The sequence below is a fragment of the Coturnix japonica genome, chromosome 36 (assembly GCF_054131305.1).
Source record: "Coturnix japonica strain WE chromosome 36, WE-NBRP24, whole genome shotgun sequence".
Lineage (NCBI taxonomy): Eukaryota > Metazoa > Chordata > Aves > Galliformes > Phasianidae > Coturnix > Coturnix japonica.
The window spans coordinates 1,167,114-1,238,442 of record NC_140698.1 but is presented as its reverse complement, the minus strand read 5'-3'; the positions used below and the strand labels follow the sequence as shown (position 1 = coordinate 1,238,442).

Here is a 71,329-nt window from a genome sequence, read left to right as displayed (position 1 = left end):
ATATGGTTACATATAGCTGCATCAATTTATTGCTCAAAAAGCCATGATTTTATAGGAGACAGACAAGGGCGTCCAAAAATCACACACGCTAATTGGAGGGAAGCTACTGCAATAACAACCCTATAACCCCCCTTCAAAGCCACGAGCCATTCATTCTTTTCCTAGAGATGTCCTTGGTTCTCATGCTGTTTATCCTGCTCCACAGCTGCTGCTCTGTGAACTCCTTATCTCAATCCATGGCTGCTGCTCTGCAAAATTCCTCTTGTATTACAACACACCACGTTCTGTTTCTGTCTAGCTGTATGCAGGAATTTCTGTCCAGAAGGACACATTACTGAAATCCTCAAGGATTGCATCAACTGCCTTCCCTTGTTCAGCTCAATGGATAAAGGTATCATAAAAAGACCTGAAATTAAATAGGACCTTCCTCTCAGGATCTTGTGTTGTCTGTGACCAATGACAGAATTGTCCTTCAGCTGTTTTTCCATAACTCCCACCATCATTTTCTCCATAATTTTATCAAGCACTGGTGTCAGACTGAGAGGTCCATAGTTCCCCTTGAAATCTTTCTTGCTCTTCCTTACGATAAGACAACATTTGCCAGCTTCCTGTCAACTGGTATGACCCTAGATTTATTAGATGCCATTGAAATGCGAGCCCAGAGCATACTAAAGTGTCATCAGTGCAAGAACGTAGATGTGCCATAGCTTTGCAATGCCTTGAAATCCAGACTATGCCACAGATGGAGCAGAGAGGAACATCTGCCTCTTCTGTTGTGAGCTCATCCTTTCGGTAAGCTGAATATCACTACATACTCAATGGGGACAGGTGCAAAAGACACACTGGGTGCCCTAAGAACGAGGCTGTGGTGGTATTTAGGATGGCCAAGAATACCTCCCTTCTGGCCCTCAGCTGATGCTCCAGAAGGAGGTGTCTATCTCATAGATTTTCCGTCACAGTTTACAAGCACTACACAAAACTAGGATCACCCAAGGCACCTTGGGCATCACTGAGAGACTGTGTACGAGCAGTGCAGTCACTGTGGAATAAAAACCAAGGATTCAGATGAGGGACTCACACACAGACACCTCACTGTGCACATCTGAACTCAGCTAGGTGAACTTGCAGCCCCCGTGGTTCTTTGAAAAACTGATCCCAATTCAGCCCCAGGGTTTCCATCTGAGGATGAGATGCCTAACACTAGAATAAGGATGGGATGGTCTGATGATAACAGGACAAATGGAAACGGATTTAAATTAAAAAGGGGAGACATAGGTTAGATGTGAGGAACCTATTTTTTTACACAGCAACAGTGGAAAAAGTTGCCCTCAGAGGCTGTGCATGCCTGATGGATGGGATCCTGGGTTTACTCTGGGTTTACCCTCACGTCAATCCAGGTTTTTACTCATACTTTTCTCTAGGTGAACTCTCACTTTACTCAAGGTTTTACTCACAGTTTACCATCAGGGTATGTGATCGGGGATGGGCTGGTGGAGTGACTTGCTGGCATCCCCGAGGGAAGGCTGCCAGGCAGATACCCCCAGAAAAGTGGTTGACTCCCTTCCCTGTCACAGTCGGACAGACCTGACTGATGAGGAGGGTTTGAAGAGAGTCCCAACTCAACGTCACAGGAGCCCCCCCATGCCTGCCTAGCCCTCAACCCCTGATCCATCTAAGCAACAGGTTTGACACTCTGAAATCTGAAGGAGATAAGAATGGGGAGGCAATGGAGGATCTGCCTAGGAGGGAGCCTAATGCAAGGCAGTCACTACCAAGCCTTGTGACTTCCTCTGCCATGAAAGAAAGAAGGGTGGCCGTGGTGGGTGACTCCCTTCTCAGAGGAATAGAGGGCCCCATTTGCAGACTGGACCCGAGTTGTCAGGAAGTCTGCTGCCTTCTTGGTTTCAGGTCAGGGACATAACGAGGAAACTCCCCATGCTGGTTAGGTCCACTGATTATTTTCCACTACTCATAGTTTATGTGGGCAGTGATGAAATTTCTTAGATAAGACTACAAACTATGAATAGAGATTTCAGGAATTTAGGCCATTTAGTTCACAGAGTGTGAGATCAAGTGATATTTTGTTCTGTACCTTCAGGGGCAGTGAGGGACACGGAGCAGGCTTGGAAAGCAAAGCAATGAACAATTGTCTCAGAGGTTGGTACTGAGCCAGAAACTTTGGGTTCTTTGATCACAGGGCAGTTTACTTGGCCCATGGTCTGTTATCCATGAATGGAACCCAACTGTCTCAAAGGGGGAAACAAATCCTAGCACAGAAGGTAGTGGGGCATATCGAAAGAGCTTTAAACTAGCTACGATGGGGGAGGGGACAAAACAGAGCTCACCAGAGATGAGCCTAGGGGAATGCTGCTTGAGTTGGGAGAGAGGCAGATGCCTCAGCTGAAGTGTCTACACCAACACAAGGAGCTTGGTCAACAAGCAGGAGGGACTGCTTAGAGTATTTATTTTGCTATGCTGTTTGACTCTGGTTTGTATCATGATAAAATTGTGGTTTGTGGGAGTTGGAGAACTGCTGGCCATGATGCTGATAGTTTCCCCATTTGTGGAGCTTGCTGAGTCTTCTCATGAAGCTGCATTGCACAGCTCCTTGCTTGCTGCTTGTTTTCCCTGCTGCATTATTTGTCAACTCTGGATTCTGGATTAGGGTATTTATTTTGCTATGCTGTTTGACCTCGTTTTGTATCATGATAAAATTGGCAGCTAACAAAGTGAAGTTTTGTGCACATTCAGCTCTGTAGTCATCTTTGGGTTTCGGAAGTAATATTGTTGATATGATTAGGAATTACACATTTTACATTGTCTTCTCTGGGAGCCCAGGGGTATTCAAGGAGTGACTGGATATTGTGTTGAGGGACATGGTTTAGTGGGAGCTATAGGTAATAGGTGAATGGTTGGACTGGATGATCTTTTAGGCCTTTTCCAACCTTGGTGATTCTATGATTCGGTGATTGAGGTTAAACATTATTCAGGAATATCAGTGAGAGATCTGCCCCAAGGTGAGAAGGCTCTGCATGGCAGGGGGTGTGGGATGGTCTGTGCAGCTGCCTGGAGCAGTGGGAACCCCCAGGGCTTTGGAACTTCATCTCTGAGCAACTGCAGGATCCTGAGAAACTGGTAGAATATTGGGGGCAGGTCTGCTGTGGCTCTGGTAGCCCCCAAGAAACACAAATGACTGCAGTGTGCCAGATCCAGAGAGCTGGAAATGCTGACAGTGCTGCAGCCTCTGCAACTCTTGGCACAGACCCTGCAGCAGCTCCAAGGTTTTGCTACACATCCTGTGGCTGCTCCAAGCTCTGGGACAGATCCCGCTGTCACTCCACCCCTCATAATGAGCTCTGCAGTCACTCCTGCTACAAGTCCTGTAGCTGTTCTAAGTATTGTGATAAGAAAATGAAACAAATTCCTCCCAAGGGAGGTGCACTGTGCGAGGAGGTACAGCCCTGTGGTCACTCCAACCCCTCCAATGAGCACAGTGGCTGCTCCAACTTCAGTCACAGGTCCTGCGGTGATTTCAGCTCTGGCAATGAGCTCTGCAGTTGCTCCAATTCCTGCAATAGGAAAACAGCCTCTCCAGTTCCTACAGCGAACCTTGGGGCTGTTAAAAACCCTGCAACAGGTCCTGGACTTGCAAACAGATATGCATATAAAATTCTATCATCTATGTATGATATGTATATGTATTAGTACATGCACATATGTTAGCAACTGCCTATATTGTATATATGTGAAAATATACTATATATATAAGATATGTATATATGCCTTTATCATATTTATAATCGTTTTCTTTTTATCTTGACCTTAGACCACAGATTCTATACCTCAGCACTGCCTTGAGTCCCTTACAGATCTCCTTGGGACTTCTGAAACTATCCCTGCCAGTCAGTGAAATGCACCAGAGTATCTTGAAGTCTTCTCAGGGAGCAGCTCCTGAGGTACATTCCTTAAACCAGCTTTGGAAGAGGCCTCCAGTACTCTGGCCCTGCTCTGAAGCAGCCCTCTTGTTATGGCAGTGCCAGCAAGGAGGCCATCTCTGACACAGCTGTTCATATTGCTAGCTACTGACTGCTGTCCCGGAGTGCTGCTGTAGAGACAACAGGACTGTTGTGAGAAGAACAAGACCTTCAGCCTGCACAAATGAGAGGACTTGAGAGCACTGTGGCGGTGTAAAGAGATCAGAAATGATAAGAACACGTTGAGCTCCTGTCTGTGGCTGCACCTCCCCAAATCCAGACAAAGTAGGAAGAAAGAAAAGCTAAGTAAAAGTCTATTTTGAAACCTTTTTAGGTATCTTATAACGTATTCAGGGAATCTGGTTACATGTTTCCATGAGCTCTTGAAAAGAGAAAATGGAAATTAGGTAGAAAAGATATGAAATGCATTTTTATATGTTCAATAACATTTTATTTGCACATTGCTATGTCTCACATAATCATACAATCAAAGATACATAAAAAATAAAGAACCATCAGTAGGAATCGTGTGAGGAAGATGTGCACTATATTAAAGCTGGAATAGTGCTTATTGCAACCCCTTCCTAAGAGCGTGCTTGATCTCCCTGTTCCTCATGCTGTAGATAATAGGGTTCAGTGTTGGTGGAACCACTGCATACAGAACTGCCACTGTCAGATCCAGGAGTGGGGAGGAAATGGAGCGGAGTTTCAGGTAAGCAAAAAAGCCAGTGCTGAGAAACAGGGAGACCACGGCCAGGTGAGGGAGGCATGTGGAGAAGGCTTTGTGCCGTCCCTGCTCAGAGGGCATCCTCAGCACAGCCAAGAAGATGTGCACATAGGACACAACTATGAAAACAAAACAACCAAAGGCTAAACTGACGCTAAAAATGAGAACCACAACTTCCCTGAGGTAAGAGGCTGAGCAGGAGAGCTTGAGGATCTGGGGGATTTCACAGAAAAACTGGTTGACAACATTGCCTTGGCAGAGAGGCAGTGAAAACGTACTGGCAGTGTGCAGCAGGGAATAGAGAACCCCAGTGCCCCAGGCAGCTGCTGCCATGGTGGCACAAGCTCTGCTGTCCATCAAGGTCCCGTAGTGCAGGGGCTTGCAGATGGCAATGTAGCGGTCATAGGACATGATGGTGAGAAGGGACAACTCTGCTGACATGAAGAGGAGAAGGAAAAAGAGCTGTGTAGCACATCCTGTGTAGGAGATGGCCCTGGTGTCCCAGAGGGCGTTGGCCATGGATTTGGGGAGAGTGGTGGAGATGCTGCCCAGGTCGAGGAGGGCCAGGTTGAGGAGGAAGAAGTACATGGGGGTGTGCAGGTGGCGGTCGCAGGCTACGGCTGTGCTGATGAGGCCGTTGCCCAGGAGGGCAGCCAGGTAGATGCCCAGGAAGAGCCAGAAGTGCAGGAGCTGCAGCTGCCGCGTGTCTGCCAACGGCAGCAGGAGGAACTCTCTGATGGAGCTGCTGTTGGGCATCTGCAGTTCCTGGGCTTGGAGTCCTGCTCAGAGTGCAGAAGATAATGACAAGTCCAGACCATTCTCAGAGAGACTCCTCCTGCTATATAATAAAATGTTTTAATTCTCCTACAGTAGTGTACATTTAGCACCATTACTTGCATTTAATTTCATGTAGTTCAGCATTCCTTAAGCAGAAGCAGCATATGGAGCTCTAACATTCCACTTATTTTCTTATCCCACCTCCCTGGATATTTTCATGTGTTTCATGTCTCATATCTTTAACCCAACTGCTCTTAGAGCCCCAAAAACAGCCTCTGTGCCATTCAGTGTGAATTCTAAAAAACTGCCCGTTTGCAGGTTAAGTGAATTATTCATGTCTACTGAAAATGATGATATTTTCAATTGGTTCAATCCTTCAGGAAACGGGAGACTGAGAGCACATCATGTGTGACTGTTCTCAAAATAAGGAATTGATTGAAGAAAAATTCTCAGAGCTGTGACAGCCCCTTTTACATTTCTGCTTCCAATCCTTTCTGCGTTCCCCCAGAACAGGAAATGGAAACCCCCTGCCTTGGCTCTCCTCTGGCAAAGCAACCTCAGAAACATACTGTTGTGCAGTGGAGCTGTGATCCCCTGCCCCAGGCAGCAGCTGTGGCAGCACAAGCCCTGCCGGGGGGCTCCTTCCCCCCACCCATCTCCCCGCAGCGCCCTGGGCAGCTCCCCGGGCAGGCTGAGTGCTGAGCCTGGCAGGCGGCAGAGTCCCATACCCGGCACACAGCCCCTGGGGCACAGCAGGGACCCTGCTCTGCAGGACAGCCCTGGGCACCTGCCTTCAACCCCAGCAACACAGCCTGCAGCCGTGCTGGGACACGCATCCCTCAGGGCTGTGCTCAGACCTTGCAGTACAGAAGCCCTCAGGTGGAGCAGAAGGCTTTTAACATATTAAAGAAACATGTGGTGCTTGCAGCCAGATCTGCTATGGGATGTCCCAAATTTGGTGATCCCTCTAGGAAAAGCAGTTGCATTGCCTACTGCATGACACTTACCATTCTGCTGATCTGTTATCAATGCTCCTGCAGTCAGCTCACAGCAGGGTCACACTGTACAAACACAGTAAGCTCTCTCTCCCTTCTCTTCTATCCTCTTGTGAACTGTTCCTCAAGCCCCAGCCCTGCTGTGCTGTGCACAAGAGCTGCTCCTGGGCACAGCTGAGCACTACAACTACAACACTTTCCACTTTTATGAGCTCCCTGTGTCCCAGAAGCCCAGCCCAACTCAGATCCCAACAGCTGATGTCATTTTTTATCCATCCCACTCATCTCCCCTGTGGTGTCCCGGGGTCCTCACGGCCAACAGCTCCTGAAAGACAACAGCATCATGACAGTACATTAAAATCTGTTGAATTAAACACCAGATTTCTAGTGGTCAATGACTAATTCTAGACATGTGCTGAGTCCTCCCAGAGAGTGTTTCCTCAAAGAGGGCACTCATACAAGGACAGGATATCACAGAATCATAGAATCACCAAGGTTGGAAAAGACCTAAAAGATCATCCAGTCCAGCTGTTCACCTATCACCAATAGCTCCCACTAAACCATGTCCCTCAACACAACATCCAATCATTCCTTGAATGCCTCCAGGGTCGGTGAATCCATCCCCCCCCCGGGCAGTCCATTCCAGGTCCCAAAGTTCAGGACGTGGCATTTGGTCTTGGTGAACCTCATTCCACTGGCTTCAGCCCAGCTCTCCAGCCTGTCCAGATCCCTCAGTAGGGCCTTGCTAACTCCAGGAAGATCCACACTCCCAGCCAATTTGGTGTAATTTGCAAACTTACATAGGATGCACTCAGTGCCCTCATCCAGGTCATCAATAAAGATACTGAAGAGGACAGGCCCCAGCACAGACCCCTGGGGAACACCAGGTAGGCACACAGGTGGGCGTCCAGGCGGGTCTTGAATATCTCCAGAGAAGGAGACTCCCCAACCCCTTGGGCAGCCTGTTCCAGGGCTCCATCACCCTCACTGTAAAGATGTTCTTGCACACATTTGTGCAGAACTTCCTATGCTCAACTTTCTGACCATTTCCCCTTGTCTTGTCTCCACACACTGCTGAAAAGAGCCTGGTCTCTCCCCTTTGACTCCACACCTCAGATATGAGCACAGACATGAGAGCAACCCCCTGCACCTTTCCCCTGCGAGCAGAGCATAGCAGAGCAGAGACACAGTCCCCATGTATCATGCAGTGTTATTCTGCTTGCCAACAGAAGAGGCCAGTCTTTCTCTATGCTCCATCTGTTTCATACTCCAGAGTTCAATACACTGCAAAGCTATGGCACATCTATGTTCTTGCAATGATGACACCTTAGTATTCTCTGGGCTCTCATTTCAATGGCATCTAAATAAGTCTAGGGTCATACCAGCTGATGGGAATCTGGCAAATGTTGTCTCATTGTAAGGAAGAGCAAGAAAGATGACATGGGCAATTATGGACCTGTCAGTCTCACTCCAGCACCTGATAAAATTATGGAGAATGTGATGGTGGGAGTGATTGAAAATCACCTGAAGGACAATTGTGTCATTGGTCACAGCCAACACAAGTTCCCGAGGGGAAGGTCCTGTTTAACTACAGGTCTTTTTATGACAATGTTAGTGAATTGGTTGACCAAGGGTTGACAGTTGATGTTATCCTTCAGAATTTTAGTAGAGCTTTTGAGACTATTTCTCAAAGCACCCTTCTGGACAGAACGTCCTGCATACGGCTAGACAGAAACAGAATGTGGTGGGTGAGATGTTGGCTGGTAGGTCAGGCCCAAAGGATTAGAGTCAAAGGGTTCCAACAGGCTGGTAGATGGTCACTAGCAGGGTTCCCCAGAGCTCCATTTTATTGTTACTTCTCTGTCATGTTTTTGTGAATGACTTGCATGCAAGACTTTTTGTTGATGTTCGCTGATGATACCAGATGAGGAGGTGCTGCTGCCTCCACTGAGGGTGGAGAGGACTTGCAGAGAGATGTGGACAAGTCAGAGAACTGGGTACCAGTTGGTACTAAGCACCAAGTGCATAACGTCTAACAAGAACAAGTGCCTGATTGTGCAACTGGGTAGGGGCAAACCTGGACATACACACTGACTGGATATGGGACACTGGAGAGTGGTCTGAATGAGAAGGATTGGGGGTCCTGCTCAACATCAATTTGGAAGTGAGTCAGCAATGTGCCCAGGCAGCCAGGAAAGCTAACGGTCCCCTGGAGCGCATCAGGGAATTTATTGCCAACTGGGTGAGGGAAAGGGTTGTTCCTCTTTGCTCTGCATTGCTACAGCCTCACCTGGAGCACTAGGTGCACTTCTGACCAATGCAGAACATAAAGGACATCAAGCGACGGGAGGGTGTGCACAGGAGGGCACTGGAACTGAGAGATCTGAAGTTCAGAGTTTCACTGTGATTGCCTGCTTGTTCAGATGGGTCCCTTCTCACATCCTACATCCTGTGATGAGATACAGGGCACATGTGGGACATGAACTTCACAGCATCCTTGCACCACATGCGAAGCCTGGGATCTTCTGTCCCCATGTCTTTCATTTAACATCATACAGACCTCAATCCTACTGCCCCAGGAAGAATCCTTAGTCAGAATGAGGTCCTCCCTGCCAAGGGTCTGGAGTTCAGGGCATGGCTTTTCTGCTTCATAAGACGAAAGATAAGTTTTTCAGCATAAGAGACACCATGCCAGTGCCTTTCCCTGCCTGTAAACATGGCTTCCAATTATCTTCTCTAATAAGTCTCTTGGGAAGCTTGCTTGATAATGGACCTCAGTAGACCCATTAATACTCCAAGAAACTTCACTGTTACTTCTGACTTTGTATTGTTGAGCACTTTGTGCAAACTTCTCTCTGCACTGGAGGATGGACTCAGCATCAAATGCGCCCTGGGGCCCATTATAGCTTAAAGAGCCTCCTGTGTCTTGTGCCTTCCTGTTATCTTCTTCAGGTTTTCAGAACATGTTCAGGAAAATGATAAGACATCTGGAGAGTGCTCAAATAGGAAGAATCCAAAATGCATTTATTGTCAATTTATTTATAGTTGGGTTTATAAAAGATGTTAAATAAGCACTTTGTCAATCCGGGATATCCCCAATGAGTTATATGCTGTTTCTGTGTGGACAAAGTTCCTCCTCAACCTCCCCACCTCGCTTCTACTCACATTGGCCCCATGGGACTTGCATCACTTTTCCTCACATCACTCTTCTCCTCTGCAGTCACTCGCTCAGTGTTAAACCTCCTTTGTACCAACTCCCACTGGCTTTCCACAGAGAACCAGCTGCATGCAGAAAAAGAAAGAATTCTCCTTAGTTATGGCCAACAAACAGAAGGAAAGGTGATGCAATTGAATGATCAGTAAAACAGTGATCAACTGCATGCCATGTGCAAGCTGCTTCTATTGAGGTTTATCTTTCATAGGGAATATTTGCACAAGAAATGAGTTAGACACAGATAGGATGGGATAGACAGAATCACGGTAAAGGAGCTGACAACAGACTTTTGAGGAATGGAGCAAATTCCAGTAATCTCCCTGGGACAGATCAGCCAGGGAGTTGGGAGTTATCAACTTAAAACTGAACAGGACTTACAAGTATTACAAAAATTGAGATGGGTTAACACATTCTTCTTGATTTCTATCTTTGTCTTCAACTTTTTTTGTTACTTTTACTGACATTAATGAACATTGTACAGAATTCACGCTTTTTTAAAAAGCATGAAAAATAAAAAAGAGAGAAAGAGAAAGAAAAAAAAGACAAAAAAAAGAAAGAGAAAAAGGAAAAAGAAAAGGAGAGGAAAAGAAAAGAAAAAGAAGAAGAAAACAACATAGAAAAAAAAAAGAGAGAAAAAGATAGGAAGGGCTAGATAGCATCACGGTAAAGGATTTGACTGCACAATCCATCAGTCTTTGGCAAGATAGAGCAAAATACATAAATAAATAAAAAGAGATCCATTTGCATCTTGCACTTGGCCTGATGCCCCTTTGACCTTCACAGTTCCTACCAGACCTTCATTGACAGAGAGTATGAGATCCAGCAGAGAACAGGGACTTCCCACACGGTTTACAAGCACTGGCACACATCAGGAGCAGCCCAGGCACCTTGGGCATCACCCAGTGTCTGTGTGTGAACAACTGCCTCCCCGCTGAAGGACCGAGGACTCAGAGCAGGAGCTCACATGCAGGCAACTCCTTGTGCACTTCTGAACTGAACCAGAGGAATCCCAGCTCCTGTGGGTGTGTAGGGAGCTGAATCCCATTTCAGCTCCAGGATTTCTGTCAAGGGATGAGACTCCTGCAATGCCTCAGCTGGATCACTGTCCTGCACAGGGCAAGTCCAAACCTCCCCGTCCTTGTCTGGGTTCCCTTTTTGCTTCATCAAATGAACTCTGGTAGTACTTGCTATATGTTTCCAGTCACTCACTGACCACTGGACATGTGGTGGTTAATTGAGTGGATTTCAAAGCACAGTTATGACGCTGTGGTCTTTCAGGAGGACCCAGGGACATGTCAGGGGACACGAGTGGGAAGGATAAAAATGACATCATCTGCTGCTTGCTTGTCCAGGCTCCTGGGACACAGGGAGCTCATAAAACTGAGCAGTGCTGCAGAGAGACAGCTGTGCCCAGGAGCAGATCTCGTGCAAAGCACAGCCTGCAGGTGACAGAAGGAGAGGAGAGAAACTGGAGAGAGCTTACAGGATGTGTGTGGTGTGAGAGGGCTTCGGGCTCACTCCAGGAGGTTTGCTCACAGACCATGACAGGGTAAGTCTCAATGAAGACCATGCAGCTGCTTTTCATAGAGGGTTAACTTAATCTTGGTCATTCCATAGCACATCCGTCTGCAGGTACTGCATGTTTTTTACTGTGGAAAAAGCCTTTCGCTCCAGCTGAGGGTTACCATGCTGCAGTGTCAGAGCACAGCCCTGAGGGCTGCGTGTCCCAGCACGGCTGCAGGCTGTACAGCCGGGGCTGCAGGCAGGTGCCCAGGGCTGTCCTGCAGAGCAGGGTCCCTGCTGTGCCCCAGGGGCTGTGTGCCGGGTATGGGACTCTGCCGCCTGCCAGGCTCAGCTCTCAGCCTGCCCGGGGAGCTGCCCAGGGCACTGCGGGGAGACTTGTGGTGTGAGGGAAAGGAGCCCGCCAGCAGGGCTTGTGCTGCCGCAGCTGCTGCCTGGGGCAGGGAGACTGCATCTCCACTGCACAACAGTATGTTTGTGAAGGCCCTTGGCAAGAGGAGAGCGAAGGCAGGAGGTTTCCATTTCCTGTTCTGAGGCAAAAAGGATTGGAGTCAGAAATCTAAAAGGGGCTGTCAGATATCTGAGAATTTTTCGTCAATCAATTGCTTGTTTTGTGAATAGTCACACATGATGTGCTCTCAGTCTACCCCTTCCCTAAGGATGGAACCAATTGTAATTATTTTCATTTTCTGCAGGCATGAATAATTCACTTATCATAAAAACAGGAAGCATTATCTAACTGAAACTGAATGCCACTGAAGCTGGGGTAGGGGGCTCTAAGAGCACTTAGGGTAAAGATAAGACAAGAAACAGAAGAAAATATCCAGGGAGAAGGAATAAGAAAATAAGAGGAAGGTTAGAGCTCCATATGCTGCTTCTGCTTAAGGAATGCTGAACTACATTAAAATAAATGCAAGTAATGGTGCTAAATGTACACTACTGTAGGAGAATTAAAACATTTCATATTATAGCAGGAGAAGTGTCTCTGAGAATGGTTTGGGCTTGTCATTATCTTCTGCACTCTGAGCAGGACTCAAAGCCCAGGAACAAAAGCAGATGCCCAACAGCAGCTCCATCAGCGAGTTCCTCCTGCTGCTGTTGGCAGACACGCGGCAGCTGCAGCTCCTGCACTTCTGGCTCTTCCTGGGCATCTACCTGGCTGCCCTCCTGGGCAACGGCCTCATCAGCACAGCCGTAGCCTGCAACCGCCGCCTGCACACCCCCATGTACTTCTTCCTCCTCAACCTGGCCCTCCTTGACCTGAGCTGCATCTCCACCACTCTCCCCAAAGCCATGGCCAACGCCCTCTGGGACACCAGGGCCATCTCCTACACAGGATGCGCTGCACAGCTCTTTTTCTATGTCTTCTTCCTCTCAGCAGAGTTGTCTCTTCTCACCATCATGTCCTATGACCGCTACGTTGCCATCTGCAAGCCCCTGCACTACGGGACCTTGATGGACAGCAGAGCTTGTGCCACCATGGCAGCAGCTGCCTGGGGCACTGGGGTTCTCTATTCCTTGCTGCACACTGCCAGTACGTTTTCACTGCCTCTCTGCTAAGGCAATGTTGTCAACCAGTTTTTCTGTGAAATCCCACAGATCCTCAAGCTCTCCTGCTCAGAATCAAATCTCAGGGAAGTTGTGTTTCTCATTTTTAGTTCCAGTTTAGCCTTTGGGTGCTTTGTTTTCATAGTGGTGTCCTATGTGCAGATCTTCCTTGCTGTGCTGAGGATGCCCTCTGAGCAGGGACGGCACAAAGCCTTCTCCACGTGCCTCCCTCACCTGGCCGTGGTCTCCCTGTTTCTCAGCATGGGTTTTTTTGCCTACCTGAAGCCCCCGTCCATTTCCTTCCCATCCATGGACCTGATGGTGGCACTTCTGTACTCCAGCAGTAAACCCCCTCATCTACAGCATGAGGAACCATGAAGTCAAGAATGCTGTGAGGGAAGTTATGACCAGATGTGTTTTAAATGCGTGAATTGCCTGTCTATTGGAATTCATGACATGTAATGCAGCTTTTTACTGTTGCAAACTCTTGTTTCAATCGATTTTTATAAGTGTAATGTATTAAATCTTATTCTTTTTTTTTTAAAATACTGTAATGCTCTTTACTAAAATGTCATTATTCAAATCAATTCCTCTTCAGCTTGTAACTTCTTAGTGTAGCCCAGACACACTGTACATAATGAATCAGGCTCTCCGTGAACCTTAAAAGAATTGAGGATGTGCAGTTACTCTGTCTATCCTCCTTCTTGTGAGACATTTCTGGAGCTGTCAGGGTCAGATGTTCTCAGAAGCTCACAATCCAGCCGGAAGCACACAGCTGTTCATCAAACTGTGCGTTGACTTCAGCCTGCAACCGTTTCCAGCTGGTCCCTTGCCCAGTGTTCCCCATAACGCTGACAATGGAGTTTCAAAATATTTTTTCTCATCTGACCTGACATCCTGCTTACCCAAGCCCCTCTGCAATAGTTAAGCCTTATATTGTCCCCTCGTTCGAACTCAATCCCCCTTTTCTTGGACTTTGTAAATACTTTTGCTTGATTACTACATTCTGGGAAAGGGAAGATTTCAAATAACTTCCGCTCTCCACTTTCTGTCTTAGCTTGTTCATTTTGTATTCTTCACAGCTATTCCCACTGGTTTTACACTGCCATAATACACACCTCATTTCAACGTACATTAAAACAAGCAAGATGATTGCAGTAATACAAAGCAATAAAGAGTTGCTTCAGCCATGCAGAATCACCCAAATGTCTCCACAGAGCATTTAAAGGCAGTGGAGCTCAGGTAGGCTCTCTTGGTTTCCCTTCTGAATTCTGCTAGGTTGCATTGCTTGGTAGCTCTCAGAAGCTGTCAGTGGCCACAGACTGGAAAATTGCAATTGGTCTCAGTTCACACAGCTGGCTGGTTTGTCTCTGGCTAATCCTGAACTGTCTCAAGCGACTGCTTTGGGGCTCTACAGAACAGCAACTTCAGAGATCTCTTTCTATTACTAAGTTTTTGAAAGAGCAATTTGCTCTGTTAATTATCCATCATTTTTGTGCAGTCTGTTTTGTCAGACTTGTCTCTAGATTCCAAGTTGTATGTGAAGACTTGTTTGCACTGTAATGCACAATGTACTAAAAATTGAGAGATGAAAATGTGAAGAGTTTTTCCAGCTTTGATTTCATGTCTGGAATTTTGGAACCCACTACTTGCAGTTGTTAATCTGTCCAAACTGGTCTGGTTTGGGATGCCCTCGTACTTTTTGAATCGCTGTTAAAGGCGGAGCAATTCCTACAAGTGCCATGGCCCCACTGTTGTTCTAATTCTTGTTTCTTTGTTTTCCACACACTGTTTTTCAAGCCTCCTCTTTCTTTACAGTCAAAGTGAGAACTGCACTGTGAGGTGTCTGAACCTTGTTGTGCCTATACATAAATAGAACAGCAGCAAAGCCAGACAGGTGACTGTGCTGACAGCTCTCATATCCAGTAACATGTAACTGTGCTAAATCCCTTGTGACGGCTTTGACTTCATTTTTGCCAGTGAAATCCTTGTAAAAGGAACTGCAGCAGTGTGATGAGCTAAGGTGAAGATGCTGGCTTTAATAGTGCTCTAAGCTGAGTGGAAGAACAATTGAATTAGGGTTATATGCTTTCTCTGGGACGATAAGGTTTTATTTCCTGAGGGAAAGAGCCAGCTTTTCATGGGCTATATGTGGGCTTTGGCAAGGGCAGACAATCTAGTCTGTCAGGAAGCCATTTGAGGTGCTTCAGGTTTGTAAGCTTGTCTTTTAGTTTTTCAGGCGGATATTTGGAGCATGGGTGTACTGCTGTATGCTCTGCTGTGTGGGTTTTCCCTTTGGATGATGACAATATGATGGCACTCTACAGGAGGATACCAGTGGGTATCAGTGGTGCTAGAATACACTGAGAAGGGAAATAGCTGAGCTTGACAAGAGGCCTTGCTTTTCGGATGGCAGAACATGCTGAGCTGTGGGTAGAAAGGCCTGTCTGCTGAATATTGTCCCTGTTTTTGCTGCTTTGTCTACCAGTATTTTGTGGATTTGGTTCTACACTTGGTTGGCCTATGTGGCACTGTAGCCTAATTCTGTACCATGATAGCATACAGAATTTAAGGAGAAGTATTTTCTTGCCAATGGGCTGGATTTTTTGTATCTGGTTCTTCAACTGGCTGCTCCCTATACTATCTGTAGTAAAAATATAGACACATCATTTGATTTCCCTGAAATGAATGTTCCTAAATGCCAGCTCTTCTCATGTCTACAAAGATCAAAGTTCTGCATTTGCTATTAGAATTTCCTCTTCCAGAATCAGGAGGTAATGTAGGACCCCACAGATTGCCTTCAGAATCCAACAGTTAGTTCTGTTTCCTTTCGGAGTGCATAACAACCTGAGCACATGAATTGAATGACGTGGCTTTTTAGTCTGGTACAAACTCTGCTGTACACTGAAACTTGGTCCATTTGTAAGCAGGATTTTGTCCATCTCTGCAGGACAGCAGAAAACCCTTTGTGCTAATCATGATGCCAAGAAGCAGAATGCGGCAAATGGCAGATGATCCAACTGCTTCAGGTGTTCATTGCCTTAAAACTGTGAATAGTTTTGGACTGAGAGTTTGTAAGCAGAACGGAGCTCTTAAAGCTGTCAGAGATTATTCCTGCACTGTTCAATTCTATCTGCCTAACATACACAGGATCTCAGAACTGCGTTGCTTGAACTGGTGGAACTTGTTGAAGTGAACTGGGATGAGCAAGTTTTAGAACTTAGTCAGAATGCAGTAAAAAATGGATAATCTCATGGGTATTAAGGTACAGGCTTGCTATTTCTGCACTGAATTTGTTTTTATTTTACATGGCTGTGATCTAAATGTTGCTTGAAATGCTGTCACCTAGGCACTGTTGTGTAACTGAATTTCACACATTATAGATCCTGAAATATTCTGTAATCTAAAACTCTGACTTGTTTTAAGTCTGCTGCTTGAGTCTAATCAGGGTCATAGTGTCTGTGTGAAGTGGAGTGTGTGGGGAGATTGTTGCTGCAGATCCTGGGAAGTTGCTGTGTATTTGCAGACAATGGCTGCTGTTGGTCACTGGGTGCCACTGTTGCTCTGAAGAACAGCTGTGCTGTGCATGCAGCAGAACATGCTGTGCACGCCATGGAACTAGGAATCAAGAAGAGATAGAAGCGTCACTTCTGCTCTAGTAAAAGGTCTCATCTGCTGACAGGCTTTTGTACTTGAATTCAGAACTCAGGACCTGTTGCCACAGAGGGACTAGTTACTGAAGTTGGACGACTCTTTCTGTTTACTCCTTGTAATATGTAGCCATAACACTATTTAAAAAAGAATCTGAAATCATGGCTAATTATTGACTGCTGCACAGCAGAACACTACCACGGTGAGATTGGGCTGTGAGATGACTTGAAAGCTGTTTCCTCAGTATAGGTCTTATTCTTGCAGCTGGGACACCTTGATGAAGACTGTAACAGCTTTCTGTGTTTCACAACAAGAGAAGAGAGAGTAGATCAGCATTAACGTCAGAGGTAATAAACGTATGTCAGTAATTCTCTGTATTTAAGCCCACTCCTACAGTAAATAACCTTACTGTATTAACAGACTCTAACACTCACTTATTCTCAAACATGAACTATTTCACACCTTTCAGAGGTAAGTTATCACTGCAGAACTTCATAGTCTACCTAATAACTGCATTTCTGAAGTTCACATTTATTCCTTTTTTCTCCTTTAATTGTGTTTTCTCAGCCTTTTTGTTATTTTTTTACCATGCTGAAATCCTTATGAATCTCTGGAAGTCCAGGCAGACTCAAAACAGAAACTGATGGATGAACAGCAGATGTCACATGCTGGCTTAACTCCCTGCTTTGAAATGATTCACTGATAGGTGGAAAATATCAACACATCAGGTAGGACAACCAAGCAAATTTGGGGAATTACAGTTCACAAATACTTCAGGAAATAAATTAATTCCAGTAACTTTAGAAAATAAATGAGAAAAGCTGAACTGCGTGCTTCTAGAGATGCTGTATAAATGTCAATAATGACATTCCAAGCTGTAGAAGAGATTTAAAACATGATGGGTACTCTGGCTTTAACCTGAATCTGAAAGTTGTCTCTTGAAATCGAGTTGTCTTTCTGTCAAATAGAAAGTGGTAGAATTTGAAGGATTGTTAAGATTTCCATATAACCTTAGTAAGACTAGATGTAAAATGTAAGTTTTATCTAGGCAAGATCAATTGTGGAGTCACTGTTACTTCTTTTTTAGGTACAGGGAATAAAGAGAACAATCGACCTACAAGGGGAAAAAGTTCTTCAGTTCAAGTCTGTGATATTATCACAGTCTTAATTCAAAGGACTTCTAATGCCTGATAAGTGATTCAAGCTTATTATACTACACTGAGTCTGTCAAGCATTGTACCCACGGTTCTCATAGTAGTCAAAAAGCTGCTGAAAATCCAGCTGAATGTCGATGCTCCTTGGAGCTGGGCTGAAACTTGCCCCCAGAAATGGGAGTCCAGCTGAAATGCTGTGCAAACTGAATTAGTAGGAGCTTTGCCATTCACTTCAGTAGAGAGATTCTGGCACCAGCTTTAGATTTCACTTCCAGCAATTGTACAATACACTAACTTTCAAGCAAAAACGAGAATAGTCTGCTTCTTTATCTCAGACATATTGTGTGAATCAGCTGAGGCCTGAAACTACCCTAATGTGACCAGACGTGAAGGTTGCACATCAAGGGGAAAATATGGCAGACATGCAGAAATTTTCTTTGTACTGACAATGTTTCTGAAGAGATCTACATCCTCTTGTTTTCTAGCAGAATTACGACCAGTTGTGGCAACCTATCTCTTGCTTCAGTCTAAGAAGGCTCGTGGCAAGCACATTCCCTTGAGAATTCCATCCCAAACAGGACGTGCCAGTACCACACAGTCAGGAAGCCTGGGGGTAAGTTTTAGAGTTCAGCACAAGGTTCTGGTCAAAATGCCTCTGTGTGCTGAAGCTCTGCCCAGGTAAACAGTCTGGTGGCCTAAACATCGGTGAGGGAGCATGTGTGCAACCAGTCTTGGTCATCAAATCTTGTTCTATGATAAGGCCACCGACTCAGTGTATGAAGGAAAAGGATGTAATCTTTCTAGATTTCAGGAAGGCCTTTGATCCTGTCCCTTTGGCTGCATGTTCCCAACCTTCCATCAGGAAGCCAGGAGTACTGTTCTGGGTCATGAAAAGGCAGCCAGTGGTTTGACTATCGCATGTTTATGTGTTTTGATGTTTCACAGTGGGTCTTAAGTAAAAGGAACTCAGGTTTTGGTTGCCTGCAGAACAGATGTTCTTTTGGGTTCAATATGTTTGCATAGTGACTTGTAACCATGGGACTGGTGTTCAAGGACCCTTTTGGTTCCTTCAGTTCCTAGGTTCTTTCTTGCCTAGATTGGACACTTTGTTTCAACAGAAGAGCTGATATTCGCTTTGGGAGCACTAAGCAGCTGTTTATGTGGCTTAGAGGAAGACTGTCTGTCTTCTACCCTGTGGGCATGGAACAGCCACAATTCCCCCTGGAACAACATCAATGACCCACACCACTAATTGGATTCTCCTTTTTAATGTAGTGGTAGTGAGGTGAAAATGTGGCTGTGGAATATTTTTGACTAAGGAGCTTCTATATAGATTTTGTTCATCTTTGCATGCCTCATCACATGATCTGTGTCAGTGAGCAGAAGATGAAAGCAGGCATGGGATGTTCTGAAGAGCAGAGAAAGAGATAGGGAGGAAGGTGATTAAGACAATCCCCTCTGCTGCTGTGTGTCCCAGAACTGCCCAGTTCTGTGGCAAAGTGTTGTACAAGATGAAGAGGCCAAGAGACTGGGAGTAGAATGAATAGAAAATATGCCTTACTTAGGCCATACTCAGTGTATTAATACTTCTCAGTTAGTTTTAGAATTCTAGAAGTGAAAGGTAAGGAGGTAGAAGCCTGCAAGTTGTGTCCTTTTTTTACAGCTGCTCTTTTCTTATGGGAGGATGAAGTGAAGAAGATTGGTCTATTCTACAAGCTGTTCCAACCTTTACTCTTGATTTGCTGTTGCAGCTGCTGTAGCATCCCCAGCATAGACCAGAAAAGACCTTCTTGCCTCCAGAGATCCAAGTTTGTCCTCTGCTGGCCACTTGAGAGCTCAGGGACTATGATGGGTTCTTTTCTGGTGTTTGCTCTTCACTGTCATCACCCAGTTTCTATCTCTTCCTAAAGCAGTTGGTAGGTTGTGTTCAGAGCCTCAGCTCTTCCTGACTCTGCTAAGCATGTCAGAGCTGATGAGGAGGATGTAGCATGGGGTTTGTGTCCCTTCAGACACCCACACTGGAGAAATCTGCAGCTGGCATGCACCCCACCAGCTCCCTTTGGCTGTGACTGCATGGGAGTGGTTGCTAGCAGGTCATGTCAACAGGTTGAATGTGTCACATTCCCAGATCTCTGATTCCATTGGCTGTGTCTCCAGTGACATGAAATACAACTGTGGCTGCTGGGGTTCTTCCATCTGTACAGATTTTTAATGGTAGTCAGGCAAATTAGACTCTGATGCTAAAAAACAGAACAATAAAAGCAGCAACAAGAGACAATCCCAACCAACCGACAATAGCAGCAAAAAACCACCACACATCTCATTAGGTAGAAGATTAGAGACACTGGAAGGTAGTCTTTAAGTCTCTTTAAGGCGCTGTTCTTACATTGCAGAAATAGAATGATAATATAATTCCATGCTGATAATATCTCCAGATTTCTATCTTTTGGATTTCTTTCAGCCTGCCATGATCCCCGAGTGTGTCTGTTCATGGGGTTTTTCATTTGGTTTTGTAGAACACGTTTGTTAACTTGTGCATTCTCATAGTTCTTTTCTTTCCTCTGCATCTTAGAAATCCCAGTGAAGTTCACCAAGAAGCTCGAAGCTGTTAATGCTGAGATTGGAGGCAGTGTCACTTTAAGCTGTGAAGTGAGCCATGCCAAAGGGAAGGTGGTGTGGCGCAGGAATGCAGTTGAGATCAAACCCAGCAAACGTTTCCAGATTGATGAGGAAGGGGTCAGAAGAACCCTGACAATAAGAGGGATCCGGGCTGAGGATGAGGGAGAGTACTTGTGTGAGTCCAGAGAAGACAAGAGCAGCATTACCATCACCCCCAAAGGTATGTCTCTGGAAATGAAGGCTGACAGTGTGGAAGGATCCTTGGCTTCCCTCATCAGCCATTACAACACTGCAAAGCTGAGTTCATTTGTGTTTTTATGCTGTACTTTGTGTTAACAACCAAGTACAAAACTTGTCTTTCTCTCTAAATAACTGTGGAACAACTGCTTCTGAAGAGCACAGCTGTTAAGTGGGCAAATCAGCCTTCAAGGCTGGAATTAAGCATCCCAAATGTAAGATGGGATTTATTTTACCCCTTCTTTGCCTCTTTTCTTCTTGCATTTTTGTAGATGCAAGGAGGATCTCCTCTATAGGCAGGAGATGTGAGTGTGAGTTATGGTGATCACTTCCTGCGAGTCATAAAATCTGATGCTTCCAATGAAATCATTGACTCTGTTGGCTTTTTGAAGGTGCTCATATATAATATGATAGCAGGCTTTGAGTATATAAAAGGCTCTTAGAAAGTGGAAGCAAACAATCTGTTCTCTGTGCAGAAATAAGGGACTTCAATTGCAATGACAAAGATGCAAGTTCTACAACAGAAAAGCTTTTTAATGGTTGGATGACTGGATAAGTCATTTGGAGGGGCTTTGAAGCCTTCACGGTGGGTTTCAGAAAAGGTTAGTGAAATATCTGGGGCACAAAGAGCTGAGCATGTCCTGGAGCAATGGAGAAGGGCTGGGTGATTTTTGCGGGTATTTTCAGCCATAGAATTTTGTGTTCTGGTGGTGTCAGTACATTCCTTCGTACAACATGGATGGGTTGGTTTGTTGCATTGGTTCAGACTTTTGTACTAGGAGCTCAGCAGTGGTTAAAGCTCACACTTCTGCAAAGTAAACAAGCTCCTGCAATTCGTCTCTACTCTGTTTTAGCTGTGGATTAGCTTGACAGTTCCCTTCCATAAGCTTTATGGTTCCCTTCTGTAAGTCTGCTTACACAGAATGAGTTGCTTAACTTTAAGTCTTGCTCCAGGATTTTAAGCATATTATTAGCAAAAAATATCACAAATAATTTCACCAACAATTCTCCCCACCCATCTGTAGCTTTCTTTTTTTTCACTGGAAGGTTTTACACTGGCAGATAGGGTGGGCATGTAGAAACAACCCCATTAATTCTGACGAAGCTCTGATTTCTCTGACTGGCCTTTGTTTTGTGATTCTGCATGCATGCCCTGTAGCTAAAGCCTGGATGTCTTCCCCAACACCTTCAGTCTCCCATCCTTACTTAAGTTACTCCATTGTAAATCTCTCTGCTAGTCCAAGAGAGTTTTTATTTTACCCCTTCTGTGAGGCAGCAGCTGGATGGGAAGGATGAGATGAGGACAAGGTTGTTTGGGTGGCTTTTTTTTTTTTTTGCCTAAGAGCCAACAGGGAATCAAAGATACCAAAAATTAAAGACAAACTGTGTCATACCGAGCAGGGTTTGTCAAATCACTGGCATGCACTGTTAGGACAACTTCATCATCAACATATTTCGGGCTGACTGTTGTCACAAAATTCTGCTTCTGTGTCCCAAAATGTGCACTTATCACTTCTATTGGCAGTTGCTCATCTTTTCTCCAAACTGAATGGTTGTAGGAAATAAAACAGACAAGCAAACAAACCAAACAACCCGCAGATATTAACTTGCAGCTGATTGTCAGTGCTGATCGTTGGGCCATGTGCAGCACTTCACATCCTTCTGAGGCCAACAGAGATTGGAAAATACATAGACCTTCAGAGACTACTTGAATTTCTAGATGCACTGAATTACCCTCTAGAGTGTATTTCTGAATATAGAAGGAACCACGGGTGACTATGATCCTGATTTATATCTAGGTTCAGGCTTACTGTTTCAGTTAGGTTAGATGAATAATAGTTCCAGAGAAGATAGGGAAATACAGCAGTTCATTGATACCACGTGTCGGAAGAATGCAGCTCAGTGCTGGGCAGTTTGCTGCTTCATTCCCTCTTACAAGTTGCACCCAAGGCTGGAAAAGACCACTGAGATAGCTGAGTCCAACCCAGCCCACCCTCACTGTACTTACTAACCACGTCCCCAGTGCCACATACCCGTGGCTCTTGAGCACCTCCAGTGACTGCGGTATATCAGCGTGGTTGCTTCAGTTGTGTGAGTTTTCAGACACTGGCTGTTGTTCTAGCGAGGCAAAAAACCCAAACTGATGGAACATTGTCTATACAGGAAGCAACTGGCTGTCCTGATGGCTGCCAACAGTTTTGCACAAGGTGTGTCATGCAAGCTTGCATGAGTCTGGTTTAAAAACTTGCTGTTCTGATGGAAGGAGAGGATGTTGGTACAGGATAACTGCGGGATTTGTGCTCTCCCGACATCCAGTTGCAATCACAGCTTATTGTTGCTCTAGAAAACAGCTTATCTGTAGACAAATTGAGTTAGTTCCATTACGTGGCTGAAGCCCTAAGTGATCCAAGGTGAAGCATGATCCAAACTGGAATTTAGCTAATTGTAGTAGGGAATCCAAGCCTTAATGAGATGAGTTATTTAAAATATGAGTCCTCCATCTAAAACAGCATTGAACTCTTACCCTGGTTTATGATAGAAGTGAGAGTTTAACAGCAGAAGTCTGAAGTTATGCTCCATATTTCTCATCACTCAAGAGAATATTTGAATATATTAATTCCTTTGGCTATGTTAGAGCTCATAATGAGGTCAGCTGATGTTCTTTAAATGCTCGGAGTCTAGCAATGTGGGCAAGTGGACTGCTATTTGCTGTTGAGCTTTAGGCTAAGAGGCCTGATTTTAGAGTACCATGGACTTCCCCTTTCCCTTCCCCTCTCCTCCCCTTCTCCCTGGACTGATCCCGCATGGTTTGAGATTGAGTTCAGAGCAAGGTAAATGAGGAATAGCCATGTGAAAACCTGTTGTTTTAGTGCACTATAAAAGACACTAAGTCAAAAGACAAGTGTGTGTTCCAAGCTTGAGATTGCAGGAGATCCTAGAAACAACTCAGCTGCTCAAACCTGTAGTCTGGCTGAATATTTTATTGTCAGTTTTGGTCAGGAGGAGATGCTTGAGTAAGACAAATAAAAGCTCATGGGTAAGTTCGTCCTTCTTGTGATATACTTCTAGGCTTTCATCAGGGAAAAGCTTAATTAGTCCAAATAATTATAGAAGAAACACCACACCAAGAACATGTGAGTGATATTTCAAATTTCTTGACGTGAAGGTAAACTTTACCTGGTTCTGCCATTCCCCAAATGTTTGTTTCATTATGACAAGAAGAACTTTGCAAAAGTAAATTTTTATTTTTTTTTTCAGTCTTGTGTGCAACACAAAAAGGGGTAAAATCTAGGAGGCCACCTGAAATGTTTTATCATCTGGAAGGATCCATTTAAGAGCACCCATGGACCTGGTTATGAACAAGTTTTCTTCTTTGCAAAGGCTGTTGCTTAATTAGCAGATACTGTACCTGGGAGAGGAAGAGGGAAGTAACTTGTTTTGGAAGTCCTGATGCTATTCAAGCATTCAAGGCCAGGCTGGATGGGGCTTTGTGCAATCTGGTGTAGAGGGAAGCATCCCTGCCTAGAGCAGGGGGTTTGGAACTGGGTGATCTCAAAAGTCCCTTTAAACCTAAACCTTTCTCTGATTCCTTTGATGATTCTATTTCTCAGCTGCTGGTGTGAGATCTCCAACCTGTCCCCGTTGTCTTTCAGTGCGGCGGATGAAGCTGGTGAAAGGTCTGCAGCCCCTGGAATTCCCTGAGAAGGGAACTGTCACCTTTTCGGTGGAGGTGTCCCATGAGGATGTGGAAGGGACTTGGCAGAAGGACGGCGTGCGGCTGAAGCCTGCACCAAATATCACGATGGGTGTCCAGGGGAAGAAACATTCCTTGACACTTTCTTCTGTGACCCTTGAAGATGCAGGATTCATTTCCTTTAAAGCAGAAGGCATTAATTCATCGGGGAGGCTCACTGTGACAGGTATTGGTTGGTGCAAGGTGTCATTATCTGCTCCTGTCCCAGATTACTTGAACAGCAGAACCAGCTTCCCTTCCAGCTGCAAAGAATGTTTTGCACTGGGCCATTGCCACTAGAGTATCCCTCAAATATCAAGAGGATTGTTGGAACGTTATTGTCCCTAGCACAAGTAATGATAATGTGCTCAAAACAATAGGTTTTTTTGTTGTTAATTACAAGCTATATTAAGCATGGAGAGTAGGCCCTGCCTTTCATTATTCCTTATGCCAGATGCTCCTAGAGACCTCATTCCCAACTAAATCCACATCCTTCTTTCTCCTTCTCAGAACTGCCTGTGAAAATCAGCAAACCATTGGCAGACATTAGCGTCACTCAGAAGGACAAGGTCACATTTGAGCGTGAGCTGTGCAGGCCCAAGGTGGACATCAAGTGGTTCAAGGTATGGCATGTAATGGTATTTTCCTTTCTGACTTCTCTGGAAATGAATGAGAGCCTTTAATTTCACTTCCAAGGGATGCAGGTCTGAGCTTTTGCTTGATAGCTTTTGCATTGCTCTCTTTTCTTAGTGCTCTTTTACTTGCCCAGATCAGCACTCTTTGTTATTATGTCCTGAGTTCATTTATCAAGTAGAAATGGAAGTTTGTTTTGGGTTTCTTGTGAACTCCTGAGGTCATGCTGCACAAAATATTGTTGGTTGGAGCACAGTCTTGAGCTTCAACTCTAACACAGAAATTCTCAGCCAGGATTTTGTAGCCTTGTTGTGAACTGGGTTTTAGGGTGAAATCTGAGTTTTCTTTGCACCTGACAGTGTGAGAATTTGCTCTGGCCCTTTGTGTACCTCCCCGGTGCTCAGCTGTTCCTTCCCTTACTTGAGGATAACGTCATTTATTCAAGGTGATGTCCAAACGGGCTTGTTAACAGTCCTCCTCAGTGCTTTAAGCTGTCATAGGTCAGCCAGAATTTATGCAAGTTCTATAGCCATTCCTACATGTTGAAAACACTGCACTGTGCTTAAGCTTCAGCATATGTTCCAGTAAGCACAGTTCCATTAATACTAGGGAAGTGGGTGAATTAAGCATAGATCTGAAGGCTCCCTTTGCTCAGTGCAGAGATGGAAGGACTCATGGATATCTGACTTGATATTTTCCTTTCTAGGATGGGAAGGAGCTCCGTCAAAGTAAAAGAAGTGGGCATTACTTCCCAAGGAAATAAGAGAAGTCTTATTATTCACTAGTGAGAATATGAAAATCAGGGAACATGCACATGCCAAGCAGCTGAAGACAAGACATCAGCTACCCTAAAGGTTCATGGTACGTTTAATTGAAAGAGCAAATAAATCCTATTGTGGTATTTTACACCACAGGAAGAAATGCTTCATGGGCAGTTTGGGCACTTCTTGGTTAGTCCTTTTGTATACCTTTCTCTTTCTTCTTTATGCTCAAGACAGATTTTCCCTCCATGTGTTGCATTGGTTAAACCCCAGTTTGTAGCTCATCAGCGGGCTCTGAAGCATCAGAATGGTTACTGAACACACAGGTCTGCAGTGCCCTGGTAGATTTCACCTTCCCAAGGGACGTCTGAAAGGATGTTTTTTTTCTGATTTCCTACTAGCTGCTGTCCTCATGTGGCCACTTGGGTTCAGTGTTAGCATGAACATGAACATGTGTCCTGTCCCATGACTTTGGTGAACTCTCATTTTCTCTCTCAGTCTGCAACCAGGTTGGGTTGCTGTTTCAGTACTGGCTGTTTTATGCAGGAACTCTGCTCCTGAGGTTAATCTAAGTTGTATCCAGGCCCTTCAGAAGGAAAGGGAAATAGCAGCACAGAAATATGGTCTGATTCTGACACAAATAAGTGCAGACCTGGAGAATTAAAAGGGATTGTGTGATGTTCAAGGGACTTTGAAGCAAAGATGTCCCCTAGGTAAGATTTGTGGCTGACATTCCCCATACATTGTGGGCACACAAGCTAAGGAGAGACTATAAATGAGCATGCAGAGAAGCCAATGGTTCAGACAGGTTTGTAGTGACACGACATTGTAGAGTTCTGTCTAGTTCTCCTTAGCATAGTTTGGAAAATGAAGATGAGGAGATTGGTGGTAACCAATATGGCTTCCTCAAATTCAAGCCATGCCTGACAAACTTGGTGGCCTTTCATGATGGAGTAACAGCATCAGTGGATAATGGGAGAGCAACTGACATCATCTACTTGGACTTGTGCAGAGCATTTGATCCTGTCCTGCATGACATCCTGGTCACCAAACTGGAGAAAAATGGTTTTGATGGATGGACCAGTTGCAGGATAGGGAACTGTCTGGATGGTCACACTCAGAGAGCTGCAGTCAATAGCTCAGTGTCCAGGTGGAGGGTGGTATTGGGACCAGTGTTATTTAACATTTTTGTAGGCAACATGGAGAGTGGAATCAAATGAACCCTCAGCAAGTTTGCAGATGACACCAAGCTGAGCGGTGCTGTTGATGTGCTAGAGGGAAGGGATGCTACCCAGAGGGACCTGGACAGGCTGGAGAGGTGGGCCCTTGGCAGCCTCATGAACTTGAGTGTGGCCAAGTACAAGGCCCTGCACCTGGGTCAGGGCAATCCCAAGCACAGGCACAGGCTTAGAGGAGAATGATTTGAGAGAAGCCTTGCCCCTGAGGAGAAGAGTTGGTCTGGAGGGAGGTGTCCCTGCCTATAGCAGGGGGACTGGAACTAAATGACCTTAAAGATTCATTCAGTTCTATTGTTTTTCTACCCTTAATTTTACTTGAAAGGTTTTAAAATAAATGAGATACTGGTTTCCATGAAAACTGTTTGCAGGGAGCTCCATTGTAGCTAGTAGGTCTGTCTTTAAGTTCAAGGGCAATAATGCATTGACTGTGTTGAAGAGAGAAATGACTCAGGAATGGATGATGGTTTAGAATAAAACATAATCCTACTTATTTTCTATGCAAATATGTGTAAGGAAAAGATGCTGCACTCAGTTCTGGAAATATCCTGACAAATATATCTCTACTGTTTCACAGCTCAAGATATCAAGATTGTTAAAGCACTGGAAGATGTGGAAGTGAATGAATATGGGAGTGCATCTTTTGTCTGAGATTTCACACGATGAGTTTCAGACCCAGTGGTACAAAGATGACAACAAGCTGAAGGCTGATGACAACATCAGAATGCGGCAAGATGGTAGGGTGTAAGAGGGGGATCTTTCTCCTGAGTGGGGGGTGGGTTGGAGATCAAGCATATAAGACATCTGAAATGAAGAAGGTTCCGAAGGGAGTTCCCCTTTTGTTTTGGGACTGAGGTTAGAGTGGAACAAGTGACATGGTGGGATGCTTAGTGTGGGAAGTGTGATGCTATCCCACCATCCCACTCTGCCAGGAGCAGGTAGGAAATGAGTGCAGTTATTTCCAAAGTGGGGGTTAACAGGGCAGTCAGTTCAACTCTCGAAAGAGGTTTTGTCTGACAGTGAGTGTGATCCTTCTGTATCAGGTACTTTGAAGGTGACGGCGGCCACATTTGGTCAGTCCTTGTAGAAGCCATGTTTAGATTACACTTTGGTGGGGATGTGGATGTGGGGGAATGGGTGGTTTCATTGACATGAGAGAACAGGCAGTGATGCTGTGAAACCAGATGGATGATGCTCAGCCTGGCCATGTGCCTCAGAACTCTTTGCTCAAGGAAGCCAAGTGTAGTTGTGGGTTTGCTCTCAAGAGCACAGTTTGGTAGGGATGAGCTGGCGGTTGGACTAGATGACCTTAGTGGTCCTTTCCAGCCTTAGTGACTGTGTAGTTCTCTGCTTCAGGAAAGAGCTACTCGCTGACTTACACACGTGTCCAAGTCAAGGATGCAGCAGAAATAAAATCTGTAGCAGAAAAGGCAGAATCTCGTGAATCTTGTGCCCATCTTACAGTTAAAGGTAATTATGCTTCTGATGACGATTTTGATTAAATTATCTTATGTTATAAACGAGCTAACATCCTTTGCTTCAATGTCAAGGAAGTTAAACACCACCAGGACCTTTCACAGAAATAAAAACTCCTACCTACCTACCTTTCTGCCCACAAAATATCCAGCTTCTCTTTTGGAATTTACTTTTGCTAAGTAAGACAGATTATTTTCTTAGGAGGTTGATTTTCTACGTTTAGAGGGATAAAACGTTGAGGGATAAAAAACATAGCTTGACTTTTGCTTCATTTTCTCTTGCTGTTTGAAAAGAACACAGGGTTTTTGTGGTTTTTTTTTAATATATACAATGTTAGGGTATATATATGATATTAAGTGTGATAAAGAAAAGGGAGACATTTGAGTTAGCACACTACTCAAGAGTTCAGTCCCCAGCTTTGCCTCTGTTACCATTATAAGGGCAAGAACTTCCTGGAAAATGAATTTCTCCTAAGTAGAGTCATTACATTTGAGCTACAGAGACCTTTACTAGGTGAAAACTTGTTGTTCAGAGCTAAGTTGCTGTATTTAACCGAAGTAATTATCAATGTCCGTGTTTCATTGAACCTCTTTTCCATTTCGTAATGGGAGGAGTTTGATATTGGGATGGGAAGGTCATGGTTTGATTTAGATGTTGGACTGGGAATCAGAAGATCTGGGCTCTTTTCAGGTTGTCAATCTTATTGTCTGACTTCTTAACAACATTCTTTTCTTTCTATTATTTTTTAATGATGTTTCAAGGCATTCTGAGCTGATAGGTGTAGTGTTCATGTGCAGTAATGCTGACATGAGTAAGTGGGGTGATAATGTAAGGGTTTTTTACATTCCTTCTAAATCTCTGCTTTCTCTTGTTCCATCCTTCTTAAAGAGCAACCCATTAATCTAGTAAAGGAGCTGTGTGATGAGGATGTGACTGAGCCTGAAAAAGCCAAGTTTGAATGCGAGATATCCATTCCTTCTGTGAAACCTCCCAAGTGGTATCTATGTGGGGAAGTCTTTCAGGCTGGCAGAAACTTGATTATGCAGCAAGAAGGCACCATCCACCAGCTGACCATACTGAAAACCACCACTGATATGACAAGCACCATTCAGTTCTCAATTGGCAAATCAAAATCCACAGCAACTCTGCTCGTCAGATGTAACATATCCTGGCTTGGTTTACATCATGAAGATGAAGAATTAATTAACGTACAGTCTTCCTTCACTGGGGTCTTTGAAATATTGTGTGTGTGTCTGGAGGGTCTGCTCCATTTCCAGTTCAAAGTCGTTGGACACTAAATGAGACAGCTGCATCTCAGTAAAAGATCTGTTTGAATAGCTGTGATGTGCTTACTATTCAGATCTACAGAGCTGAGGTTTTGTCCTTGGCTATACCAAAGAAGTCAAATCAGGTGAAATTAATTGTATTTCTGAACTAGACAAGGTTAAGTTTGGTAGCACCTAAATTTGATGCAGTTTGTCATTGATTTCATCTGAAAGAAACTTCCAGGCTTTTTATCAGCTGTTTTCCCGTTGCAGCGTAAGAGTCTCCATTCACATCCTAAAGTACTTGTTATATTTTTAACTCACTCTTATTTGAATAAAAGCCTCAACATTTGGGAGCAATTTAATAAGCACAGAACAAGAGCTGGACCTTGCATTTGGTAGATAATATACAGTATTACTTCATAGAAATGTAGTCAATGGCATTCCCTATAGACAATCGTTTGTTTTATCTTTAGAGTGGTTCAAAAAACCATTGTGAACATGAGATTAATTGAAATGGAGCAGACGCAAGAGACTTTCCTCTTCTTCCAATTGTCCTCATCCTTTCTTCTCTTCCACCCCTGCTTTGCAGATTACCATATAGAAATCACCAGGAAGCTGGAGGACAAGACAGCTTTGGAACGTCATTCTGTCATCCTGTCCTGTGACTTCAGGCCTTCTCCAAAGGTTGTGAAATGGTTCAAAGGCCACACACTCATCAAGCCCTCTGAGAAGTACAAGATCAAGAGGGATAAGCATTCAGCAGAGCTCAGAATTCTGAAGCTGAAGCCTGATGATGCTGGTGTGTACAAGTGCAAAGCAGGAATTGCAGAGACTGAAACCACGCTGACAGCTGAAGGTATGAGCAGGGAGGGTGGCCTCTTCCATGTCCTATTTCACCTCAGATTTCTTTTCTTGAGGTTGATTTCTGCCGTTCTCTCCTGCTAACTTTATAAATGTATTATCTTCACTGAGAATACTACACAAAGATCGTCTAGTCCAACCATTCTACCACATCCCAGTATGATTTATAGTAACAGTGGTAACAGTTCACCTTGTTTCTTCACAGCTCGCAATGTAGAAGTAACGAAGCACCTGCAGGATGTAGAAATTGAAGAAGAGAGCTCTGCTGTCTTCTCCTGCGAGCTGTCCCATGATGACGAGGACGTGGAATGGTTCCTGAATGGCAACCTCCTTTAAACCAACAATTACAAGGACATCAAGAACGTTGGCAATTGCTGCACACTGACAATGAAGCAGGTTACGCCTGAGGATGCTGGCACAGTGACAGTGAAGTCAGACACGGTGTCAGAAAGCGCACCTGAAGGTGATAGGTGGGTCTGATCACACCCCTCCTGGATGTAAGAGATGCTAAGGAGCTCCAGTTCATTCTATTGTGCAGCAATCCTGCTTCTAAAGCTGACCTCTCTGGGGTGACAAGTCATCAGAGGCTTTCTTCCAGTGGAAGGTTCCATTGCAGCAGATATCAACGAAGGAGGATGGTTTTGGTGTCCTGCCAAAGCATTCCATTGCTTTTTATCATCATTTTACTTAACACAAGAAGAGTTACAAGAGCAATTTCTTTTACTGCTTCAGTAACATGCAGTGTCAATGCTGTTGTCTCCAAGGATTTATGACTGCAGGGAGAGATCATTCAGTGTGTGTTTTGCCTCTGGGATGACTAATGACCAGGCTGTGAGTAACCTGATCTAGCTGTGAATGTCCCTGTTTATTGCAGGGGAGCTGGGCTAGATGGCCTTTAAGGGTCTCTTCCAATTCTAAGGATACTGTGATTCTAATCTGCTCTCCCCAGCAATTAAGCTCTTTTACTCTATGCACACCAGAGTTTGAAGGATTTCATTTTTCTCCTTTCTTTTGCATTTGGTGGGTGTTTTTTCCCCATTATAAGCATCTGATGTGTGAAATAGAAGATAGATAAAAGGAGTCAATAAAACAGGAAAATCAAAAGTGTTCAGCAGCTTATCCTCTTAATCCTGTGGCCTGCTGTATGAGCTCTGCTCCATGTGAGGGCAATGCCAGCTCTCCAGCTTTAGAAGAGCTGCATCCCAATTACTTCATATGATATCAGTCCCACCCACCGGCAATGCAGGCTGTCCCTCCTGTTCCCTGTATTCTCCTACTGATTAGTTCAGAATTCCATAAAGTGCATTCAGTCAACACACATGAAACCGCTTTAGGTTCTATATTGGTGTCGTCAGTACTGGTAAAGATTTATTTATCCCTCTTTAAAAATCTGAAAGCAACTGGAAATGTCTCAACTTCTGTATAACGTTGTTCTGTTTTGCCTTTTTAATTGCAGAGAAGCCTGCTGTCTTCATGAAGTCCTTGGATGATGTTTTTGGTGAGGAGCGGGGTGTGATTAAATTGGAATGCGAAGTCTCTAAAGAGAAGGTCAAACCAGTGTGGAAAAAGGACGGTGTTGTGCTCTCTTCTGGCAACAAGTATCAGCTGGTACATTCTGGGAAGACCCTATGTCCCCTTATCCATGACCTCGAGATGTCAGATGCAGGTTTATATACCTGTGATATTGGCACTGATGTTGCCAAATCAAAGGTCGGCATTCAGGGTAAGTACTGTGGAAAGTAAAGGAGTGCTGAAAGCACATTCAGTGTGGTCACTATGTCTTACACCTATTCCCCCATGAGCCTTAATAGTTTCTACGATAGAAGTGTATTACTGCAATTTAGCACAGTGATGTCTGGAAAATTCCCATTGCTTTTGATGTAAATGTGTCTCATTTTGCCATGAAAATCACCAAACACATCAAGAATGTCCTGGAAATGTTTCCTTTCTAAATTTCCCTAAAATGGAGAAATGGTTTGAACACCAGTAGGGGTAGGATGGTAACAAATTAGCTAATAGAAACATTTAATTTCTTGTCATAGGCCAAACCCTTTTTCTCACACAGCATCCTAGAGTTGTCCTCTCTGTTAGGTTGTTCCCTCTGTAGCTCATTGAATCTTCATTCTGCTCCATGGACTGAGCTGCTCTCCTTGTAGTTCTTCCAGAGAAAACCAAGAGATTCATGTCTCTTTTTTTTATAGCTTTCTGTTAATTCTGAGTGGAGAATGTCTTAGAGAATACATCAGTAAGGAACGCAGCCATGTTCTGCAAATCCTGAGTTACCAGTACTGCTACTCACGTCAGTCACAAATGCCTTTTCTGCATATAAACCTCATACTAACCTATCTCTTACCTTCCAGAGCTGAATATTGGCATTACCAAACAGCTGAAAAACACTGGAATCCAGGAGGGAGAAGATTGTACTTTTGAATGCATTCTGTCCCATGAAAGCATTGATGAGTTCAAGTGGACACTGAATGGAAGCAGAGTGGAAAGCACTGGGCGATTTAAAGCTTCTAACGTGGGTCGGAAATAGACTCTCTTTATCAAAAGTGTGACTCCTACTGACGCTGGGGAAGTCGTTTTTACTGCCCGTGGTCTAACCTCCAAAGCCTCTCTGTCTGTGAAAGGTAATGAGATGGGAGAGATTCTGGGGTCTGATTCCTTCAACTGTCTTCTGATAAGATTGTCGTGAGAGCTAACTCATAATATGGTTAAAGTGAATAGCAACCTTCTACTTGAACCTCGAAGCACTGAGAATTTCTCTTAAAAATAAGTAAAAGGACAAAACATTTTACACAAATGTGAGAACTACCCAAAGCACTGGGGTAGTGTTGGCAATGGGCATCTCACTACAGCTTGTTCCATTAACAGTAAATCAGGAATGCTCTGTTGAGGGAACTGTGGGAGCAAATATCCTCTAAGTATAAGCTGAAGGGATGGCCTTCACACCATCTAGCTGTACAACAAATTCCTAACTAGAACATGTGCATCTGAGAGCATCATCCGAGGCTCCCAGTGTGATGAGTGGAGAGAAGAAAGAGGCAGTTTTCAGACATGGTTCATCATCCTCCATTGGGTAGATTTAAGAGAGAATAAATGCTGCCTGGAATTCTATTGTCTGTACTTTGCAGATTACTGCTGGCTGTAGGATGGCGTCTGTTGCAAGTGCCTCTCTAATTTATCTCTAGCTTGTAGATGCGTTTGAGAGAGGCATCCTACCCTAAGTGTATGTTACTCAAAAAGCAATGTTTTCTTCCAGGAAAACCTACTGAGGTTTCAAAACAGCTGGAGGATAAGACAGCAGCAGCAGGGCAGGACATCAGCCTGAGCTGTGAGCTGTCAAAACCGGATTTGAACATCAGGTGGTACAAGGATGGCAAAGCAATCAGAAAAAGCCAGAAGTACGACTTGCAGCAGGAGGGAACTGGGGCCATTCTGATCATCCATGACTCTACTGCCAAGGACAGTGGGGAGTACCCCTGTGAGACAGAGGACTCCATAACAAAAGCCAGGGTCACTGTGCAAGGTGAGTTGAAAAGCACACTGGGGATGGCATGTAGAGAAGTCGAGGTAAATATCTGCAGCCTGTGGGTGATGTTTTTCTCTTCTGTTTCCTTGAGCAGGATCAATTCTTAGTTTTCAGAAAATATGATGGATTAAAATCTTTTCCTTAAAATAATCTGGAAACTGAATAATTCTCCAGTGTGATGTGGATCTGGGCAGCCTGGTCTGGTGGTTGGTGACCCCTTGGAGGGGGTTTGAAACTAGATGATCTTTGAGGTCCTTTTCAACCCAGGCCATTCTATGATTCTGTGATCATTCTATGATTCTATGATCTTGGGTGTTAGTGAGCCAAGAAAAGATGGCAATCTGAATTAGTCTATATTGAATATGTGTAATCAAAACTATATGCAGTTTATCAGATGAGATCCTACCAGCACATGTATAATGGTATTAAACTTTCCAGATATCTTCTGGAATTATCAAGCCTATGTAAATGGGTGGACTCTGGTCTTCTTAGACTTATTGCATCTCTATGTGATGTTCTAGAAATGAGGGCAAAGGAGATTCAGGACAACTCTGTATGCTTGGGACTTGTTGGGGTAACAAATCCCTTTGTCCTACACCCTCATCCTTTTTTTTTTTCCTTCCAGAAAAACCTAATTACTTTATCAAGGAACTTTCAGATCTGAAAATTGAAGAAAGTGGAAGTGCACTTTTTACATGTCAGAGCGAGAAAGCCGCATCCTCCGTCATATGGAGGAAAGGCATTGCTGAGCTCAGGCCTGGCAGGAAATACAAGAGGGCACAGAAAGGACGAGACCTGCAGCTGTGCATAAAAAATCTGGAGAAAAGTGACAGTGACATGTACACCTGTGACATTGGTGATGCCCAGTCCAGAGCCAAGCTGGTTGTACAAGGTATGTGTGAGAGCCATATGACTGCGCATCCTGTTTCTCCACTACCAAGACATTATCCTGGTAGAATTTGTACATTTATGGCAGGTCTTTGGGGCTGCAGCTGTCTGGCCTGAATAGCGGTTCACAAGCCATGCACAGAGCAAGCTGCACGGAAAGGGAAAGAACTACCGACTAGAGCAGTGCCATTGAGAACTTTATGTATCATTTAAAAACCAAAAATGCTGATGTACGGTGAGGCTGGTGACTCAGAAATCAGTGTGAACTTTCTATCTCTGACATTTCTGAGTTACAAATAGTCCTCCAGAGTTCTAGGCAAAAATTCCCTTATGCTGCATTCTGGGTAGTTGTCACGGTTTAAACAAAAATCTACCTGTGTCCGTGACAGGGGGGCCACAGTCAAGCGAGGTGCTAGAAGGAGCTGAACCTCTGTCCCAACTACTTCAGAAGCAGCCCAAACCCCCTCATACATGGCTAAGATCTCCTTCTCAGTTGGAGTGTAGCACTCCTCAGACCCTTTATATGCTCGACTCCAAAGTCCTGGGGGTTGGCCTTGGGTTTCTCCTAAAGCTCTTTGCCACAAACTCCAGGTGGGACCTTTCTCTCCAGCAGCAGTGTAGAGGATGTTCTTTACATCCTGTCCTGTCCGTACTGGCCCCAAGGCCACGGCACAGGCTATCTCTTGTTTTCTCTGCTCAAAAGCCTGCTGCTGCTCAGGACCCCATGAGAAATTATTCTTCTTCCGTGTTACCTGATAGAGGGGGCTCACTATGTGGCTGTAGTTTGGGACATGCATTATCCAAAAGCCCACTACTCCCAGAAATGATTGGATCTCTGTCTTGTTGGTGGGAGGAGACATAGCAGTGATTTTTTCAATCACATCTGCTGGGATGTGTCGATGCCCATCTTGCCATTTTATACCTAAGAACTGGATTTCCTGGGCAGGCCCCTTCACCTTGCTGCGCTTAATGGCAAAACCAGCTTGCAAAAGAATTTGGATTATCTGTTTTCTTTTCTTGAAAATCTCTGCTGCTGTATGGCCCCACATGACAATATCATCAATATACTGCAAGTGTTCGGGAGCATTACCCTGTTCCAAGACAGCTTGGATCAACCCATGGCAAATTGTTGGGCTGTGCTTCCACCCTTGAGGTAAACAGTTCCAGGTATACTGAATACCTCTCCAGGTAAAAGCAAACTGTGGCCTACATTTTGCAGCCAATGGGATGGAAAAGAAGGCATTAGCAATGTCAATGGTGGCATACCACCTAGCTTCTTTTGACTCCAGTTCATACTGGAGTTCTATTGTGTCTGGTACAGCAGCACTCAATGGAGGTGTGACTTCATTCAGGCCACGGTAATCCACCGTCAGCCTCCATTCTCCACTGGCTTTACACACTGGCCATATGGGGCTGTTAAAAGGCGAGTGAGTTTTGCTAATCGCTCCCTGATTCTCTAATTGGCGAATTAGCTTGAGAATGGGGAGCAATGAGTCCCTATTGGTTCGGTACTGCCGTCTGTGAACCACTCTGGTGGCAGTTGGTACCTCTTGGTCTTTTACCTGGAGCAACCCCACAGCAGAAGGATCATCTGACAGATCAGGTAAAGCTGACAGCAGATAAACACCATTTGTGTTAACAGCAGCTATCCCAAAGGCCCATCGATACCCCTTGGGATCCTTCAAATATCCCATCCTAAGGTAATCGATACCCAAAACACTTGGAGCCTCTGGACCAGTCACAATAGGGTGTTTTTGCCAGTTTTTACCAGTGAGGCTTATTTCGGCCTCCAACATAGTCAATTCTTGGGAACCCCCAGTCACTCCATGGATATATATTGGTTGTGTCCCTTGGTGACTTGAGGGCATTAAGGTGCATTGTGCACCAGTGTCCACCAAGGCTTTATATTTCTGTGGTTGAGATGTGCCAGGCCACTTAATCCACACAGTCCAGTATACTCTATTGCACCTTTCCCCCCCCCTGGCTGGGGGCAGGGCCCCTCTATTGTTTACCTCGGCTTGCAGCAACTGGAACTCTCCCCTTCTTGGAAGAGTTCATCTTGGTAGTTGTTTCACCTTGTAATTCTTCCACTCGTGCCTGAAGTGCAGAAGTGGATGAATTACACCACTTCTTCATGTCCTCCCCATGACTACAGAGGAAAAGCAACAAGGCAAGACGTGTAGTCTCATTGTTGATTCGAGGTGACTTATCATTGTCATTTGCTTGAATACGAGGATGTCTCTTTTTAATGGTTGAGATTTTCGATTATACAGGTCGAGAGGAACTCATGTTGTTTAGCTTTCTCAATAGGCGATCGTGGAAATCCTGGTTTCCATCATCTTGTACCACCGTGGATTCATCTACATCAGGCACATTAGCCAATTTGTCAATAATATCATTTTGTGTTCCCTCCATTTTCTTTAATCTTTCCACAATTTTGACAATGGCTGAAGTATACAGATTAACTTCTGTAGCGCTTATAAATAATTCAAGTTCCTGAAGTCTGCCAATTAGTTCATTCACAAAGGGTTTCCTGTCCCCTTTGCCATATACTAATGCAAGTGCACTGGCATGCTTTTCTGGAGCTGCCTTTGTAAAGTCACGCCACATTTGTCGTGGAACGCGGACTGCTTCAGGATCATGTAATTGGTTTGGATCGTTACGATTGAACTCGGGGCTGTATAGCATTTCCACCAGAGCACTTTCTATCAAAGACTGGATACCTTTCTCTATATCAGTCCATTTCTTTCTCTCAGGCTCCAAGTCCCGTTTAAAGGGGAATCTATCCCTTACCGCTATCAACATCCACTTCCAGAGGGTGTAGGACCGATTTTGGCATGTGCCAATACCTCTGTCCACACATGAGTCCCTGGAAATGCTACCCAGTTGGCGAGCTTCACTGCCATCAAGCCATGCACTGTTGGCACCATTGTCTTAGCAGCGAAGTAACCAAGTGACCATATTTTCTTTTGGCTGACATGTGAAATCCTTTCTTAGATCTCGAATTTCACTCAGTTTAAAAGATCGATCAATAATGGTCGTTATACTTTGCTCACCTTTTGCTCTATCAAGCGTCCCAGGTGTTGATGGTGGCAACTGTGTTGATGAGGCTGCCCCATCTAGAAGTTTGGACTCGAGAAATTCTCGTAAAGAAAATCTAGCTTTTGGCTCCTCTTCAGACTCTGACCCCGACCCTTGTGTTATTTCCTCCAGGTAACCCTCCTTCTTTTTCCTCTCTCCTAACTTCCTCTGCTCCTCTAAATTCTTCTGCTCCTCTAACATCTTCTTATTCCCCTCAGACATCCTCTGCTCCTCCAACTTCATCTGCTCCTGAAACTTCTTCTGCTCCTCTAACATCTACTTATACTGCTCTAACATCTTCTGCTCCTCTAACTTCTTCTGGTCCTCTGACTCCCGCTGCTCTCCTGAGTCCCCTTGCTCTCCTGAGTCCTGCTCTCCTAACTCCCTCCGCTCTTCTAACTCCTTCTGCATTTTCTCTGAGTTGAAATTTGTTTTGTCTTTCGCCCTCTTACAGGGGCAACCAACATTGTATCTGGTGTCCCTGATGGTTGGTCCAATTGGACTACATGTGCCCCCGGTGGCTGGTCAGATTGGACTACATGTGCCCCCGGTGGCTGGTCAAATTGGACTACATGCGCCCCCAGTGGCTGGCCAAATTGGACTACATGTGCCCCCAATGGCTGGCCAAATTGGACTACATGTGACCCTGGTAGTTGGTTAAATACATTCAGCTCACCCCGGAGGGCACATAGCTGGTCTCGGAGAGCGTTCCGCTCGAACTGGACAGCACCGAGCTCAGTCTGGAGGCTGTCGTAGTTGGACTGAAGAGTGTTGTACCCGAACCGGAGAATGTTTTGCTCGGACTGGAGAGTGTCGAGTTTGGATTGGATACTCTCATTCTTGGCCCTGAGACTCTCTCTCTCAACCTCAAAATCTTCCCTCTCAGGAATGGTATTGAATAAGGCCCGATAAGCATTAGCTAGGCCCCAAGTCATTTGTGCCTCCTTAGATCTGCCTAAGCCACAGCATTCCTGTCTCAAATATGCAGTCAAACTCTCAGGATTCTTTAAGTGTTCAGGAGTAAAGCTCCATGACACTAAAGATGTCTGTCCTCTAAAAGTCTCTCCAAAGTTTCTCCACACTCCCTGCCACTCAGTATTCTCTGACTCTAAGGAAGACTTCCTCCTGATGTTATAAATCCAGATACCGAGTGAGATCACTACAATAACCAACAGCAAATTGAGGGAGATTAATACGATTGACAGTGTGGTCCACTGGGACAACTGGTCAGTCGAAGACTGCTTAAAAGATGCAAAGAAAAAAGGAAAAGCACGCTCAAAACCCACCATATCCGTACTATTGGTTGCATTAGTTGCATTAGTTGCTCCCTCTGGAACTGCATGCAAATACCAAATAAGCGTTGCTAACCATGCTTTCAATCTATTATACATTCGTATAACTTCATAGGAAAAATAGGCTAGCTTAAACATGGTCCAATATGTTTGGAGCATCGTAAAAGATGAAATGCAGTACCTTATAAAGCACACTTAGTAGAGGGAATTTTTTTTTTTTTTCAATAGAGATGGAAAAAAAGTTAAAAAAAAAAAAAACAAAGCTCAGCAGTGTTTATAAAATAAACCGGAGTATTGGCAGTCCGCCTGGACTTTCAAGGTCAAGCTCACAGGTGCAGAATCGCAAACCTAAGATAGCTCCTTAACAGGAAAAAAAAACTTGTAGCTCTGTTAAAAGCTAAAAGAGCAACAGAAGAAAACACAGAAAAACAGCAACTCAATTTGCCCGCATTCTCCACCAAAATCTGTCACGGTTGGAACCAAAAGTCCACCTGCGTCCGTGACAGGGGGCCGTGGGCCCTGCAGGGGCCCTAGGCCAAAAGGAAAAAGTTAATTAGGAAAAGAAAACAGCGGCAACGATCTAAGGAGGCACACTTATTTACTAAATACTATATCGAAATACCGGATAACACAATATAATACAATATAATTGAAAATTGAAAATTGAGCTAACGAATCAAGCAAAATAGGAGAGAGAATGAGTCCCGTAACCGAGAGGCCTACTGTGAAATCTAGGCGAACGGCTGAAGGCTCCCACACACTGCCCTGAACGCCAGAACTCGAAAGACGTCAGTCTGTTCTGCGACAGAGTTAATATAGAGTCCATGTCCCGTGACCTATCGTGTTGTTCCCTGGGAGATGTAGTCTTCTTCTGTAAGTTGCAGATTCAGTAAAATTATTCATGCTTTATATGATGTTATGATGTGGAATACTGATAGCAAAATTACAAAATTATTAAACCATGACACCCTGGTATTTTTCTTTTTTTTTTCTTAAATATTTTCCTTTTTTTTTTCTTAAATATTTTCCTTTTTTTTTCTTAAATATTTTCCTTTTTACTATTTAAATGTTATGAGCACATCTTATAGAAACACAAGGCTGTTTACAAAGAAGTGCATGCTGTGTTGCTGTATGATGAGCAAGATACATCTGTTCTTCATCTAGCAGGAATAGTTGCTGAGCCTTAAGAACAGTTTCAGAAAGCTTTGGGAATTTGGGCGTTTTCCTTTTTTCTGCAACACAAAATGAAAATTTACGCTGTATACAAAGAAAAGGGGAGTCCGAACTTGTACGTTAAATTTGAAGGAGATCAATCTGGGGTAATATTCAAAAAAAAAAAAAAAAAAAAAAAAAAGGGAGTGTGGTCATCAAATACTATAAAATATATTAGCTGTTACTAGAATGCCACTTATCTTCCCCCCATACCAATCACTGTCATGTTGTATGCGAATTTGTGAGGTGGGTTTTGAAGCTGAAATTAAAAACTTCTTGTATGGCTGTCTTCATAGTGGCTATCCAGACTATCTGTAGAAATAACAGCTATTATGTAGTCAGCTATTCACCAGTTTTAACTGATTATAAATTACGTTTCAGGGTGGAGAACATAGCATAGTGCCTGACACCTGTGTTGATCCTGAGGGCATTCTTGATTCTGTGCATTATGATGTCATGGATATTAAAGAGCAAGCTGAGGCAGCACATAGTTCCATTGTATCCCTGGAGGACCTGAAGGAAGATATTGGCTGGTTTGAAAAGCAGCTGGAGAAAACTAACTTTGAACTGATGGAGACCAAAGAAGAGCTAACAGAGGAAAACACCAAACTACTTAAAACTGAAGAAGAGCTGATGCAGAAGAACAAAGGTGAGTTATGCGATGTGAAAGGTAGAAGACAGAAATAGTTCATTAATCTAAAAGAGAAATAACCAGTTTGAGTAGGAATTAGAGGAGATGTTCTACCTTTGGAACCATAGCCTGTAGATAAGTGATAGTTTGTTCCTTGTGTATATTCAGGTTCAGCAATTCCACGGTTTTTGGTTATTTCTTTTTTCCCCCTCTCCTTTAAACTGCAACTAGCAGCTTTACGCTTTCGTAAGTATGGGGTTAAATGTCTATATCTTGATTTTTACTTTTATATTGCAATCTCTACTCTTCTTTATGTCTTGTTGATGCAATGTTTTCGTTCCAAGAAATATAGAAAACTTTTGAATCACTCCCAATAAGTGAAGACCACATGCAAATTAATTAATCTGTTCAAAAGCTACCTAAACGTTAGAATATCTGGAAAAATTGATTACTTAATAAACTATCTATTGGCTACTTATGTAATACAACCTTTTCTGTGTGTTACAGACTTTGAAATGCAGATGATTAAATTGGATGAGTCTGTTGAGCAACTTAAAGAAGCAACTGAGGTAACTTTATCAAGAAGATGTTGTGTAAAATTGTTTTAATACCAACTTGTGGTAGCTTAAAATGCTATTCCAGTAGGCTCAATTAATAGATTTCTTACCAAGCTTAGCTTAACTGAATTTGCCTTTAATGCATTGTGTAATTCAGCTACTTAACACTACATTAGAAACTGATGACTGAATTTATTTTTTATTTCCAAGAAAATGAATGCACAAAATGAAAGGATTCGAGAGCTAATGGACATTGTGGTGCAGAAAGATGACATTATTACAGAGCTACAAGACTTAAAATCTCATTTAGAAGAAAAAGTAAAAGATTATGTGAGTTTTACACATCTCCGTATCCTTATACAAAAAAAGGAAAACACTAATTCTATGCTTGTAATCAACACATTTTTGGAAAACTGATTTTCTGTATGTAGCTGGTACTCGCTTGAAATTGTAAACAATTCAAATTTATCTGAAGGTAGTTGTTGTTAACACAAACAACAAAAATATCAGTGTGTTCCACTAACTCCTGCCTCACACTCCTACATCAGAGGAAGAGCAACAGTAAAAGTATGTTGAGTAGAGTTTGAAGTACGAGTATGAATGGTCAGGATATCTCCACGTTCTATGCAGTCCATAAAACTTTATCCTGACTAATGTACTGTGAGCTACTGAATATGTGAAGACTAGCTTGATTAAGTATGTGTGCATACCACTTCTGGTGGTTTTTGTTCATTTTTTGATGTTTGGTAGCCTGAAGTAGCTCTGAAAACATTTATAGTTAATTCTGTCACTCAGATCTCTAACCTTGTAAGCTTAGCAACTTGACCCTTCTTAGTCTTTGACTGTCTGCATCACTGCAACTTAGTATTTCCATGGTATTAAAGCTGACTGTGATGAGTAGTCATGTCCTCACCTATTACTTCTTCCAAGAACAAGGCTCCAACTCTATCTGTGAGATTGTGTGGCCTGAACACTTCTGAAGCTTTTCTTTTCATAAGTTACTAAAGATGAATAATCAGTCCTTGGCAGTGCCAGCATGGCTTAACAATCGTCATCTTGTAAGTAAGGAAGCTTCACTTGTGGTCAAGGACACAATCTAAAATATGCGTGACAGAGCTGACTAAGCTTTAAGGTTGGATTATATCTGTCACGATGAAAGTGATTTTAGCAGCTTAGCAGAAGTGTGATGTGATGAACTTGTATGAGAGCTGACCATTTGCTCTTTGACCATGTTTGTAATTTTGTTGACTTCTTGGAAACAGGAAATTCTTTGATAAACTGGTAAACTCTTGATTGTGTGCAAGTCTTTTACTTTGTAACCTGCTAGGCTCTTGCTTTCCCTTGTATACTCTACCGAGTATTGCACTTGTCATTATCTGAAGGTGTACTTGTTCTGTCTGCTATTGAGATTTGTAACTGATGTCTATAGAGTCACTGGGTAAGTATTTTAGCTGTATGGTTTTGTGTAAATATTTGCCTACAGAAGATTACTGAGACTTAAGTGCTCCTTTTGTTAAGCTTCAATGTAACTGATCTTATATCAATACAGGAAAAGACTACCTACCATTTAACTACCATTAAAGCAGAACCGGCAGAAGAGAACACTAATAAAGGAACTGAAAGCAGCCAATTTTCAGTGCTTTCAGTTAAAGCACTGAAACAAGAGAAAACTGAGTTGGAAGTGGGAAGAAAGCGCAGTACTGATGAGGATAAGCCTACTGTGGAAGAGCCACCTCCAAAGAAAGGTACAGTTTCTTCCATCCTTGAACAGGATGTCTTCCAAAACAATAAATTGCTTCCTATTCCGGATCGGAAGCAAAAGGCTGTGAAGCGCGTACCTTATGGTATAAGGAGAAAAGCCACTGTGTTAAACTGTAAATAGAAGTAACTGTTATGTAAATATCCCTTTTTCAGAAGGTCCTATGCTGTTCATTTTTGAATGCTTAGGAATAAAAGTTTTTTGCACTATTTTTTTCCTTTTTGCTGCTTTTTCCTCATCTGTTGATGCACTTGCAGATTTGGTAATAGTTTTAAAGCAGTTTCTTTAGGATTGTTTCAACTGCTGTTGCTGATCTTCTGAGTAGCATCAGCTGCTCAAGTGCTTTTTTTTGTTTGTTTGTTTTATTTTTCCTGAAGCAACTATCAAAATTGTTGATGACCTGCTAATTGCTCGCTCATGGGCAATATTTGAGCAAAATGGTTTGGATAAGCTCTGATGCATTTAACTTCACTTCTGGGCACAGCTGAGCATCAGTGTTCCTAGAATTACGGAAGGCATATACAATGTAGAAGGGAAAATCTAAAACTTAGCTGTAGTCCCTTCCTTTCTTGTATTCCTCTTGCAAAATATGTGCAAGGGAGAAAGTCAAGGCCTTCTTTGGATGAGATGCTGTTCTTGGATGATTTGTCCCTGCTGCCTTTATTTGGCATAAATATTGAATCCTAATGTGACCACTGAATGGCATCACATATAAGCATCTTACCAGAGACTGAGGGAGGGATGTGGACTCCTCCATACTCCAAATAGTAGTGGGTTTGCTCTAATCATATGACCAAAGCTCTCATTTAAAAATTAATGACAGCAATGCTCCACATAGGAATTAAAATGGGTAGCTGATAGTCACAATGTCAGCATGAAGTTTTCTGTTAAGAAGTACTGAGTATTCAATCATGTTAAAATTTTCTTCTATTTGTGAGTATTAATAGCGTCCAATTTCAAAAACCGCTTAATATATATTCTTTAGCTATGTTAAATATGCACAGTAGAACAATGAGCACAGGTATGTTGTGCTGGTTCTTTTGTAGAATTAGTTATATAAGTAGCACGAGCAAAAGTGTTTTAGGAGATGCTAGGTTATCTCAGCTTCAAGTTCAGGGTATTTACACCATTCTCTGAGCTTTTAGGTCTTGTTTCCTATGCTCTGTAATAATGCTTTTTCCCTACTTCCTGTGTAAGGAGCTTCTAGACTGAACATTACACATCTTCTCCCTAGTCTTATTTATCTTGCTTTAGTGCTTGCTTGCTTGTTTTCAGCATAAAGTGTTTAGATTACTTATAAATCATATTCCCCTCACTAGTGTTGCTGGGAGCAGCAGTCAAAACCCAAAACCTGGTTTGGGGTGGAATATGCCACTGCTGTTTCTTCAGTATGACTTTTAAATCAGTTGAGGGCTGTATATAAAACTCCTTAGATGAGTTAAGAGGCTGTTTCCATGCAGTACATGTGAATCTGTATGTAATGCAGGCTGCACGTGGGCGCTATAAAATTCTGCATTTCTGTAGTTGTAGTAATAAAAGGACTGTACAAGAATCACCATGGAATATATTGTTGTGGTGACCCAATCCCTAGTAAGTCTTGACTTATATTTATTTTTTTTAATACTTAAAGTATGCATATTATGGAATGGACATAACTGGATTCTAAAGCAATGATGAAATACAGCAGAAGTTGCTTTTGATAGAAAGAAAATGCATGTGATTTTAGCTAAGTGCTCACCAGTTAAAGAAAAAAACAGCCCCAAGCTAATGGAATATTTATGGAAACTTGAATCTGCAAATTTGTACAACTTTATGAGTGAACTTTATATGCAAAAGAGTAAGTGTGGACAGAAGTAGGAATCCTCATATTTTGTTTAGAGATCAACTGAATAAGAGAGACAGATATCAACACTTAAGTGATCAACTTGTCCAGGGTTTTATCTTTCTTTTGAAAGTAAGAGGACTGTGAGTTGGAATGAAATTTCTTAGAGAACTCTTTATCTACCATTTAGATGTAGATGGAGTGATTCCTGGCTGCCTTATAGGGATTGCTGAAGCACGGAAGATAGAAAGAATATAGCTGTGAATTATCTATCTCGTTCCCATGTTTCTTAAATCTAATTAGATTTTCTACTGGTGTGGAGTGGAAGGTTTGAGTAGTGCCATGGTAAAAGTGTTCTTCCAGACTGAAAACCTTTTGCTGTTAATTCTGTATAGAAATCTGAGGCACCTGATTATGTGTCCAGAGGACTTTAATTCCTTCACTGGTATCAAATACTATGTGATGTGAGGCTATGGCTTGCATATTACGACAGTTTTTCACTTAGAAGTTGCTACTTGGTGTTGTGAACTGCTATGTAATAATGATTTTAATCAATCTGAGCTACATTCCTTTTCCCTTTTTTTTTTTTTTTTGTTTGTTTGTTTGTTTTACAGTAGTTGTAAATGAGAGAAAGAAAAAGAACACTGTAGAGCAAAAGAAAATTGAACACATGAAACAAAAGTGCTCCTCGTACCGAAAGAAAGTACTAGCACTGAGGGAAAGAACTGAAATCTTGGAACATCATTTAACTGTTCTTGAAGAACAATGCAGAAGAGAAAAAAATAAAAAAGAAGATTTCAGTAAGCAGGTAACAAGCCTGCGTATTGAGCTTTCTTTTTCTGAAGAAACTGCTGATGTCCTCCGTGAACAAATTCTGCAGGGTCAAGCTGACTATCGGGAAATTGCTTCTGAACTGGATGAACAGAAATCTATAAATATGACATTAGAAGACAAAAATGCCCAACTAACTAACAACATAGAAGTTGCCAAAGAATGTATAATTGATAAAGTGTCACAAGTAAAAGAAATGCGGACCAAATTAGATGAATTATACAAATGTCACTTAGAGTTTCACGCCATCGGTACTGACTTTGTCAGTGTAAAGGATTCCTCAGACTCTGAAAAAGATGAGCCAGGGACATCTCAAATTAGTTCTGCATGCACTCAGTCACAGACTTCTTCCATCTCAGATCTTGTGCAGGGCCTCTCCTTTAACTATAGTCTTGAAAGGATTTGGGAAGTATGCAGAAGTATTGTTGATGTTTCCTCACAAAAAAGTGAGCACATCAAAGCACTGCTTCAAGACAATGAAAACCTTAAGGCGGGACTGAATAATGCTGAAAATCATAATCGTCAACTTGTAATGAAGCTATGTGAGATTACAACTCACACTAGTCAGGAAGATGATCTTGTGAATCAGTTACATGAGCAAATAGAAAAGAAAACTCAGGAGTTTGAAGAAAAGACTGCAGAAGATCAGAGAGTGATTGCACAATTTCAGGAGGAAGTTGCCAACTGTGAGGTAAAAATAAGAGAGCTTGAATATCGCCTGGAGGCTTCCAAGACAATGGAAGACAATGTGTCAAAACTCAATGAATTACTTAAAGAAAAAGAATCTATTATTGTTAATCTGGAGACAGTTACAGCAACTCTGCAGGAGAAGTCTGCAAATGCAGACAAAAATTTTGAAGAGTTAAGTAGCAATGAAGCAAATCTAATTCAAGAAGTTATGCAGCTGAAAAACAGCTTGGAGCAGATGAAACATTCTCTTCGGGAAAAGGAAAAGAGTGAAATGGAGAAAGTGCAACGTATAGAATCGTAAGTAACCACTGAGTTAACTTAGAGCCCTTTGAGAATGAACTAGAGTTAAAAATAGTTAATGGGAACATCCCTTCGACTTAATGCATCTGCATGCTTATCAATGGCCAAACTACTACTTTAGGATGCTTTGGTATGCTACTTGAGTTCCAAGGGAAAACAGGAGTGTGCAAGGAAATAAAGAATAATATGGGGATTGCTGGTGGTTTTGTTGTCCATCCCTCAGAATAGCATCTGAATAATTTATTGCTTCAGCATCTGATTATGAGAAGCAAGCTGAAATTCAAAAGTAATTGTTTAAATCTTGTCACTGGTCTAGATAGATTTAAGAGTCTATTTACAAATAGAAACCAACAGGCAGGGCATGGATTAAGCTGTAATTGCTGTTTCCATGAGATGTGTAACAGTAATGTTCTTTGTCTCTTTATTTTTAACATAAGGCTAGAAAATATTCTTTCTGAGAGTTCTGCCCTTGTACTGAATTTGAAAAAAGATTTGCAGAGGAAAGAAGAAGAGTATGCAGATCTAAAAGACAAACATTCTGATGCCGAGAAACAAATTCAGCAAGTACAAAGCGAGGTTTGTAGTCAACTGAGCTATTTTTTTCTGTAAGATTATGCTTGGCTTTCTGCTGTTAAAACTTCTCAAACTTTAACTATGAAGCTGGAAATTTCACACTAGTGTGGCTAGCAGCAAATCTTAGGTAAAGTTGCCATTGAAGCTCTAGAGGGGACCAGAAGTTAAAACATGGTTTTGCATAGATAATGAACAGAGGAAAGTAAAGTTGGTTGGTAGTCTGGAATAAGGTTTGTGAAGAGAATAGTTAATCTGCCTCTGGAGAGGACTTGTTATTATCTCTACGTTACTGGTGACTTGCCATTGGTATCTGTGGTAACTCCAAAGCCTAAAACCTAAGTCTTGTGAAAAAACGCTGATAACTGGGAAGAAGAATGAAGCTTAAAAATGAATTCATGTCTTCCTTGGTAACCTTGCATTTGCTGTCATTTTCCTACTCAGCACTTGTTTGTGAATTCCTCTTTATTTAACAAAGAAGTATTTGGCCAGGTTGGATTACAGAAGTCTTTTAATGAACCGTGAGCTGTGCTTACATTACAGGTGTCCACGATGCGTTCTGTGGAGGAATCCCTCAGGAACAGGATGGATGAACTTGAAAGGATTAATAACCAGTATAAGGATGAGCTGGATTATAAAGACTATACTATCCAACAACTTAAACAGGTATTTTTCTTGCTCTTAATTTTTATTAAATGAATGATGCAGGTTTTCCAAGCAACAGGAAAAAGGTCAAAAAAAATAAAAAAATTGGAGCAAAATGAAAGTGGCCATCTGAAATTAGCGGTAGACCATGAAAGATATTCAAATAATTAGTCACTACAGAGCACTGGCAGATTGCTTTAAATACAATAATCTGCATAGTAAATACATACGTAATACATGCATGTAACCTGATCTTGTTGAGTGACATCACGATATGTTAATTGAAATGTCTTACCATAAACTCTTTTTATCAGCTTGAGTCCTTATTTATGCTATATGAAAAACTTATTAATTCTAGGCTGTCTTAAAGATTCTGCTTGTTTCTACTGTGTATGCTTTTCTTTCATCATGAAATATAGGAGCTGGAGGAAAAGGACCATAATCTTCAAAAGTGGCGTGAGGAGAGAGATCAGTTAGTTGAAGCTTTTGAAGAACAGCTCAAAACTTTGGCTTCTAATGCCATACAAAAAGAGACAGAAATAGCAGAACTGAGACAATCTGCCTTAAAGGATTCAAGCAAGGTCAGCTCTCCTTTCCTCCTACCTGATTAGCTACCCATAAATTCTGTAAAACTCCTGTACCTGCTCTTTGTATTCTGGGTGTGCTTCTGTTCTTGAACACTGTCGTATTGACATCATGTGCAACTAACCAAAAAAAGCACCAGCTTTTATTTTTGTTCTTCAGAAACAGAATTTCTGTTAATTACTAAAATTTCAAATTTTTCAGTAGTTCAGATAAGCAGATGTCAGTTTGATGCTTATGATCCTACAATCAGACTGTACATCTGTAGCTTTTTCCGATAATTCACAGCATTTCCGGATCCCAAGCTAGGCTCAATACTCAGACAGTAGTTCAGTCTCAGGTTTCTTACTTTCTTTGCTTTCTCTGAGGTAGTATCTACAATGGCATGAAAAGACAGAAGGGGACGTGGAGAGAGATTAAGGGAAGCATCAAAAAGCAGAGGGGGGATGATCTCTGGAAGTTGCATTTCTTATTTCAACATCCAGCTTTTAATCAGGATAGCCAATCTAAGCCGTAGCATAGAATTTCAGAAGCTAAACAGAAGACTAAATGAGTTGTGCTCTTTTGAGAATGTTTGGATTCACTTTCTCTGAGAAGAAAGATGTTCTCATAGCAAAACTTCCCCTACAACTGCCGACTTTCTCACAGTACCAAGGATTTGGGAACAAATAAAAGCTCGGGTTATTATATCTTAAGGCAGATGAAGGCTGAAGCACATAAGTAAAATAGAAGAATCAAAATATATTGTATTTCAACTTCCCAGGCAATTCTGTGACTACTGCACTTGTAACAGTGACCGTACAAATCCGTGAAATGTTACTGTTCTTGAATAGTTAAGTGTTCTAGCCTGTAATTCTAAAACTGATGCTACTAAGTAATTGCAATACTGCTTGTGTGTGTTAATTCCTTTTGCCAATCCCACAACTCAGCAGTTTTTAGTGTTTATTAGGATAATGCAACTGTGATAGAAGAGTTAAGAAAAGAACTGGCTGACAAAGATGACTTTATAAAGGAATTAAAACAACGCATTAACCACAGTAGCCCTCAGTGTTTGCCAGAAATACCTTTACTTGAAGAAAGACAAAGTAGAAGGAATGACTCTGTAAATGAAAAGGTATGATTATATTTATAGAAAGTCAGTACTTAACATCTTGTTAACCCCTTTTTGTTCTTCTGTTTTCCTAGGAGATACTGGAGCTAGAATCATTTTTCTTAGCATATAGTCCTTTAACTACATATTCAGTGATGAGTACTTGTTGGTTCTTTTTGTCTTCCACTCAAACATGAGCTCTCATCTTCTCAAAAATATTTTATTTACTAGAACACCATCTCTGTGTGTACATTATGGAACTTTTCCATACAGTTTTCCATGTATTCGTATGTGGATGCTGAAGATTAGGCAGAGGTTTAGCCTTTGGTGTTCTAACATAGCAGCTGTGAGCGTGCAGAGTATGGGGGGAATGGATGACAAAACGACCAGTGTTACAGATTTTGTCCCTAAATAATGTCTCGCTTTCTCTCTTTTGGAGGCAGAATACTGCCTGAGACTGTTAGTGAGACCCAGTAGGGTGTATATGAAGATCACACAATGAATAGATGTTACTACCTTCCCACACTTGTGCTGTGTTTCAGCTTACGTGTTCATGTGGCGTCTGAGCTTGAGGTTTTACACTGTAACTTTAGAAAACTCGAGATATTTTGGAGGTCTAATGCATAGCCTAACCTTTACTCCTTTTAAATATTTACAGCCTAGGAAACAACAAAGCAAAAGTAAAACTGGAGAAAGTATTCCATTAAGATGCAAAGCTGAAGACAATTATTTGTCACGTCGATGTACTAGGAGCCTCACTTCATTAAATGAATCTGAGGTTAGTATGAAACTTCAGATCTGAAAATGTTGTGATTGTATTGCTTTTGATAAGGAATGAGTAGGAAAAGATCTTATGTTCTCTAAACAATTCCCAAGTTTTAATTTATTTATCCCTTTCAAGGTGATCAGATCACCTGTTTTTATAGCCTTTGATAGGAATAAAAGCTGTTGAAACAATTGTGTGATGAATTTTTGTCAGGTGCTGTTGAAAACTCTCCTCATGTTAATGCTTATGAAGTGGCTCATGATTAGATAAGTTACTTGGAAAAAATTCATGGAGCCACTGAAACGGGCACAGCAAATTGAACTTATTTTCTTCCTCTGCAGGATTTCTGGATATTGTTTTGTTAGCAGATGATGTTAATCATTCCTATATAAGTTTTTAATTGCTAACTTTCATAAAATGGCAGTTACATATATTTTAAAAACAAAGTATTTATTAACCAACTTAATTCTTGGAAATACAGTGGGTGGTGATACTCCATTCAGATTCTTAGCAGAGCCTGATAAAGTGGCTCTGACTACTTTTTGTCTTTCTACAATCTTTGGTAACTTTTTGAGAGGAAGAAGACTCCCCTCAGGGGGTCGGAACAGTGTAAGTAGTAAAAGCTGCTAGTCTGTGTTTGGGACACTGGAGTTTGCTAGTTACTAGCAGCAGTAGAAGCAGCCATCTACCATTTTCTGATGTCCCCAGCAGCCTGTCTTCCATGTGTTCAACCAGCATCTGAACTCGTTTTTGATATGCTAGCTGAATTCCTGCCATAGAGAAGGAGGAGTCCAGGTGATCTCAGTTCTGACTTTGTTGTTCCTGTTGAGAAAAACAGGATTGGGTGGATTGTGGACAGTAAGTGCTGCTGGGGAAATGCATACTGACATTTCCCTGTCACTTAGCTGTGCATTTGCTGCCATTTGACCATGAGCAGGTACATGATAGCCTTCAGCTTAAGTACGGTGTCATTGCTTGAATGTCTGTATTCTCTCCAGGGAAAAGATAGCAATGGAGTTCTTTAATGACTTGTACAGGGCTTGCACCTTGCCAGCTGGACCTTACTTATGTAAATAACATCTCTAGTGTAGAAGAGGAAGGGCAAATTCCCTAAGATTAAGCTGGAACTAATTGAACACTTGAATCAAATGCTCCTGTTCCTGCCCAGTTCTGACGCAGCAGAGTTGAGATGAAGAAAATCGTGTCAGTTCTACCACCATTCTCTATTAAAAAAAAGTGTAGTTGTCTGTGCCCTTGAGAAAAAATGACTTGTAAAGTATCAGGCTCAGTTTTACATGGAGAACTTTTTTTGTGATCATAGATTGGAAATAATTTTAAATGTAACAAGTTCTAGGAAAGAGGGGTAAAACTCTGCTGTAACTGAAATAGACTCCTTCTGTTACAAGTGTTCTTACCGCAGGAAAATCGAATGCTTACATATCCTTTTCCAGATGCTTTATAGCTTTTTAATCTCATGGCTACCTTAACACTTGCACTTAAAATTCTTCTGTGCTATCAGGAGCATTTGGAAACTGTCCTCGACTCTTCTGGAGTGTCCGCAGAAAATGGCAAAACTAGTCGGTTCCCAAAACCGGAGCTGGAAATCCCACTGACACCTCTGCAACCTGATAAGATGGAGATAAAGCAGCACGGCAGCATGATACCTTTAGGAGTGAAAATGCCTAAGGCAAAAAAGAAAAGAAGTGATGACATGCATGAGGTATGACCTAGACCCAACAGAAAACAAAATATCTGATGCCTTTTTACCATTCTCATTTAAGCATTAAAGAAATGCTATTTCTACCTCAGTAAAGTAGTTGAAGAATTTAATCAATGAACTGCTTTAATGAACAAAACTAATAGCCAAGCTCAGTGATAATGGTTTAAGAGAAGGGAATTTCTCTTAACTCCATTGTGTATTTTCTTTGAAACTGTAGACATAAATCAGCTTTTTAGACATCATGAGATGTCTAATACTGATATCTTAATGTCCTGTTTTTATAATTGAATGCTTATTTATTATTTGATTTACAGTGGAATAGTTACCACTAGCAAATACTTCCCTACTATTAGCAAAAGTGTTTAAAGTGTTCACTTTTGTGACATCAGTTGTTCTTTCCAAAAGAATCATGGCTGAAACTTGTCTTATTTTCCCAGGATTTTGTGAAAAGTGAGAACACGAAAAATACAAAATCTGTCATGGCTTTTAATTCACCCTCTGCAAGTGACGAGAAAATGGTTGGTTTTTGTTCTAGTTTTGAAGCTAGCTTGGGACTTCCTGTAATTGTGTGGTCACACGAAAGAAGCAGTGTCTCATCCTTATGTGTATACCTGAATGGGAATCTTACATGCTTATGAGCTCTTCCTATTAAATTCCATAAGCTAACCAAAGGGCAAGTCAGTCTGTCCCCAGAGCGTGCAATGGCTGTACTGTGTAATGATTTGGAGGGAAGGATATTGCACACTGAATAGTTGGGAAGAGAAGCTTTAGTGTATTATCGTGTGCTTTTGTAAGTGAAGCCCTTGTATTAAACTAAGGTTCATATCATTAATATGCATGGCAGTTATTAAAAACAGACGTTCACATGAGATAGCAGTATCCTTGGCATGGTCAGAGTATGAGTAGTAGATTTTTCCCATCTGTTGTCTTCTGTTTTGTATGTTTGTTTATTTTATGTAATTAGAACAGCTTATGTAAGAAACAACTCCACAGCTTGGGAGCTACTTTTAAAGAAACTACTGCCTTATTAAGAAACTTTAAGAAACGTATGCCTTGAAATAGCTGAGATTTTGACAACTCCCTAAAGGGTATAAAATTGTCTACATTACTTGCCGTTGTGGTATCATCAGCATAACGAACAGAGGTGTCAGTAGTAAAGCTCAAAATGTCAACTTAAAATAACATTGAACTAAAATGAAGTTTAAACAATGCTCTTGTTTCACATGTTCACATCTCTGTTGAACAGAAATCCGGAAAAGACTACTTCCTGAGAAAGCGAGTACATGCTTCAAGACTGACTAAAAAGATGGATGAAACACTGCAAAAAGTTGGAGATTTTATTCAAAGCTCTCCTTCTATTATACACTCTAAAGGTTGGTGTAGAATAAGTTCTATTCCATATTTTCTAGACATTGTAGAATGGCTTGTTTGTGCTGTAGGCTATTAATGTATGTGTTCTTAGACTTGTCTGCCATGTTAAGTTGTCCTTTGATTTATGAAGTAAATGCATTTATTCGTCTCTTCAGAGATTCATTATTACATTTGTGAAAACCTACAAGTATACAGAGAAAGTTGGTTCTGTCTTGTGCTTCTGTCAGCACGAAAGTTAGGCCTGTTGTTTAACTCCTGCTGAAGTTTCTGACTTCCAGCGACTTCTGAGCCATGATTGTCTTTCATACTCCATTTTAATGCGTGCTTTAAGCTGCTGTACCTGAAGCTATAAACAGTTTCAGCTATAGAAGCAATAAAGAACCTCGATGAACAAATACAATTTCTGAGTATTTTCACTTAAATTTTACGTGTCATTTATAAACCAAGTTTGTTACGAAGCTTTTTTTGCATTCAGTGATTTAAAGACTCACAAAACCAGTAAGTTGATTGGTTTATGTATCAAAACAAATTTCTTCTAGCCAAGAAGCTGATGTCAGCAGTAAGTTCTCCTAAATCAAACGAACCTGAAAGTCTCGAAGAAGGAGAGACCAAGCCAAAATGATGCAAAAGGAAGCTGTATTCCACTGTCGTTTCTGGCCCTCTAGATATACCTGCTTCTTCAGTAAGCAATTATACTGTAGTCTTGACTTAAAATAAACTACTAAGGAGTCCAAACAGACTGGAGGTTTCATCTATTTGCAGGGGGAGGTTGAAAGTACTGAGGTATTTCTTTATTCTACCAAGTCATTCTTGTTGGTCTTCCTGCTGTTCTGTTTTATTTTGTCCTCAATGATCTCTGTGTTTGGCTGGCTTACAGTTTACTAAGTAGGTGATGTAGCAATCACGGAGATGTCTTCTAATTTGGAATCATAGATAATTTCAGTGTGTCGGAGTGGGATTATTCTACTACACGCTTTTCTAGAGCACAACTTAGACAGCTTTTTAGGTATGCTTAAACTATGATCTCCTGTCTAAGCCAACTTGCAAAGGATCTGATGTGCCAGTTTCATGACTCTGTCGGCAGCTATTGTGCTAAGAACATTCTTGCTCTGTTGGAACTGCATCTTTTAATTATATTAGAGTCCTTTTTCTGTTCAGCATAGTGATCATTTGCCCATACTGTAATATCCCTCTGAATTTTTTGATGATTTGACGAATGATAGGGGCAGAAACCAAAATGTTATTTTTTTTGTTAGAGGATGAAGAAGATGAGACAATTTCTTCTCTCACTGTAGTTCTGAGAACATGGAACTGAACCGAGAACTGAAATTCTGGGCAAGTCATAGCTACAGGGATTGAGGCTAAAAATGTTTTCTGAACGCTTCATGTTTCACAAAACAAGTATTATAATACTCTTTTGAAAACAAGTATTTCAAAATGAAAGCTGCCTTCAGGCTTTCCTCAGATGTGTGTGCTTTTTTAAGATAAACAGGATTTTGTACATTCTCCATATTTGTTCCTTGTGATTAAGCTGCATTAAAATGATCTCGGTATCCCATAGTTTTCTGAATAAAATATAATAAGCAAATTCCATTCTGAAATCCATTTAGGGGAAGAAATATGTTTGCGTGGGTCAAGAAGAGCTTGTCAGTCTTGTGCGAAAAGATGAGTAACTTTTGAAATGTTTTCTTCAGGAATCTGAGGAACAAAAGAAGGAAAGTGATCATCTGATCATCAAGCGACGGCTGAGATCCAGAACAGCTAAAAAACCTTGAAGAAGCATGTTTGTTCCCCTTTCTCAGGACATACTTTTATCGTATTATTAAAACTGGTTGTTAATAAACAGTAACAGTTACTCCGTTGTGTTCTTAAATTTGTATATAGGTGTTTGTTTCAGAACGGCAGGAGAAAAGCAGACGACCACAGCTGTAATTGACATATGATCAGCTAATCTCGTTTATTCCTTGGCTGCGTGTACCTTTATAATACGGATAATTAGCTTATACATATTGCAAAAGTGGAGCTCATCATTGGTTCCCAATTACATACCATCCCCGAGTATCTTAACAGCTTGTTGTTATCAACTGAAACCTACTCCCTTGCTGAGTTCCCAGAACCATGGCTAGTTTCTCACCATCCCAGGGCATCCTGTTGTTCTTGCTGTCCTTGCAGGTGTTATGGCTGCTTGCTTAGCTGCACCATGTTTACGACCCTTCTCAGCTAACTAGCTGTAAAAAACACTCTCTACATTTCCCCCGTTTTCTTTTAGGCTGAAAAAGGGTTTGATTTAACGACCGATTAATCATATTTAACAAGCAGTTCAGTTCATTTGTTCAATCAGTTCTCATGTAGTTTTATCCTGCTTCGTAGCTGCTGTTCTGTGAACTTCTCATCTGGATCCATGACGGACGCTCCGTAGAATTCTTCTTACAATACTGCCTATAGAATAGCAACACTACTTAAATTAACAACATAACTATTATAACTCAATCAAGGCCTCGATTGACAATACTCTAAAAGTGAAAAAAGAGACAAGTCAAATACAACATAACAACATTACTGTTAAACCCACTAAAAAAAACAAACATGTTTGTACTGCAACCTAAGTTTCTGTAACCTGAAAATAAATCCATGAGGGTCCCATTGTGTTAATCTGTAACTGATCAGGAAAAGTCTTCAATTTTCATATACTCTGATATATTGATTTTAATGACCACTAAAATTTGTGCAATAAATGCTTTTAAGATGCTCATAACCATGCTCTACCAACTGAGTTATCCGGGCTAATAATTGATTAATGATCGTGCAATTTTATGAAGTAGCATGTCAAATAGAACCAATTTTAGAGGACAAACGTACTAGAGTATCACTAGGGGCATTATTACTTATTGACCCTTGAGAAACAGCAAGCCATGTTGGTGGTGGATGCGACAGGTAGTGCCAGCAGGGCGTCCCCTGCTTCAAGGTGCACATTTCCTCTCTCACCCATCACAGATTCTCTCCTGCATTCAGGGTCTGAAGGATTTCTTCCAGTTGTACTCCATATCCGCATGGCCAGTGCGTGATATAGAGCCCAAGTGGAACACCTGCTTGGAAAACAGAATAAACTATCAAATTTAGTTCTATTAGCGTGCACTTTTGTCTAAAATGATGCATGGTTATATTTCAAAAATCCCAATTAGTTGGATGTAAGAGAGGTATCTATTCTATGATACAGGGTCATCTCTTTGCCTGGGATTCCTTTCCAGGTTTTGTCTTTGCAAATTAAGAAAAGCTAACTAATAGGCTAATAACATCATAACCAAACAGTACTAAAACATTAAAAGAGCTATTCCTGTAGATTCTAGCATTGATTACATCAAATCCTGTTTAATACACATCTGATCTATTACTAAAATAGAAGAAGCACACAACATCCTAGCTAATGCGTTAAATTCTAAATCTTGAGACTGCATTGGTAAAACAGAAAATCACACACTATGTCAAACTATTACTAATATTATCTATAACATATATTATCTATAACACAGCAAGTTACAAAGCAATATCACTAAGTAAGAAACACACAATTACAATTACTATGAAGGCTGGATGCTATTTTCTGCCTTCAGATGAGACTGAAGATATCATGCTGGAACCCACATAGGGCCAGTCCCTGTGGAAATAGGAGCATATTCACGACCCCAAGTTGTCAGTGGTAGGGGACAGCCCCAATGTCCTGTGGCCATATTCCAAACATTAACCATAGGCTGTTCCTTTAGCACTGGGGAAGCCTCAAAATGATGATCCACATAAGCTGTATCTCAGAATCACAGATCACAGAATCACAGAATTACCCGGATTGGAATGGGCCTCAAGGATCATGTAGTTCCAACCCCCCTGAACACGATTCAAAAACTTCAGCACAAACAAAACAAGCAAAACCTTACATAATATTTTCAAAAAATTCAGCACAAGCAAAACAAGCAAAACCTTGCATAATATTTCTTGTAGTGTGTCTCCCATATTCCCCCTTTTTTGTTTAATAATAAGAATGGATTTCAATGTTTGATAAATGTGCTCAGTGATAGCTTGTCCAGTGGGAGAATGAGCAATGGCTGTAGTATGTTTAACACCCCCTTGGAGGAAAGTTCGAGTGGCCTTAGAGGTATACGCAGGCCCATTATCTGTTTTTGATGTATGTGGGATTCCCATAGCAGCATAAGCAGATAACCAGTGTTTACGGGTGTCGTGACTGTGTTCACCTGTATGTGCTGTGGTAAATACGTAAGAAAAATTAGTATCTATTGTTACATGTGCATATTTTAGACAGCCAAATTCAGGAACGTGAGTGACATTTGTCTGGCACAGTTGAAGAGGTGCTGTGCCACATGGATTTGTCCCAATTTGAGGCAAAAAGATATCAGTCAAATTATGTAGCTGGTATTCAGTCACAAACATGGTGTATTGCATAAGACAGAGGATCATCCTTAACACAATTTTCCAGTCGTGAAGGGTCATAGCGTAACTGTCACTGTTTGCAACCAAAAGATTGTATGTAAAGGCTGACTGAACTCCGTATGTTCTCGCTGACTCCCTTAGCTGCTTCACTGCCTCATAAGGCAGAGATTACAAATGGGGGACCAGATTAGGAAAGGCTTGCAACGTGTCAGCATCACCCCTTAATACTGTTTCTTTTCTGCCTTGCTCTAAGACATCACAGTACGCTGTAGGGAAATTTGTCGTTCCTGCTCCAAACCAAGTATCATCAGGAGGAAATGCGTCCGATTCTCTTTCTGGATCTACAGGACCGGGGTCACAACGATCCTCTGGTTTCAGTCCGTCCGTGTCTTTAACCACGTTACACACGGGCTGCACAGACGCAGCCGCGCACGACGAGGGGGGGCGGCACGGCGAGGCGCAGAGAACGATGTGGGCGGAGCAGAGGGCGGGGGCGCGACGAGCGACGTAGGCGGACTGAAGGGCGGGGGGGCCGTAGAGGCCGACAACGCGGCGAGTGACGTGGGGGGGGCGGCAGGCGGCCGCTGGCTGGGAACGGCTGGTTGTATCAGAGCGCGGCCGCTGTTCTTTCGTGCGCTGGGCTGGAGGTTTCTTGACCGGTGACGGCAGGTGACGGGTAAATCTTTCCTTTAATTCAGATGCTTTCAGGTACAGAGACACAGACAGCGATGCCAGTGCCATCATTGCCCTGTGACTAAATCCCGGCACCCACCGCTGCTCTTCCCTGCTGCCTATTTGATCCCTCATCCTCCAGGTGTCTCCAGCTCTCCTAAATAAATGGTCGTGGTTAAAGGCATGTTTTCAGCAGGCCATTTAGACACATGCTCCTGCCACAGCCTGCCAGATTTCCCCATCCCTTTCTTACTGTTCAGTCAGATACCTCCCAATTATCTGTCTGATTTCTGACTTTTAGGGGGATGACTAAAATTTGCTCCATCTCACCAAAGACTGATGGACTGTGTTGTCAACTCCTTCACTGTGATTCTATCTATCCCTTCCTATCTTTTCTTTTTCTCTTTTTCTTTTTCTATGTCGTTTTCTTCTCCTTTTCCTTTTCCTTTTCCTTTTCGTTTTCTTTTTCCTTTTCCTTTTCTTTTTCCTTTTCCCTTTCCATATCCTTTTTTTTTTTCATTTTTCTATTTCTATTTCTTTTTTTTTCTCTTTCTCTTTCATTTTTTCATGCTTTAAAGAAAGCATGAATTCTGAAAGATGTTCATTAATGTCAGTAAAAGTGAAAAAAAGAGTTGAAGACAAAGATAGAAATCAAGAAGAAAGTGTTAACCCGTCTCAGTGTGTGAATTACTCACGAGTCCTGTTCAATTCTAAGTTGATACCTCCCAACTCCCTGGCTGATCTATCCCAGGGAGATTACTGAAATTTGCTCCATTCCTCAAAAGTCTGTTGTCAAATCCTTCACTGTGATTCTATCTATCCCATCCTATCTGTTTCTAACTCATTTCTTGTGCAAATATTCCCTATGAAAAATAAACCTCAATAGAAGCTGCTTGGACATGGCATGCAGTTGATCACTGTGTTTTACTGTTCATTCAATTGCATCACTTTTCCTTCTGTTTGTTGGCCGTAAATAAAGAGAATTCTTTCTTTTTCTGTGTGCAGCTGGTTCTCTGTGGAAAGCCAGTGGGAGTTGGTACAAAGGAGGTTTAACACTGAGCGGGTGACGGTAGAGGAGAAGAGTGATGTGAGGAAAAGTGATGCAAGTCCCATGGGGCCAGTGTGAGTAGGAGTGGGATGGGGAGGTTGAGGAGGAACTTTGTCAACACAGTAACAGTACAGAACTCATTGGGACATCCTGGATTGACATCAGTTGCAAAGTGCTTCTTTAACTTCTTGTATAAAACAAACTATAAATAAATAGACAATAAATGCATTTTGGATACTTGCTCTTTAAGCTCTCTCCATTTTGCTGAACACATTCTGAAAACCTGAAGAAGAGAACAGGAAGGTACAAGGCACAAGAGGCTCTTTAGGTTATAATGGGCCCCAGTGAGCATTTGGTGCTGAGTCCATCAACCTCCAGTGCAGAGAGAAGTTTGCACAAAGTGCTCAAGAAGACAAAGTCAGAAGTAACAGTGAAGTTTCTTGGAATATTAATGGTCCCACTGAGGGCCATTACCAAGTAAGCTTCCCAACAGACTAGTTAGAGAAGATAACTGGAAGCCATGACTACAGGCAGGCAAAGGCACTGGCATGCTAAGAAACATCTCCTTTGCCTTACGAAGCAGACAGGTCAAGCCCCGATTGCAAGACCAGAAGTAGGGAGATCCTGTCTCTCATGTTGGCTCAGGGCACTTCCTGTGGCAGTGAGTTGGAAGTCTATATGATGTTAAGTGAAAGACATAGGAACGGAAGATCCCAGGCTCTGCATGTGGTGCAAGGATGCTGTTAAGTTCCTATCCCACATGTGCCCTGTGTCTCATTGCAGGATGTGGGATGTGAGAAGGGCCCAGTCTGAACAAGCAGTCAATCCCTGTGAAACTCTGAACTTCATATCTCTCAGTTCCAATGCCCTCCAGTGCACACTCTCCCATAGTTTTATGTCCTTTATGTTATGCGGTGCCCAGAAGTGCACCCAGTGCTCCAGGTGAGGCTGTAGCAATGCAGAGCAAAGAGGGACAACCCTTTCTCTCACCCAGCTGGCAATAAATTGCTTTATGTGCTCCAGGGTACCGTTGGCCTTCCTGGCTGCCTGGGCACACTGCTGACTCACTTCCAATTTTATGTTGAGAAGGACCCCCAATGCTTTTCAGTCAGACCTCTCTTATGTGTCCCATATCCAGTCAGTGTGTATGTCCAGGGTTGCCCATACCCAGGTGCACAATCAGGCACTTGTTCTTGTTATGCGTTATGCACTTGGTGCTTAGTACCAACTGATACCCACTTCTCTGACTTGTCCACATCTTTCTGCAAGTCCTCTCCAACCTCAGTGGAGGCAACAGCACCTCCTCATCTGGTCTCACCAGCAAACTTGCTCAGAACATCTTCTAGTCCTGCATTCAAGTCATCTGCATAAACATGAAAGGAAACTGGCCCTAAAATGGAACCCTGGGGAACTCTGACAGTGACCATCTACCAGCCCAATGGAACCCACTGACTATAATTCTTTCGGACAGAACTGCTGGCCAACTGCTCACTCACCACTGCTGGTGAACCTGAAAGGCAAAATGTCAGCGTGCTGGGACAAACAGACAAACACCAATATGGTTACATATAGCTGCGTCAATTTATTGCCCGAAAAGCCATGATTTTATAGGAGACAGACAAGGGCGTCCAAAAATCACACATGCAAATTGGAGGAAAGCTACTGCAATAACAACCCTATAACCCCCCTTCAAAGCCACGAGCCATTCATTCTTTTCCTAGAGATGTCCTTTGTTCTCATGCTGTTTATCCTGCTCCGCAGCTGCTGCTCTGTGAACTCCTTATCTCAATCCATGGCTGCTGCTCTGTAAAATTCTTCTTGTATTACAACACACCACGTTCTGTTTCTGTCTAGCTGTATGCAGGAATTTCTGTCCAGAAGGGTGCTAAAGAAATAGTATCAAAAGCTCTACTGAAATCCTCAAGGATTGCATCAACTGCCTTCCCTTGTTCAGCTCAATGGATAAAGGTGTCATAAAAAGACTTGAAATTAAATAGGACCATCCCCTCGGGATACTGTGTTGTCGGTGACCAATCACAGAATTGGATGAAGGGAAGGCGACCGATGTCATTTACCTGGACCTGAGCAAGGCCTTTGACATGGTCCCCCATAACATCCTCATCTCCAAATTGGAGGGAGGTGGATTTGATGGGTGGACAACTCGATGGATAAGCAATTGGTTGAAAGGCCACAGACAGAGGGTGATGGTCAATGGCTCTATGTCCAGGTGGAGGCCGGTAACGAGCGGTGTCCCTCAAGGGTCTGTCTTGGGACCAGTCCTCTTTAACATCTTTATTAATGACATCGATGAGGGAATTGAGTGCACCCTGAGCAAGTTTGCTGATGACACCAAGCTGAGTGGTGCAGTCGATAAGGTGGAGGGAACAGATGCCATTCAGAGGGACCTTGACAGGCTGGAAAGCTGGGCTCGGGTGGACCTAATGAGGTTCAACACGGCAAAGTGCAAGGCTTTGCACTTGGGCCGGAAGAACCCCAGGCACCTGTACAGGCTGGGAGGAGTTGTCCTTGAGAGCAGCTCGGCAGAAAAAGACCTAGGGGTCCTGATAGATGAGAAACTTAACATGAGCCAGCAGTGCGCTCTGGCAGCCCGGAAAGCAAATGGGATCCTGGGCTCCATCAGGAGAGGGGTGGTCAGCAGGGATAGGGAGGTGATCGTCCCTCTCTACTCTGCTCTTGTGAGGCCCCATCTGGAGTACTGTGTCCAGGTGTGGAGCCCTCAGTACAAAAAAGATATGGAGATTTTGGAAAGGGTCCAGAGGAGGGCCACAAAGATGATCAGGGGGCTGGAGCACCTCCCCTATGAGGACAGGCTGAGGGAGTTGGGTTTGTTCAGCCTGGAGAAGAGAAGGGTGCAGGGTGACCTCATTGCAGCCTTTCAGTACCTGAAGGGAACTTACTCCCAGGAGGGGAGTAAACTCTTCGAAAGGGCTGATAATAGCAGGACTAGGGGAAATGGTTTTAAGTTGAAGGAGGGAAGATTTAGGTTGGATGTTAGGGGAAAGTTCTTTACTAGAAGAGTGGTTAGGTCCTGGAACAGGCTGCCCAGTGAGGTTGTGGATGCCCCGTCCTTGGAGGTGTTCAAGACCAGGTTGGACGGGGCCCTGGGCAACCTGATCTAGTAAATGTGTATGTTTGGTGGCCCTGCTAGGCAGGGGGGTTGGAACTACATGATCCTTGAGGTCCCTGCCAACCCGGGTAATTCTGTGATTCTGTGATTCTGATTCTGTAATTGTACTTCAGGTGTTTTTCCATAACTCCCACCATCATTTTCTCCGTAATTTTATCAAGCACTGGAGTGAGACTGAGAGGTCCATAGTACCCCTTGTAATCTTTCTTGCTCTTCCTTACGATAAGACAACATTTGCCAGCTTCCTGTCAACTGGTATGACCCTAGATTTATTAGATGCCATTGAAATGCGAGCCCAGAGCATACTAAATTGTCATCAGTGCAAGAACATAGATGTGCCATAGCTTTGCAATGCCTTGAAATCCAGACTATGCCACAGATGGACCAGAGAGGAAGATCTGCCTCTTCTGTTCTGAGCTCATCCTTTCGGTAAGCTGAATATCACTACATACTCCATGGGGACAGGTGCAAAAGACACACTGGGTGCCCTAAGCACGTGGCTGAGGTGGTATTTAGGATGGCCAAGAATACCTCCCTTCTGGCCCTCAGCTGATGCTCCAGAAGGAGGTGTCTATCTCATAGATTTTCCGTCACAGTTTACAAGCACTAGCACAAAACTAGGATCACCCAAGGCACCTTGGGCGTCACTGAGAGACTGTGTATGAGCAGTGCAGTCGCTGTGGAATAAAAACCAAGGATTCAGATGAGGGACTCACACACAGACACTTCACTGTGCACATGTGAACTCAGCTAGGTGAACTTGCAACTCCCGTGGTTCTTTGAAAAACTGATCCCAATTCAGCCCCAGGGTTTCCATCTGAGGATGAGATGCCTAACACTAGAATAATGATGGGATGGTCTGTTGATAACAGGACAAATGGAAATGGATTTAAATTAAAAAGGGGAGACATAGGTTAGATGTGAGGAACCTATATTTTTACACAGCAACACTGGAAAATGTTCCCCTTAGAGGCCGAGCATGATGATGGATGGGATCCTGGGTTTACTCTGGGTTTACCCTCACGTCAATCCAGGTTTCTACTCATACTTTTCTCTAGGTGAACTCTCACTTTACTCAAGATTTTACTCACAATTTACCATCAGGGTGTGTGATCGGGAGATGGGCTGGTGGAGTGACTTGCTGGCATCACCGAGGGAAGGCTGCCAGGCAGATACCCCCAGAAAAGTGGTTGACTCCCTGCCCTGTCACAGTCAGACAGACATGACTGATGAGGAGGGTTGGAAGAGAGTCCCACCTCAACATCACAGGAGCCCCCCCATGCCTGCCTAGCCCTCGACCCCTGCTCCCTCTAAGCAACAGGTTTGACACTCTGAAATCTGAAGGAGATAAGAATAGGGAGGCAATGGAGGATCTGCCTAGGAGAGAGCCTAATGCAAGGCAGTCACTACCAAGCCTTGTGACTTCCTCTGCCATGAAAGAAAGAAGGGTGGCCGTGGTGGGTGACTCCCTTCTCAGAGGAATAGAGGGCCCCATTTGCAGACTGGACCCGAGTTGTCAGGAAGTCTGCTGCCTTCTTGGTTTCAGGTCACGGACATAATGAGGAAACTCCCCATGCTGGTTAGGTCCACTGATTATTTTCCACTATCCATAGTTTAGGTGGGCAGTGATGAAATTTCTTAGAGAAGCCTACAAACTATGAAAAGAGATTTCTGGACTTTAGGCCATTTAGTTCACAGAGTGTGAGATCAAGTGATATTTTGTTCTGTACCTTCAGGGGCAGTGAGGGACACGGAGCAGGCTTGGAAAGCAAAGCAATGAACAATTGTCTCAGAGGTTGGTACTGAGCCAGAAACTTTGAGTTCTTTGATCACAGGACAGTTTACTTGGCCCATGGTCTGTTATCCATGAATGGAACCCAACTGTCTCAAAGGGGGAAACAAATCCTAGCACAGAAGGTAGTGGGGCTTATCGAAAGAGCTTTAAACTAGCTACGATGGGGGAGGGGACAAAACAGAGCTCACCAGAGATGAGCCTAGGGGAATGCTGCTTGAGTTGGGAGAGAGGCAGATGCCTCAGCTGAAGTGTCTACACCAACACGAGGAGCTTGGTCAATAAGCAGGAGGAGCTGGAAGCAACTGTGCATCTGGCAAACCATAACCTAGTTGCTATTACCGACCCATGGTGGGACCACTGCCATGACTGGAGTGCTGTGATGGATGATTGCAAGCTCTTCAGAAGGGATAGATGAGGAAGGAAGGGTGGTGGTGTGGCCCTTTATATTAAAGAGAGTTTTGATGTTGAAGAGCTTGGGCTTCAGAACCATCAAGATGCGTGCATGTTTGTAAGGATCAGGGGAAAGACCTGTAGGTGTGACATCTTGCTAATGGTCTCTTATAGACCGCCTAATCAAGGTGAATTGATGGGTGAGGCATTCTATGAGCAGCTTAGTGAAGTCGCAAGATCGCCAGCACGCATTCTCTTGGGAGACTTCAACTTCCCTGATATATGCTGGGAATATAATAAAGAGCAGAGGAATCAGTCCAAGAGGTTTCTAGATTGTATAGAAGACAGCTTCCTTACTCAGTTGGTATGAAGGCCTACCAGGGGTGGTTCCTTGCTAGACCTGCTCTTCACTAACAGTGAAGGACTTGTAGGAGTTGAGAAGGCTGAGGACTGTCTTGGGCAGAGTGGCCATGAAATGGTAGAATTCTCTATTCTTGGAGATGTCAGAAGGGTGACTAGCAAAACTACTATCCTGAACTTCTAGAGGGCGGACTTTGACCTGTTCAGGACACTTGTAGCACAGGTCCCTTGGGAGTCGCTCCTTATGGGTAAAGGGGTCCAGGAAGCCTGGACACTCCTCAAGATGGAAATCTTAAAGGCACGAGATCAGGCTGTCCCTGAATGCCATAAGGTGAGCCATAGGGAAAGAAGACCAGTGCAGATGAACTGGGAAAAACTATTGAGACTAAGGAAGAAAAAGAGAATCTACGCCCTCTGGAAGAAGGGGCTGGGTACTTGGGGAGATTACAAGGAAGTTGCTAAGGTATGCAGGGAGGAAGTTAGGAAGGCACATTACTTCCCTGTCGCTTAATCCATGCCCAGAGCTCCTCAGCCATGTCACTGCCAACTGTAAGCTCCATGCAGAGTTCAAGTGGGACACAGAGGGCACAGCCTTCTGCTGGGTGGATGCAAGTGTTGGTGGAACCAGATGGGACAAAGCCCTCCCACCATGCCCTCCTGGGAAAATGGCCACCCCAAGAATGGCAGTCTGCCTCCTCCATGACCCCATCTGAAATGCTCCTGCACTGATTGATTAAAGGGCTTTAGCGAGGTCCAAAGGGGGAAGGGAGGGGAATTGGATGTGACAGAGAAGGGCTGAGGGATGTTGTTGCTCTTGGAGATTGAAGGGAAAGCCTCTGAGTTGTTCCATAGGATTGTGTGAGGATTCCTCAGAGAAAGTCTTGTTGCCAATACCCCGTCCTAAATCTTATTGTGAACCCTCTGGGGGTAATCCCAACCTGCTGCTGCCCTAAAGTGCCTGTAGACCAGTGCAGGTAGCATGAGAAATAAACGGGACAAATCAAGAGAAAACCACAGAGCATTTCCTTTCATGAAGGCTGCTGCTTCTGAGCAAGGCCCTGAACACCAGTACCACAGTGTAGATGCAAGACCCAGACAGGCTAAATCAAAGCATGCTTCTGGAAGGGGATGCTTTCTGAAGAATCCTTACACTAATGAGAGGACCACAAACATTCACTCAGCGAACTCCACATCTCTTTGCCTTTGCAGGCCTAGGGTCTTGTTTGTCTCACAGAGACATGGTGGGATGGTTCCCACCTCTGAACTGTAGCAAAGTAGGTACAGACTCTTCATTACGATTAGGCAATGAAGATGAAGAAAGGCTGCTGCCATCTGTGAGAGTGCACTGAGCTCTGCCTGGGGATGGCAGAGGAGCCACCTGAATACTGATGGAAAGGGCTCAGAAAGGAGAGCAGCAGATTCTGTTTGCTTCCTGATCAGGAAGAACAAGAAGAGGGGACAGGCAGGAATCTGAGTTACAGCTGGGATGGAATTGTTTTCTTCAGACTGCCTGCTATGGTGCAGTGTTTTGGTTCTAGGAGAAAACCATTGATAACACTCTGATGTTTACAGCTGCTGCTAAGCAGTGTTGTACGGAGCCAAGGCCATGGTCAGTAAAGGGCACATGGAGCTGGGAGGGAACAGAGTGAGGACAGCTGACTGATAGTGGCCAAAGGGACGTTCTCTATCACCTGACAGCAAGCAGAAATTGTATTGAAAGGGCTGGGAGTTCATCTCACTCTCTTCACTGCCCAGGGCCCAGCTGAGCATCAGTCTGGTGGTGCTGAGCAAGTGCTTGTGCATCAGTTGTTACATACGATTCCATATCAACGGATATATAGTGATAACTATTACTCCTCTCCTTTTATCTCTCTTAGTAAATTGCTTTGTTACAACCCAGAAGTTGTACTTTTTTTTCCCAGTTCTCTTCCCCATCCCACAGGGAATGGGGCAGTGCACCAAGCACTGTGTGCTGCTGAGCCATATGTTGGGTTCAACAACCACTGTCATTTCGGTGCCTGATGTGAGGCTCCAAGGGTAGAGATAACAGCACAACTGTCCAGAGCGAGATAACTCAGGGCTTTGTGGGAGTTGGAAAAGTGCAGACCATGATGCAAATTGTTTCCCTATGTGTGGAGCTTTTTGAGTCTTCTCATGAAGCTTCACTGCACAGCTCCTTACTTGGTGGTTGGTTGCTGGATTAGGGTATTTATTTTGCTATGCTGTTTGACCTCAGTTTGTACCATGTTAAAATTGGCAGCTGACAAAGTGAAGTTTTGTGCACATTCAGCTCTGCGGTCATCTTTGGGTTTTGGAAGTAATATTGTCCATATGATTAGGAATTACACAATTTACATTGTTGCCTCTGTGAGTCCGGGGTTGTACTGGATATTGTGTTGAGGGACATGGTTTAGTGGGAGCTATAGGTAATAGGTGAACGGTTGGAATGGATGATCTTTTAGGCCTTTTTCAACCTTGGTGATTCTATGATTCTAGGATTGAGGTTAAACAATTATTCAGGAATATCACTGAGAGATCTGCCCCAAGGTGAGAAGGCTCTTCATGGCAGAGGGTGTGGGACAGTCTGGGCAGCTGCCTGGAGCGGTGGGCACCTCCAGGGCTTTGGAACTTCATCTCCGAGCAACTGCAGGATCCTGAGAAACTGGTAGAATATTGGGGGCAGGTCTGCTGTGGCTCTGGTAATCCCGACTGCAGTGTGCCAGATCCAGAGAGCTGGATCTGCTGACAGTGCTGCAACCTCTGCAACTCCTGGCACAGACCCTGCAGCAGCTCCAAGGTTTTGCTACACGTCCTGCAGTTGCTCCAAGCTCTGGGACAGATCCCGCTGTCACTCCATCCCTCATAATGAGCTCAGCAGTCACTCCTGCTACGGGTCCTGTAGCTGTTCCAAGTATGGTAATAAGAATATGGTACAAATTCCTCCCAAGGGAGGAAGTACAGCCCTGCGGTCACTCCAACCCCTCCAATGAGCCCAGTGGCTGCTCCAACATAGTCACAGGTCCTGTGGTGGTTCCAGCTCTGGCAATGAACTCTGAGGTCACTTCAACTCCTGCAACAGCCCGACAGCCACTTCAGCTCCTACAGTGAACCCTGTGGCTGTTAAAACCCCTGCAACTAGTCCTGGACTTGCAAACAGATGCGCACAGGGATTAGTTCATATATGTTTGCAACTGCATATGTTGTATATGTGTGAAAATACACTAAATATATTATATATGTATAAATACATTTGTCATAATTATTATCTTTTTCTTTTTCTCTTTATCTCAACCCATAAAATTTAAACCACAGCACTGCCCCAAGTCTCTTACTGATCTCCTTGGTCCTTGGTCTCCTGATCCGGTCTCACACTGAAGAGCACCAGAAGATCTCGAGGTTTTCTCAGGGAGCAGCTCCTGAGGTATATTCCTTACACCAGCTTTGGAAGAGGCCTCCCTCCAGTTCTCTGGTCCTTCTCTAAAGGGGCCCTCTTGTTATGGCAGTGCCAGCAAGGAGACCAGCTCTGACAGACCTGTTCATATTGCTGGCTACTGACTGCAGCCCTGGATTGCTGCTGTAGAGGCAACAGGACGGTCGTGAGACACACAAGACATTCAGGACTGCACAAATGAGAGGACTTGAGAGCACTGTGGTGGTGTAAAGAGATCAGAAATGAAAAGAGCACGTTGAGCTGCTGTCTGTGGCTGTACCTCCCCAAATCCAGACAAAGTAGGAAGAAAGAAAAGCTAAGTAAAAGTCTATTTTGAAACCTTTTTAGGTATCTTTTAACATATTTGGAGAATCTGGATACATGTTTACATGAGCTCTTGGAGTGAAAAAATGGAAATTAGGTAGGAAAAAAGTGTAATACATTTTTATTTATAAGTTCAATAATATATATATATATATATTTGCACGTTGCTATATCTCACATAATCAAACAATCAAAGATGCATAAAAAATAAAGAACCATCACTGGGAATCATGCGATGAAGATGTGCACTTTATTGAAGCGGGAATAGTGAGTATTGCAACATCTTCCTGAGAGCGTGCTTGATCTCCCTGTTCCTCATGCTGTAGATAATAGGGTTCAGTGTTGGAGGAACCACTGAGTACAGAAGTGCCATTGTCAGATCCAGGAGTGGGGAGGAGATGGATGGGGGCTTCAGGTGGGCAAAAAAGCCAGTGCTGAGAAACAGGGAAACCACAGCCAGGTGAGGGAGGCATGTGGAGAAGGCTTTGTGCCGTCCCTGCTCAGAGGGCATCCTCAGCACAGCCATGAAGATCTGCACATAGGACACCACTATGAAAACAAAGCAACCAAAGCCTAAACTCACACCAAAAAAGATAAACACAACTTCCCTGAGATTTGATTCTGAGCAGGAGAGCTTGAGGATCTGGGGGATTTCACAGAAAAACTGGTTGACAACATTGCCTTGGCAGAGAGGCAGTGAAAACGTACTGGCAGTGTGCAGCAGGGAATAAAGAAGCACAGTGCCCCAGGCAGCTGCTGCCATGGTGGCACAAGCTCTGCTGTCCATCAAGGTCCCGTAGTGCAGGGGCTTGCAGATGGCAACGTAGCGGTCATAGGACATGATGGTGAGAAGGGAATACTCTGCTGAGACGAAGAAGAGAAAGAAAAAGAGCTGTGCAGCACATCCTGTGTAGGAGATGGCCCTGGTGTCCCAGAGGGTGTTGGCCATGGCTTTGGGGAGAGTGGTGGAGATGCAGCCCAGGTCGAGGAGGGCCAGGTTGAGGAGGAAGAAGTACATGGGGGTGTGCAGGCGGCGGTCGCAGGCTACGGCTGTGCTGATGAGGCCGTTGCCCAGGAGGGCAGCCAGGTAGATGCCCAGGAAGAGCCAGAAGTGCAGGAGCTGCAGCTGCCGCGTGTCTGCCAACGGCAGCAGGAGGAACTCGCTGATGGAGCTGCTGTTGGGCATCTGCTGTTGTTGGGCTTGGAGTCCTGCTCAGAGTGCAGAAGATAATGACAGGCCCAAACCATTCTCAGAGACACTCCTCCTGCTATAATATGAAATGTTTTAATTCTCCTACAGCAGTGTACATTTAGCACCATTACATGCATTTATTTTAATGTAGTTCAGCATTCCTTAAGCAGAAGCAGCAGATGAAGCTCTAACCCTCCTCTTCTTATCTTATCCCTTCTCCCTGGATATTTCCTTCTGTTTCTTGTCTTATCTTTACCCCAAGTGCTCTTAGAGCCCCCTACCCCAGCTTCAGTGGCATTCAGTTTCAGTTAGATAATGCTACCTGTTTTTATGATAAGTGAATTATGCATGCCTGCAGAAAATGAAGATAATTACAATTGGTTCCATTCTTAGGGAAGGGGTAGACTGAGAGCAGATCATGTGTGACTATTCACAAAACAAGCAATTGATTGACGAAAAATTCTCAGATATCTGACAGCCCCTTTTAGATTTCTGACTCCAATCCTTTTTGCCTCAGAACAGGAAATGGAAACCTCCTGCCTTCGCTCTCCTCTTGCCAAGGGCCTTCACAAACATTCAGTTGTGCAGTGGAGCTGTGATCCCCTGCCCCAGGCAGCAGCTGTGGCAGCACAAGCCCTGCCGTGGGGCTCCTTCCCCCCACCCGTCTCCCCGCAGCGCCCTGGGCAGCTCCCCGGGCAGGCTGAGTGCTGAGCCTGGCAGGCGGCAGAGTCCCATACCCGGCACACAGCCCCTGGGGCACAGCAGGGACCCTGCTCTGCAGGACAGCCCTGGGCACCCGCCTCAGCT

At 43.3% G+C, this 71,329-nt stretch overlaps 1 protein-coding gene and 3 long non-coding RNA genes across 6 annotated transcripts; all 4 read left to right on the top strand.

Moving 5' to 3' along the window:
* Positions 1–17,411: 17,411 nt before the first annotated feature.
* Positions 17,412–20,362, top strand: LOC146755065 (uncharacterized). Of its 2 annotated transcripts, none has more exons than XR_014938436.1 (3): positions 17,412–17,601; positions 18,047–18,174; positions 20,134–20,362. It is a non-coding gene; the product is annotated as an uncharacterized LOC146755065 (long non-coding RNA). The 2 variants fall into 2 exon arrangements; XR_014938435.1 differs by having other exon boundaries at positions 17,414–17,601; positions 18,050–18,174.
* A 13,309-nt stretch (positions 20,363–33,671) lies between these two features.
* Positions 33,672–49,020, top strand: LOC146755064 (kinesin-like protein KIF20B). 2 transcript variants are annotated; one of them, XM_085526442.1, is made up of 10 exons: positions 33,672–33,913; positions 34,542–34,808; positions 40,771–41,038; positions 41,528–41,589; positions 41,788–41,907; positions 43,127–43,322; positions 45,776–46,976; positions 47,417–47,555; positions 48,093–48,215; positions 48,614–49,020. In XM_085526442.1, the coding sequence occupies exons 2-10, from the start codon at positions 34,776–34,778 to the stop codon at positions 48,803–48,805; spliced, it is 2,334 nt and encodes a 777-aa protein (XP_085382568.1). In that variant the 5' UTR covers positions 33,672–33,913; positions 34,542–34,775; the 3' UTR covers positions 48,806–49,020. The 2 variants fall into 2 exon arrangements, with proteins under 2 accessions (XP_085382568.1, XP_085382567.1); XM_085526441.1 differs by having other exon boundaries at positions 33,673–33,913; positions 45,773–46,976.
* A 308-nt stretch (positions 49,021–49,328) lies between these two features.
* LOC146755063 (uncharacterized) lies at positions 49,329–52,314 on the top strand. The gene is made up of 4 exons (XR_014938449.1): positions 49,329–49,608; positions 49,726–49,890; positions 50,525–50,644; positions 52,152–52,314. It is a non-coding gene; the product is annotated as an uncharacterized LOC146755063 (long non-coding RNA).
* Positions 52,315–52,652: 338 nt separating this feature from the next.
* Positions 52,653–55,614, top strand: LOC146755062 (uncharacterized). The gene is made up of 4 exons (XR_014938432.1): positions 52,653–52,870; positions 53,599–53,725; positions 54,263–54,405; positions 55,418–55,614. It is a non-coding gene; the product is annotated as an uncharacterized LOC146755062 (long non-coding RNA).
* The last annotated feature ends 15,715 nt before the right edge of the window (positions 55,615–71,329 follow it).

Bases quoted from the DNA above. Each gene is read 5' to 3' on its own strand.
- LOC146755064 (XM_085526441.1), top strand. From the start codon at position 34,776: ATGCCCAGTCCAGAGCCAAGCTGGTTGTACAAG. The intron at 46,977-47,416 runs GTAAGTAACCAC...TTTTAACATAAG, and splicing joins AAAGTGCAACGTATAGAATC to GCTAGAAAATATTCTTTCTG. The intron at 47,556-48,092 runs GTTTGTAGTCAA...CTTACATTACAG, and splicing joins TTCAGCAAGTACAAAGCGAG to GTGTCCACGATGCGTTCTGT.